General features: G+C 40.9%; 2 protein-coding genes across 2 annotated transcripts in view; one reads left to right on the plus strand and one right to left on the minus strand.

Annotated features, from left to right (window-relative positions):
- Positions 1 to 14,047: 14,047 nt before the first annotated feature.
- On the minus strand, positions 14,048 to 19,888 carry fzd10 (frizzled class receptor 10). Its single transcript, XM_068703899.1, has one exon. The coding sequence runs from the start codon at positions 19,205 to 19,207 to the stop codon at positions 17,456 to 17,458; it is 1,752 nt and encodes a 583-aa protein (XP_068560000.1). The 5' UTR covers positions 19,208 to 19,888; the 3' UTR covers positions 14,048 to 17,455.
- Positions 19,889 to 54,516: 34,628 nt separating this feature from the next.
- The window catches only part of LOC137866915 (transmembrane protein 132D), a 28,608-nt gene continuing 11,035 nt past the window's right edge, over positions 54,517 to 72,089 (plus strand). Inside the window, 4 exon segments of the mRNA XM_068703193.1 lie at positions 54,517 to 54,550; positions 54,553 to 54,681; positions 60,090 to 60,969; positions 68,973 to 69,110. Coding sequence (XP_068559294.1) covers positions 54,517 to 54,550; positions 54,553 to 54,681; positions 60,090 to 60,969; positions 68,973 to 69,110 — 1,181 coding nt within the window.

Consider the following 72,089-nt stretch of genomic DNA (forward strand, 5'->3'; position numbering starts at 1 on the left):
GTCAGGAACATGTTTCTGCGTTAATACACAGTATCTGTAGGCCTATGATATTCATATAGCATTCAACCTCACTTCCTGTGTCAAACGTTAAAAACAACATGATCAAGCTTTCGTTATACACAAATCACAGTGGTCCCCTTAAGCTTGAGCTCCTGATTGCAAAACCAGAACAAGAGGGGATTCTGAATATTAAGGATCTACCGTGCCATGATATCAGTAAGCGGGTTAGGAAAATTAGATTATTCGCTTGCCTGCCGTGGAACCTAATCTGCTCTGCATCAGTGTGCTCCTCCTTAAAAAGATGGAGGCACTGCATCACACACACACACACACACACACACACACACACACACACACACACACATGCACACAGTTGCACCATGGGTTTCTAAGCCCATGAAGAATAAGCAGTCAAATCAAGCATCCATATGTTAAATCTAAGACAAACTGGTGTTCTATTTATAATGGAGACAGAACACGGCACAACACGGTTAGGAATCTTGAACAGTAGGTATTGTCAAAATCACTGAGGTTCACTTCCAATAGCACTCCTCCATCAAAAGAGATCATAATTTCCAAGCAGTTTTTGAATGAAAAATGACTTAAGAGATGGTTTCCTTCCCCAAAACATTTCACAAAGCTTCTCTTACATTAATAGATGAAAACATTTGTTTCCATAAATAATTAATAAGCCATGAATTGTACTCTACATTAAATACCAAATAGACAAATGAATTATGTGTAACATTGCACTAAATGTGTGTTAACTATGAAGCTTGTGACAGCATGACAATCCTTTATGTCTCATATACTATCTGTCTGTTGATTAGTGGGAAACTTGTACTATTAAAAGCCAGTGGACAAACATTAAGTGATGCTAGATGCTTAAATAATAAGTCGTTTTCAAATTTCCATTGTATTAAGAGAATAAATCTGATGCAGCCAACAGATATGACAGACGACAACTGACTTATCTTGATGACAACTGAGTAAACTGCATCCGCTAAGGAAGATGCAGTTTATACACATCTGTCCCTAACACTAGCAAATGAGACAGCTATGAAAATAACCCTTGTAAATATGAAACCCAAATCATTAACTGTGTTCACACACTATCATCATCATAGCTTTCAAAATACAGAGCCCTTTTTTTCATAGACGATTGAAGCCCTTATCTACACTTCCTGCAAGCCAGAGCGTCAAGGACATATCCCATTCAGATTCCATTTATTTGGTTTCCTGTTTATTTGATAACAAAAACCTCTGGCTGGTGGCCTTGACTTGTTTGTACATTATTTGTGTATACAGATACACGAAATATGTGTCGAAAAAGGTTTGATTCAATAGGCAAGAATTTGTCCACTGACTAAAGTAAAGGTAGAAAGAAAACATTACAAAAGTAAATGACATCATTGTCAGTCATGTATCTGTTTGCTGAAAGATGAAGTAATGGCAACATTAAAGCATTTTTAAAATGTTGTGCTTGTGAATATGCGTGGTGTGTTCAAAGACTAGCCAGCCCAACCTTTTTCTTGGAGAAGCAGGGGGTAAAGACAGCAGGAGGAGGAGGAGGAGGAGGCCTGTGCTGACCATAGCAGAGTCCTGCAGAGGCAGAGCCCCCTCAGGAGCCAGCCACAGTGAGGATGCCATGTGATCTCTGAAAAGTCAACAAGGGTTGGTCCACAGCTGGGCTGCAGGAGAACAGAGAGCAGACACGTAGCAACACCCTCCCGCTGGGAGCAGTAGAGGAGACGGAGGACTTCCAGCATGCCTCTGAATCTACTGTAGAGTTTTCCCCTGAAACGTGAGTGGACAGCGGGGAGGAATCTGCCCCAGTGCAGTTTTCATCAATTCAGAAGCAATTCCTATTTTTAGCACTCATTTTAGTTTACATACATGGTTGGATTCTAACCCTGCATTTTAGATTCTTCGACAATAAATATCACACCGTCTCCGCCAAGCAAACTCCCAATCCATCTCCTGTGTGCCAAAGAGTTGCCGCACAATGGGAGCCCTGCAGATTTAATTTCCACAAAAGATTAAGTTGCCTTCTGCATCACTGAAACTTTCTTGGGGTTTGAAGTTGAAATCTCAGTGGTTATGCCCCTCTTTGTCCGAAGCATTGGTTTGAACAAAGGTGCAGTGAAGCATCAGCAGCAAAGAATCTAATAAGCACAATGTGGGAATAAAGCAGAGGGGAGTGAGCATCAAAGGCAGCCAGGCACAGCAGGACTGGCATCGGTCTGAACTCCCAACCTAGGACACTCAGCATGCTCTTCAGCAACCACCCCCTTTGGACCAGTCCTGGGCAGTAATTAAAACCATCATTCCCACTGCCTCTGTATCTCATTAGCCACAGGACCCCAGGCTTTCATCCTTGCTTGTCCAAAAATATCACAACTCCACACCAGCAAAGATGCACACACCCAAAACACACGTCTGTGACATATCTGAGCTAAACAGAGCATTATCGAACTGTCATCCAACTCCAAAGAACAGTGGGAGATCACACAAGCCTCTCTCTTCATGTCCACTGTAATTATTATTGCACCTAACAACAAAGATGATTTGGAGGGAAACTGTCACCCTGCTGTTGGTTGATTAAATCTACCTGTGCAGGAAACACAGAATAAATACATATATGAAAGAGTAACCAAGGAGAAACTGTGACACATTTGCTCTGCAGGGAACAAGGCGGAAAAAAAGAAAGCTTTGTATAATTTCGTTTTCAGCAGCAAACATCAACCACTATTTGTGACTAAAACCCATTAAAAATGAGGACAAACTGATATATTTGAAGCTCCTACGCTTTCGCTATCAAAGGGAGGATTTGAAGTAGGCGAGAATCGGTTGCAGTGGTCAGACTTTGGCTGTAGATAAAAAGAAACTCTTCTTCCCATGTTTAATTCAGTATGAGCCATGACTAACTCGTGTAATATACTAGGCCTCTGAAGTCAGTCGAAAGCTTCTTTGCTTGCTTTGTGTACTGCAGACAGAAATGAATGTGTCACTGTATTTTGACGGGTATGCAGGTCAGGGAAATACGTTTGGATAGGTTTATTTTATTCCCTGGTAGATCAGTTCCTTAGTTTAGCAGCAATGCAAATACTAAAACCTTAATCCACTGCATGATATTAACCTACTTGGAATTACTGCCAGTGCTTTTAAATGACAGCAAGAGAGCTAATGCAAAAGAGAGGCGCGCTATTGTGTTACTTTCAGGTAAACAGTAGCCTATCTTTCTTACAATGGCCAGTTCTGAAGTACATATACATGTTCAGTGTAGGGCTGCAACAACGAATCGATAAAATCAATAAAATTCGATTATTAAAAGAGTTGGCAACGAATTTCATTATCGATTCGTTATGTCGTGCGACTATTACGCCACTCTATAAGTCGTGGAGATGTTTGAGTATAAAAAAAAAAGTTGAGTTGAGCGCTGGTAGAGGAAAGACCATCGGAGAGACCTGTAACGTTGTTCTGAAACACACGGCGGAGGCAGGGAAATCAGTATGACCTAAGTCATCCAAGGTGTGGGAGCATTTCACACTAAATAAATCCAAAAAGTGTGTTAATTGCAAGATATGCAAAAGCGGCATGGCACGGCACGGGAGCACCACGGTGATGATTCAGCACCTAAAACGTAAACATGTTGGAGTCCTTGAGGAGGAGGAAGGGAGTTCAACAGCAGGATAAGTCACTACTGAATCCTACTTTTGTTGCGTTTTGAAGTGAGGAACGTAACGTCCCTCCAGTAGCTCTCCTGGTGCTGCTGTTTACTCGTTATCCAGCTTGACAAGCATGACAAGTTAGCGTTAGCTCGTTAATAACAGTAGTAAAGCAGGGGTGGTATAGTTTGCAAGACTAAAGACACGTTTTTATTCACTCGCCTTTTCCCCGCTGATTCATCGAAAAATAATCGACAGATTATTCGATTATTAAAATAATCTTTGGTTGCAGCCCTAATTCAGTGTATCATGTACCGCAAAGGCTAGTTCTGCGGAAACAGTGGAAGCATCTATTTCATGTTTTCATAAAGAAATTCCAACATATTGCTTATGCATTTTCTAAATTATTTCCTGATCCTCCATTGAAGGGTTGCAAAACAGTTGCAGTGCCAACATGCCCCACCCTAACACAAAGCAGGAGAAGTCTGTTCCGAAAGAGTTCTGTTACATCGCCCTCACAGACATGCCAACCACCCCTCCTCCTGCTGCACAAATGCGTGTGTGCATGTGTACTAGGCTATATGCACATGAAATGGAGTCTGCCCATTCTTTGGCTATGAGAAGCCTCTGATCTTTCAATGACACAAAGACTTGTGCAAGATGAGGATGAGCCTTCAACCTTTGTCAACATCCAGTCTGGATCCGCGGCTCTTTTAATAACAGCGGCGCATTGTTTATGTGAGTTTGCTCAAAAAGGCCCTGATGCCACAAAAACCATTATAGACCGAGTCCCTGTTTCGTCCTTAGTGCCATTATGAGTCAGTGGAAATTAAAACCCAACCACAAGCTGGTTCTCAGCCAAATTCAGCTAACTGACTCTCTCCCGCTCTGTTTCTTTGAGAAGCCTTTGATGTTAGCAGGGGGCTTTTGCACTTGCAGTGATGGTAACGAATGATACTTTAAGCGATTCTTTTTTATCCGGCGAGCTTAATGAAAGATTAATGGGTTTGATATTTTCCCTTGTTTATATTTTATTCAAAAAGTAAGCCATGGTCCTTGGAACCTGTTAAAAGCTTCTTGGTAATGATTTTATGGATCAGTGGAAGTCCTATTATAGTCTTTGGCTCTAGATGCAATGAGGAGTGTTGATTGTCTTCTTAGCAACATTATCTTTACATGTAAAGCATTGACCTTGAGTGCCGCGCTTACATCTTTGTCTGATATGGATGAAGCAAACTGCAGCCGCAGCAGAGATATGTTCATTTCCATATGTCCTAATTCGGTTGGCTGCAGACTCCACATTTCACTCTATTTCACAGCTCAAAGGATGAAAGGATTCAGACTCAGTGGATTTTGTCGTGACAGTCTATGGACGTTACTTGTTGAACAGAAAGGTAATGGGTGATTTGATCATATAGAAGCTGACTACCAATCAGAAAAGATTGCTTGTCCTATTCCAGGCGTCTCAGTTGAGCTGATACCATGTCTTTAATAACGGCTGACTGTATTTTGTATATTGTTGATGGTAACTACTGATAAACATCTAATATCAGGCAAATTTAAATATTATAAGCCAAAACAACTCATGCTGTAGGGTCAGGTTTAAGTAGTCCATGAATGAGAAATAGTTTGTGACCTACTGTATGCTTCTATACTTCACGATCACATTTAGAGCTTGTAAGATTTCTTCTTTTTTTCAAAAGATCCTGAAAAGTCTTTTCCCTATGGAAAGCATGAGGAGATCAAGATCAAAGACTTCCTCTAAAAGTATTTTTAATGCACTGTATTCGTCTGATCAAGCAATTTTTGCTGCTTTTATTGGATGTATTCAGAAGAGGTCTTTTCAATTGTGAATCCAATGAGGATCATGCACCAGTGCTCTTTACATGAATGAAAGTGAATTTTTTTTTTAAATAATATAATATGTAAAAAAAGTCTTTATTCAAAGTTTCTTTTTTTTTCTTTAAAGGGTCACTCCACTGATTTTACTTATGAAGTTCAGTTGTCCTCCCAAGGAAAAAAAGAGCATCAGACATTTTGCTGTAGACAGACTCTCTGGAGCAAAGACGGAAGTAGTGTCACATCGATAGAGAGCAAGTCCAGAGGGTGGAGGTGGGGGTGGATGGTTGTTAACACAGGACACTGCTGTTTGTTTTCCGTTGCCTAATCAACGTGGATTTCTTTTTAGCATGGCCGCAGTTAATCCCTAGCCATAACCATGTGGTTATTATTGTAACCATGCTGATGAAAGTCCCCTAACCTTCATGAAATAGTCATTTTAGCCCAAACCACAACGTTTCCATAAACCTAACCAAGTCGTTCTTTTGCCTAAACCTAACCAAACCATAAAGGCCTGCAGAATTTTTGACCACAAACATTACACGTTGGTTTCACACTATTCCACTGATCAACAGGTGGCGACGCTGGTAACAAGAGAGATATGCTGCAATGAGCCAGTAAAGACTTTTTAATTATTTATTGATTTATTATTCATCAAATGTATTGATTATTACCTGATTCTGATTCAATTTAATCATATTAGTTATTACATTTAAATGATATTAAAATATAATTGACATGGCAGCTTTATGCAGAATTAAATATACATTTATAATATCTTACCATACTGGAACACAGCATATCATGTACTTCATTTCTCTCCTAAAGACGTTGGTCCTCCAAAAATATGAGAGAAGTAAAATCCTAAAATAAAAATATCTGGTCTACTGTGACGCTTGTTGTGACAGATTTAGTTGAGAATCTAAAATTTCCCCTCGGAGGGAGATGAAAACACGGAGAGTGCCATAGATCCACATCAGCAGTCGTAACCATTATTTCCTGTGGTCTGGCGCTTACTGTTTTAATGTGTACAGCATGAAGGAGTGTGTTGTAATCAGGAACCCACAGGACCAGCAAAGGACCCACTATAGTCCGACTGCCACAGCCGCAGGAAGGATGTGAACCCTTAGAGACAGACTGCAAGTGTGTGTTTGTGTTTGACTGTGTGGGAGTGCCGAGTGAAAGAAAAAAGAATGAAAGTAAAAGAAGGGAATAGGGGGTTGGGGGTCGGGCAGAGCATTTAGGAGGGAACAGTATGTATCTGAGTGTCAGGGCCTCTTCTGGCCCTGAGGCTACAGTAGTCCCTCTCTCTTTACTTTCTCTGCCTATCTCTCCCTCTCTCCAACCTAGTGCTCTGTGATTTATGCCTATAACCTCTGTAATTACAGGGCCACCCGCAGCAGCCGTCGGGTTCAGATAGGGTAAAGCACAGGCATGCCCCATCACCTGAGAGCAACGACTCACCAGCTCTACAGTTAAATACAGCTGCAATTTTCTCTTCAGCCTAATCTCCTTGACATTGGCGCTAGGAACATATTTGTGTGACAACAAGACACTGTGCCAGACATCAGTCAATTGTTTTCCATTAGAAGACACAGTAAGGTTATGAAGACCGTATGCTCTGCAAGGGAGTCAGATTAATTTCTGTTGATTGATTTTTGCTCTTATCAGTGAGCTTTACTTGGCCATTTTAGTGTGTGCCATTACCAAACTGACTTGTGTAAGGATACAATAGTAGCTGAAAGTATTAATGCACATGACACCAGCTCACTTGTAACTGGAGCAACAGTCCTTCACTCCAGCTGTGGGATGAAATATAATTGGCGGTTACTTGGTGACCTGCAGCTTGGATTTGCCACCTGACTTGACATATACTTCGATATAAAACATCCTTTCAGCTCCCACAACAGAGAGGAAACATATCTGTTGCCATGTGTTTTGGGAAGGGAAGCCCTTGGATTTTCAGAGATTGCACTTCTTTGCACTGTATATGTATGGGGATGTCCATGACACACCAGGCATTGTCAGTGGACAGAAAGCTCTCTTTGGCAGCCCCCTCGGTGAAGCAGCACGATAGAAAGTCAGAGAAAGAGAAAAAGAGGAAGAAAGAGAGAATGTGCCCACATGAGTGTGACATAGTGCTGCCGGACTGATTTGCTCACCATGACAACCGTTCAGAGGGGGGGGTAGACCTAGCTTTTTGGCCCGGCACAATACGGAGAGGCACAGCTGTCTTAACCTCAGTGACATCCCTGTTGTCAGCGGGTCAAATCCTTGAATATCAATGAACTGACTCAGTGCCCCTTGCAGTGGTCCTCAAAAGTGTCTGACTCACATAAGAAGCTCTTGCTGTCCTCTTTGACCTCTCCTGACCTGCTTCCAGCCTCTTGCCACATTCAGACCAGAAAGATTGATTCCACAGGGTTAAACAACACTTAAACTGCGCACATGCATTCTTGCTTCCAGTTTAAAGTCAGCCCAGTTCATTTTTGTCTGCTAGAGGAGTGATTCCCAACCACCTTCTTTAACTGCCAGGGGGGGTATGTGGAAAGATTAATGAGAAGCTCAGCTAATAAAAAAAAAAAAAATGAATTCAGATTTAATTAAAGAATGTGATTCTAATCTTTAGTACATTTATGGTCACAATACTAACAACTAAACTCGCTACAGGAGGCTGACTGGACAAACCTCTTTACCGACTTTGTCCAAATAGTCAGCAAAGTAATGGACACATGGTTTAAATAGTTAGTTAAGACAGGATACACATTTGAAATTATTAGCTAAAAGTAATGGATAAACAGTTGAAATAATTGAAGAGTGCAAACTTGACACGATGGACCCTGTGAGGACGACCCGCTCCCTATGTAGATATGAAGGGCTCATTTAGACTATGAAGTGGCCGTATTCACTTGTGACATCATCCATTGGTTTGTGGACTGATGTTTGAAATTTGAGTTCGGCATTTTGGCCTTTGCCATTTTGGGTTTTTTTTGCCACCAGAAGGGACACAAGAAGTTGGAGCTAAATACAATCCAACACTGATTTTTAGGAGACCTCTATGGTCACAATCAACTTTCATGAAGTGAAAACACACACTGACAGGGTTTAAGTTCTAAGACAAAAACACAAACAGGCCGCCTGTCCATCACAGTCCATCCACGTAGAAAGCTCATTCTAAGGTTACAAAAACACAACTATTCTTAGTTTCAGGTGATTATACACTGATGAAAACATGGCTTCTGCCAATTGATTCCCCTAAATTCTACACACTGGATTGTTAACATCCTTTTTAAAATCAATTAAAATGAACACATTTGAAACATCAGGTCAGCGAAGCGGTACTGGATCGGGATCCATCTGATTGGGATGAGAGGGTATGTCAGATTAAAAGGGTTGGGAAATACTGTGTTAGAAACACTTTTTTTTTATAGCAGACACAGTAAACAATGTAATTCACACTAATAAAACACATTTCTCGATCACATAAGCACTCCTAGTACAGGCCGCAACCGGAGCAACATTCCTACAGCAGCACCACCCATCAATTCAATACCCAGCTACATTGAGTCACGCGTTTCCTGCCTAATAGAACATTTTGTTGTCTGACGGCTGAACTGCTCCTTTCTCTCCTTTGAAGCGCAGGAGAACAGAGGCTTGTCTTCATGTTGTTATGTGAATCTTGCCATGTTGGTTCAAAGTGTTGTCCATGACCGAAGGCAATGATCAAACAGAGAGCTAAATTTAGTTTTGCATTTCCATGTCGACCATTCTTGCTTCTGATACACTGTGGACATCCACAAGCATACTATGCAGGTGTTGTGGTGTAACTATATGGACACATAGTTTGCATGCTTTTGTGGAACAGCCTTTACCAAAGAGTGCGATGGCATGCCTTTGGCTTGGGCCTCCCTTGTACTTAAGACAGCTGTAAATGCTGGCTCTGCTCACATCTGTTCTTTAATCTTTTGAAAACTTTCAGAACCCATTGTAACTAAAAATACATTTTATTCAAGTGTTGATGAGTTTACAGATATAAACAAACCTCAAGTTGTCTCAAGTCTCACATTAAAAGCTCAGGAAATAAATTTCAGTGTAAAAAAAGCCTCAAAGCCAATAAGTCATTATGTAAACAAAGACAGTGGTGGTGCAACAGTGTTTCAAATGGGTTGTCAAACTGCAATCATAGATTGGCCCTTCAAGTGGGCCGTTATTTTCCACTCAGGCCAGATAAGTGGGTCCTGACCCCTTCTCTGTGTAGATTAGCCGCTGCTGCCATCACTCCCATTACTATTATCAGGTCCAGACAATCTGGCCCGCCACCAGTGCCCAGGAAACTGAGATTCTTCTGCCATGCTATAGCTTGATTACTCAAAGGAACATGTGCACTGCTATCAGATACAGTCGCAAAACCCAACAATAAAGTCGTTTATCATCTTCTCAACTGTTCCTCGATACTTACCCCAAATTGCTTCCAGTCCTGTCACTGCATAAAGCAAGCTGGGAGCAAAATGGGACATTGTCTTGGACCGCTGTAGACGGACACATGTTATGTGTTGTGCCTGCCCATTCCTATTAACTTGATGCCTCTGAAGAAAAAGAAATACTCTGCAAGCTGCAATGATTTTTGCCATACCGAAGAGAATGTGGTAGTAAAAACACAAACAAGCCGATAAACAGTCTGTTTTTGTTACCTTGTGGGAGTAGTAGCATTATAAAATGCAGAATTTAACTGCACAACAGCTGCTAGTATAGACAACAAGGTCAGTAATGCCTGTAATCCGTTATCCATGTGGAATTAACCACTGGTAGTCGATCAGTAATCAAGGCTGTTTTTGTTTGTCACATTGTGACTGCTAAGACCTAATCAAGTAGCGAACGCAGGTGTCTGCGTTATTGTTTTTAAAGGTCTACGTTTCCACCCGTCCACACTACAAGGCAACCCCGGTGTTTTCAAACTAACGCAGCGTCTGTAGCATTTTTAAACCCCTCCATTTTTGGGGGTTTAAAACTCTGGAGTACTGTGGACGCTAGGCGCAAATATAGCAAAAAATATAGTTTAATAGTTTTAAAATGGAAACGTAACGTGCATGTAGCCTAAGCTAAGATAACCAGCTGCAGCTTCATATTCACCCAACAAACAACAAGAGTGGTATCGATCTTCTCATCTAACTATAAAAGGAAATAAGCATATTTCCCAAAATGTCAAACTATTAACCAATAGAACATGATGCACATGTTTTCTACCGTCACAATGACGGATAAGCAAAATTCAACTCAACACTTTTCAGAGCACCCATGCACTGCAACGTGACTGAGAAGGCAATGGCTTGTGTGGTTATAAGGATGTGAACAGTCTGGTGTCAGCTGGAAGCAAGGTTTTCGCCATGGTGATTTAGCAGCAGACTCTAATCTGTCACCTTCCTAATCCACACTGCAAAGAGCTGTGATCATTCTTAAACACAGCAGCAGCATTGTAGGAGTGAGGGGGCGACTTTCTTTTGATGGTGGACATTCTCAAACAGAAACCCCCACACATTCACAACAGACACACAAACAATCTTGTTTGTGGTGATGCTTATGTTTTATTAATTCAGATGCAATGATTCCCATAAAGCACTAAGATGTATATAACTGCATGTATGTGTCAGTGCATTGTGTACATGTGTGTACTACTGTGTATAACACCCGCACTTGTTTGTAATATGGAATTGGCGTTTTTCTACGATGTTATGAAGGCAGTGACAGGATTGCTGGTAGAGTGGAGAGAGTGAGCACAACAGGAGACTGTCTACATGTGTATATCTTTTTGAGTGTGTGAGTTTACAGACAGTATAGGAGCCATAGAGGGAAAGACAGAGGGAGAGGGATGATGATGAATCTGGCAGGGCTCATGAACACCGCTGGGAGAAAATGCCTGTGGTTCAAAGACACTCTCTGCAAACTTAACAAAGAAAGATGGCACAGAGGGGGAGAACATGAAAGGAAACTACACAATCAGCTGTCACATAAACTTGGAGAAAACATCCCTGCCCTGCTGGCAGAATATACTGTATTCAGACATTTGACTATTTTTACATAAACTCAGTGCGGTGGACAGCAATAACACAATAACACTACTACTACTACCACAACTACCCATTTAATAATAAAATACTCTTCAGGTACTCTCGTAAACTCTCAAAAACTGTCTGTGTCTGAATGTCTTTTTTTTAATCAACCCTAACACACTTGCTAAAATGACAAGGCAACCTTTGCTGGCAGGCAATATACATCAACATTGCAATATAAATTATCCCATAATATGACGATTAATGACTACTTATAAACTATTTACTTAAGTAGTCTAAGTTACAGTTGTTATATACGAAACCCAGACCCTTGACCACGTCCTGCTGATGCACATTTGCAACACAACAAGTGGTAATTTGACATTACTAATGTGTTTCATATGTGTATAATATACGTCTATTTGTCTTTTGACGTTTAGCTTAAATTAAGGTTGTTCAAGGTTGTAAAGTGAAAGTTTAGTAGACGTCTAGTCTTAGCCTTCGTCACAATATGAGTAAACAAAATATGTGTTTATGACAAAAAAATACTGTAAATGCAGAGGTGTGCAGTGCTTTTGTTAAATATTTACTGGTATTGCATTTTTAAAATATGAAATAAGGTTTTTAAAGTTTGGTCTAAAATCTGGCTATATATGCCAATAAATCAGAGAAGCAGAGAGTTAGATGTTAGTTAGATCGGTACACGCTCATTTCTGGAGAGTGGTATGAATCTCATCTAACTCTCTGCAAGAAAGCGATTGACCATATATCCAAAAAATGTTTAACTATTTCTTTGGGCATTAAAACTGGAGATTTTATTCTGTATAGTTATTTCACCATCTCGTTTTGTAAGGTAGTAGAACAACAAGTATTATGAAGTGAATTTACATGCTGATGCTGCCTGAACTAAGATTGAATCTTGATGAGATTTTGCGGTCTGATATGGTCTGAAATCTGCTAAGAAAATCCCCTTGCACCTGTTATGCCTTTTCCATATGTTTCACAGTATGCATGCACTGCATTTCAGCGTACAGTAGTTTCCCATAGAGGTGTCACTTCTGTTAAACAAATGTGATTGTAATTGTGAATTTGGTTCTGAAAATATCTTTAAGGAATAACCACCAATTTTAGTTTTTCTCATCTCTTATTTAGTTTGCCAGCTGTCAGTGTGCCTGCTTTTACGTGCATCAAAACCTCACAAGCCAAAATCTCTGAGAGAGTCAGGCTTAGGGGAGGAGGCTAGCATACAAAGAACAATGTCTGAAAAGTAGAAGGAGTTGCCACGCTCTTGTCTGTCTGATGTTGCATTCAGCCTAACTCGTCCTCTGAGGAAGTGCGTCGCTGCCCTGCTTGTATGCAGGGGGAGTGTCTGTTTGCACAGGTCTCCGTCAGTTAACATTAATCTGCCTGATCTCCACCTCAAAGTCACTCACTTCTCCACATGCAAATAAACATATTCAGTCCTCTTTCAAACCAAAGCCACTATCAAACACTTGTTTGATCAGCAGAGGGCCTGCGAGGCAGTTCATTATGCATTTGAAAAAAGTGCCCTGCCCCCGCCTTGCAGGGAGAAAACTCATTGTTGCCAGTTTTCATGTAATTACTCTCACCTTCAGCAGTGGCTGGGAACAACTGCCTCCACAGCAGACTGACGTGTGTGTGTCTGTGAGCTGGTTGCATGGTTTGTTACTGCAGATTGGGATTTACTGTACTCTTACATTGCCCTAGATTCTTTGCTATAGATCAGTTCAGAACATGAAGCCCACCCACACCTCCTTCAACCATAATCCTCAGAATTTGGGGGTTTATGTGCCAGAATAATTTGAGGGATGAAAGGTTTTCATTGCATTCTCTGATAACACTTTGGTCTGTGAAACTTGCAGCTCTTTCTCCTCCTTCAATAACCCTCTTACTCTAAGTTACTTCTTCAGCAGGAAAACAAAGCTGTTATCTTTCTATCTATCTTTCTTCTCTGGTGCAACCAAAGGAGGGAGAACTCACCAAAAGGTGACAGATTTACATTTGCAGCAGCTGTCTAATAAGAGAAAGAAGTGCCAAGAATCAGTATGGGTCTGGCGCATTAGGAGCATACATGTTGGAAGGAACCCGCCCACCCTCGAGCACCAGCCAAATTCCTTTGTGTGTTATGTGTTGTGTGTGTGCGTCATGTACGAGTCTATGACATTGAGAGGCTAAGCACTGCTCTCCAAACAGACAGGTCTGAACTAGTAAACAGGTGCTGCTGGAGCAGCTGAGGATGAGGACATGGGGCGTCACCACAAAGCCAGATCAAAGAGGAGCTGCCTCAGCCGCCAATCATCCCAGCAACTTGATTTATGTCACTGTGTCAGAGAACTTTATGACTGTTTGCAAAAGCAGCAGACAAAGTTATGATACGCTGGTTCCGAAACAACAGCACCTCGTATACAATAAGATGGCATAGAGAAGAAGGTGAAGTCATTTATTGATACAGAAGCATATAGTTTTATCGTTTTGACTGGTGAAGATGTTTCCTTGCCGCTTTCCCTCTGAACTGGAATCAGCCTTTGACATGCAGAGGAGTCACTTTAACTTGATGCTTGTAATGCTGCTCGGTTCCACAAAGACACTTTACATCAGCTCAATTACAGAGTATGAAAAGCTGAAAATCCTGGCTCGCTGGCAAAGCAGTCAGTTTAAATTAAATCAAGTAATTATCAAAGGTTTGATGCCGTTTCAACAACACCGATCACAAGCAGCAGCTCCTTTTTGTCAATAAATCCTAAACCAACGCAGACACTGCTACCTCCTGCACGGCGCAGGAGTAAAAATGAGAGGCATGAGTGTGGGGTGACAGCATTTGTGCTGATGAGTTTGGATATATACTGGTCTGAGATTCATCAGCCTTAGTCACATGGTTATACGGGATTCCCCGCTTTCTCAAATAAAACTTGTCATCACAAGGAGCAACATTTAATGTTTCATTCTGCTGAGAGATGCTCCTGGTTTGAGAACCTGTGATCTACTGTTATAAGATCTATACTTTTAAAGGCCTAAATCCAGCAATACATACAGTTGAGCCCCCCCACCCTCCAAAAAAAAAAAAAAGAAAAAAACTTTCTTGCCAGCAATACTTTGCCCTTGCTCTGAGCAGTATTTTTTTCCTTTGAAGAGAGGAGAAGAAGAGAAGTGAAGCCTGCTTGGCTGAAGAAGCCCTGGAGGGGGGTGGTAACTGTCATTTATATTTACAGCCTTCCCAGACACCTCAGGGGCTGTTATCCAGGTGGCCTCTGTTGAAGCTCTCTGAAGCACTCACACCTTTTTTGCAACTCAGAGTATCAATAGACACTGGCTGACTTTGATTCAGCCACATAGAGGTTGAGTCATGTGCTTTTGACTGTTAAACGGGTTGGGTTGACGCTGGAACTTGAATGCCCTCCGGGATAAAGCATTACTACATTTCTGAAACTTTATTAAACCGGAGAGGACTCTCTACCACAGGTTTTAAACTCTTAAAAGTGAGGCAGATAAAGTAGAAAAGGTCTTGTACTCCAAAACTAAATTTTTACAAATATGTATGAGCATACATATGTGGTTCTGTCTTAACATACATGTAGCCAATGACTTCATGCATCCATGTTCTCCCGTTGCATTGACAGCACTGTCAAGTCAAAAACAATTTCTGTGGCTTGAAGTCAAGACTAGACTTGTGGCTCTCAAAGCATGTAGCTTTAAATTGTTGACAGCGTAAGGATCGTTTAACACCAAAGACCTCAGGATACCAAACAGTGTATTCAGTTTGCTTATGCTTTAGAAAGCCGCTTCAGTCAATATGTAGCTACTTCAAATCCAGGCCAGATGTGTCTATAGAAATGTCACTATGCCTTGCTGATAAGAAGAGCGGAGATGTTAGATATTTTGTATTTTGGGTTTGCAGCGATCTTCTTTTCAAAGTCCAACCCTTCAAACGATCTAATCCTGTCCTGAATGAGAGCTGGATTATTGTATAACCCCTTCATTGATACGCACCGACACATGCAACACAGCGAGAGAGAGAGAGAGAAAGAGAGAGAGAGAGAGAGAAAGAGAGAGAGAGAGAGAGAGAGAGAGAGAGAGAGAGAGAGAGAGAGAGAGAGAGAGAGAGAGAAAGGCAGAGAGTGGACTAAAATAAAGTTGTATATCCACTTCAGCTGAGATGAAAAACGATACAAAGGGTTCGATAAGCATCCGGCTTAGAGAATGTAAAGGATATTAAAACAAAATCATTAACAGGTTATCAAAACCCTCATGTTAACCACAGAATTGGCATTGGATATTTTGGTAGAAAAAACAAACAAACTGTGGAGATGTTAATTTGTCCTTTGGATGACGCCACCACTTTCACTTTTCATTCGTATGAATATTGGCTGAAATCTTCATTTATCCTGTAAATGTAATACTGTATCACGCTGTTACAATGAGTTTTCTCATCAAACACATATGTATTCTAATTGCAAAAGCCCCTATACAAAATCTGTGTTATAAAGTGTGATTTTACATGAGATTTTATATTAAAAATGAACTCACTAAATCTAAAACTATATGCACAAGTGACTTTGTTGCTTGAACATAAACAGAAAATTAAAAGTCATGGACAATCCCTTCTCTTTTCCTTTAAGTTGTCTTTGATGCCGCTACCGAGGGACAAACATTTATGTCGCTTTGTTTCCTTATGGATATTTAAAAACAAGAATAGAAATGTCGCTATTAATGCTTCCTGTGTGTGTTGACTTTAGCACCAACATGTCAAACATGGTTACATCCCTTGTTATAAGTAAAAGATCATGTTTTTTTTCCATTACAAGAGTGTATGTATAACATTTATGAGCTAATCCTAATGGGTCATAAAACCAATCAGTTATTACTATAGTAAAAATGTCTCTTTTGGCCGTGCAAACTATGCTGTTTCAGTCCATGCAATTTAAAGCTATTCCGTTTGACAAATGTATCGTTAGAATCCAGCTCTGACATATCACATTCACAAATTAAGGTGAATGATTTGGATTTTTGTTAAGTGACTCCTACCAACCGAACAGCGTACAGCAAGAACACAAGTGCTGCAACAGTAAAAAAACAAACACAAGCTTAATGCGGTCATATGCGAATGAAGACTCACTCCAGCAGAGGGAATAACAACACAGTTGCAACACACCATTTCGGCTTAGCAAACATTTAAAACTAGAACGTTTTATTAATTTTTCTATAAAAGTCTTTTTTAGAAATATATACAAATGTTTCCTTGTGCTATAAAACAGCAAAGAAAAAAAAATGAAAACTCAACTGCGTGTACAAATAAGTTTTCAATAACAAGTGTTTTTTGTAATTTATGGCATGGATTTTCCTCAGAAATTATGGGCAGTTTGGAAGGTCTTGAGCTCTTTTCAACAGCTGCTCTCACTCCAGTTCAAACATATATGGTACTGCCTTTACTTCCATTAAAAAGCCTCCAAACACAACACTCATCACTATGACCGTTTGCCTCCATTGTCTGTGGGGTCCTTTCATTGTCTGGAATCTGTCACTAACAGTACAGGTGTTTTTGTTTTTTTTTGCCTGTAAAGGAAAACATCTATTGCACATTATTCAAGTGACCCCGTGGCACATCCAAATGGTTTATTCCACTCTTTTTGTGTGAGGCAATGGGATTTTTTTTCTCTACCAAGTTCCTCAGTAGGATAAGTGAATACAGGAGTAGCAGATTTTTTTTTTCCCAAACAAAGGCAGATTTTGTTGAATGAGATGGCTCAAGACACAAAAAAGCCATGTCAACGCAGTTTGCATAAATAAAACATGAACCTTTCTTTTGATGGCACACTGATTACAAAGTCTCATTTAGGTAAGGGCTTTACAAGTATTTTTGGGGTTTATACAAAAAGAGCCAGCTCATACACATGTTGGAGGGGGCCGTGTAGGCTCATACTTAGTACTGTGCCCTTTGAGAGATGGGTGAGGTTTGATGTAAGGCCTGCTGCTGGTGAACACACTGGCAGCCTTCCTCCTTGTCCTCTTCTTTAGCTTCCTGCTAAACACGTTCTGCCACGACTGCAGTGTCTTTGAGGTCCAGATCCACATGCCGCTAGTGATGCCCACTACCAGCAGCATGAAGATCTTCACCATGAAAATCTCAACCGCGGGTATGGAAGTCTTCATGGCGCACTCGTCTGACTCCGGCCCGCTGCTGTCCATACACTTCTGCTCCCTGGCCACAATGCGCCAGTAGTCCATGTTGAGCCTCTCGTAGAAATAGCAGGCGATGACGCAGGTGGCCGGGACAGTGTAGAGCACGGAGAAGACCCCGATGCGAACCATCAACTTCTCAAGCTTGTCTGTGTTCTCTCCCTCCGTTTTCATGATCTTACGGATGTGGAAGAGGGCCACAAAGCCAGACAGCAGGAATGAAGTGCCAATAATAAGGTAGCAGGAGAGAGGAATCAGCACAAAGCCCGTGAGAGCTTTGACGTCCATGCTGCCCACATAGCAGACGCCCGTCAGTTCATCTCCTGCGACCTTCCTCATCACCAGGATCATGATGGTCTTCACAGCCGGGATGGCCCACGCTGCCAGGTGGAAGTAGCTGCTGTTGGCCTCGATGGCCTCATGACCCCACTTCTTCCCTGCAGCCAGAAACCATGTGAGGGTCAGGATAACCCACCAGAGGGAGCTGGCCATGCCAAAATAATACAGGATGAGGAAGACAATTGTGCAGCCGGTGCTCTCCAGACCCTCCTGGATAATATACTGAACCCCATTGTCTCGGTCACAGGCTATTCTGTCAGCTCCCACAAAAAGTCGGATGAGGTAGCCCACAGAGTAAACACAGTAAGACATAGAGAGGAAGATGATCGGCCTCTCTGGGTATTTGAATCGCTGTGGGTCTATGAGGAAAGTGAGCACGGTGAAGGCGCTGGAGACAAAGCAGAGGATGGACCAGATGGCTATCCACACCAGAGAGAACTGCTTGTCTCCCTGACTCCAGTATACGTCCACTTTGGGGTAGCACTTAGGGGCACAGGACTCACTCTTCTCTACAAAGTGGAACTTGCCAGGATTGCTGCATGTCTGCTTGCTGCCGCTGTCCTTAAGGTGCAGGTCCTGCCCGCTCAGAGGCCGCTGTGGCCTGAAATCTGGAGGCTGGGTGTGGGAGACTTTGGGAGGCTCATCTGAGCCGTTGTTGGGCGCCTCCATGCAAAGGTTGTTTGGGTCGTTTTTGGTCGGCAGCCGGGAGCAGTCCAGAGAGTCAGGCCAGGGAAAGTTAAATTGCTCCAAGATGGGCGAGCATTTCAGCTTGACCTGCTCGCACATAACTCTACACGCAGGTATGGGGTTTGAAACCTGCTCCGTGCACATGGGAGCATACAGTGAACACAGGAAAAATTTGAGATGACTGTGGCATCCAAACTGTATCAGCGTCGCAAACTCCTGCAGCTTTATTGCTGCCTCTTTTTGGTCATCGTGGCCCATAAGATTTGGCATCCGTGTCATGTTGTAGCCAATGTCTTTACACTGGGGGATGTTGATGTGTTGACATCTCCCCTCTCCTGACCAGTCAGAGTCTATTGAGCTAATGGCTGAGCCCCCACCACCCCAAAGGACCAGTAGCACATAGATGAGGCTCAGTTTAACAGTTGAAGGCATTCTCCTTCTTTTGATTTAAAAAAAATTAAATAAAAAAATAGGCCAAATGTTCACCACTATAACACAACACACAAGTTCATTTCATTAAAAAGTCAGAGATGAAACCTGGCTGGTGTTTGTGTGTCAGATCAATGTGGGGAAAAAAAACAACTTACTGAACTATCTGCTGCATGACCATCGTTTCCTCATGTTAGATTTGTAGAGTTTAATAAAAACATAAATCCCGCAGTGGTCCGAAAATGTTTTCTCGTTGGAAGTCGCGTGCGTTCAGGTCCATGCTTTCAAGCGCTCAGTTTGTAGTCTCGGAGCTACTTGTTCGGTCTATTGCACGAAGCCTATCGGTCTACTGTTGTGCGTAAAAGTGAACGGTAATGTGTTCCTATTTGTTCCCTACTCGTTCACAAAACACTCACTCATCCGTCCTCACGTATCGTGTCACTTTTCCCGGAGTATTTATCCGTGTGGCACTGCGATTTCAGTCCTCGTGCAACAACTTGGGAAAACAACAAAAATAATTGTCCTCTAGTCCTTTAAGCGGCGGGGATGGCTGCTCACAAGGCACCGGAAACAATGAACCAGTCGGCAATATAAGTGAGATAAATATCCTCGTTGATAATAATGACTGTGTCCCTTAAAATGCAGGCTTATGCTCCTCCCGTAAGCAGGCAGTTGATGTGTTTGGTGGCAGCGCTCGTCTGAGCTGGTCGGAGCCTCCGTCCCGGTCTAACCTGCCAAAAGATCCGCCTTCAAAGACAGCTACTTTGCATAAGAAAGATGACACTGACACGCGGATTATTTTCAAATCGTGCGGAACAGCTTGTTCATTACAGCAGTTTCAAAGGCTCGGAGCGAACTTCCTTCTCTCTGTTTGTTTGTGCTCAAACGCGAACTTCGACTACAACAGGACAGGGACACATTTTATGAGAATCCCAAAATATTGCGCAATATAGCTCACAGGTACACCGGTTCCGGAGGTTACAACTGATGTTTTAACTGTCAGCTCATATGTTACTGCAGGGCAAGTTTATTTTTTACTTAAAAAAAATAACTTTGAATTGCTTTCTCTTGGTAAATACGTTTCAGAAGGCAGCTCCCCTAAATAACAGGTAAAACAATGACAAACAGAACATATTCCCAGTTTTTACTGCTGCATCCATGCAGTCACACAGGATTTTATCAATATGTTTTACTTTGTATGTTTTGAATCAGTGCAACCTCAGTTTAAGGGTTTCACTTATGCAGAGTGGTCAAAAATAAACATTAGCTAAGGACATGACTTAAATAATAAGAGAATCCAAAGAAAAACGAATTTCATGTTGTTCTTACTTCACACTAAAACATGTCTGACATGAGTTCAAAGTAGAGTAAAATTTAAATATTAATGTAAAGTACAATATTTGAGTAAATATTGCCACTTCCCATGACTTTTGTTTGCAATTTCCTGTAGACTGACATTAATCCCCCATAGGGATTTCATTTAGGAAAAATTAAATGTGATGATCAGAGACCAGAGTCTTTAATATCATGCAAGCAAATGAAAGAAAAAATGAAAATGATTACATGCATGAATTATGTTTTTAGGGTGTGGTTCCCCTTTAAATGATGATATATTTCTGGTATATTTCATGTAATGGTATATTTACACTAACGAGACAGGCAGACCTACTGGGTTAGCTATGTTTTATAACTTAATTCAATTTATTTGAATATGCCGTATTTATCAAGGTGAATTTCCAAATAATATTCACACACGTACCAACAAGAAAATCACAATAGACTTGAATAGTTTAAAACAATAGCTGTATTGTGTTGAGTGTTTGTCAGTCTGTTTACTGTATGAAACATTCACTTTGCAGTCATTTCCTGTCTTTTTCAATGAAGGATGTAGTCCAGCAAACAAATGAGGTTAAGGTTAAGTTTTCTTTAACTAATGTCAGCCTAAATTGTTCTATTGTGAGGCCTAAAAGAGCTTGCATTAATTATACAGATACTGCTTTGCCTCTCCCACAGTGACATCTGTATTCTCATCAGATGTGGACAATTTTACTATTCTCAACATTTTTCTGGGACGTCCATTTCTTAAGTTGTGTTACGCTTGGAGCCATAAATGAACTGTCAATCTACAGTGTCTTCTGATTTTGAATAAGTGCTGGGTAATATCACAAATGCACCAATATTTACATATTTATTTTTGAATTCTGGAGAGTTTAATGCACCTAATGAACAAATCATGGACACCGCTTCATGTGCTCTCTATAAACCCTCTATTATAAACACTGACTCTAATAAGACACACTCACTACACAGTGAATGTCAACAGACACATTACAGTAAATAGTTGTTTCGTTCTTTACATTTTTTAACAAGCTTCAAATTTAGGTTTTAAATATTTGTGGGACTGTGCTGTAGATAATGTTTTTGTGTGTGATTAACCATATTGTGATGAAACATTCTCATAAATCACAAAAATATATTTCTAATTAAATATATTACCCAACAACATTCATAAAGCACTGTGGCCAACTTTGTTCACATGCGGAGAAAAGGACACTAACAAGTCACCAATTTTGGCTGAATAGAGTTGATTCACTTCAGCTTCCCCTAACAACTTTTTCTTTTAAGATCATTTGTTATGATTGCACATTGAATCAGTGGGGACGGATACAAGTTATTTTTTTTGCACGTTCACAGAATGTTTTTACTTCATGTGCTCCACTTTCCTCTCACACTGCCAAATGATGAGTACGAATGTGTTACACTTACAGATCCTGTCTCTTGCATGGGATCGGCTCCAGCACCCTGTGACCCCGAACAGGATAAGTGGTTTAGAAAATTAATAGATGGACGGGCTTTTATTGGCCCGTTAAAGCGAAACAATTCCTGGAGAGAGCCGGCCTACATAAGACACAACAACACCAAAGTCACAGTGTGTCGTGAAATAAACCGAATACGGTTATATTGCTGTTGCAGTGAATCAGAACTCCATCTTGGTTGTACACTGAGTCAGTTTGATCATAGAGGAGCTTGATGGTGTGACTGCTTGAGAGACCGTTATGAGGCCTTCTGCCTCTTTTATGTACGTGAGATCCTCCAGACCTCACTCACATTACCTTGTAAAAAGTTTGTGGTGTTAAGATTTATCCCCGAGCCTGGCCGTGTTCTTCATCAAGGGTGAAATACTGATCACAAGTAAACAGGAGTGCTTTTAGTACATTTTTTACAAGAGTCACCAAAGTGCTTTTAGAAGTATTTCAGAAATGTGTCCGGGCAAGATGAGAAACCTGGCACCAGCGTGCCTAAATGGTTTAAGCACAGCATATCTTAGTGGTGGCATTTCAGCTGTTAACGCTCAGTGTGTGTGGAGCAGAAGGGGCATAAATATAGGGTATGAATACACTTAGGAACACAATACCCTCCTCCTATGCAGCACATGTGCTCCTCAGATTCCACTTATCCAGCTGTTACCGTTTGAAGGGGTTTTGGTCCGAACGAAAAAAAATTCTCATGCTCATCCCTTTATTTAAAAAAGACATATGCTAATGTTTTCCCAGTTTGTAATCAATACCTTTAGCTGCCACGCTAGTTTGATTTCCTGACAGATTCTATAATTTCAACCCGGCAGTATTATGTGTTGGGTTGAAATTAGTTTGCTGGGAAATTCATAATGATATGCAAATTATTATTAATAATGATTCCTTTGTCAAAAAAGCCCAGATGTAGCAGTAGCATGCATTTTATATATTGTGACCCCTCACAAAGACAAGAACAACAGCTGACATGCCTGCTCTGCCCCTCTCTCTCCTCTTGGCTTTTATTATATCTGATGTGGAGAAGTAGAACAAAAAGAGATGACAGCTTTAATGTGAAGACGAATAATGTATTATCAATGTGTTCCCAGAGCCAGTTCTGCTCTCCATTTACTGATCATCCGACTTTCGGGAAACTCTGTCTGGCACATTTTAAAGCATATATCTGCCCTTATTATCGCTACCTTTGGTGTAATGAAGCTGACAAGATAATACTGTCACACAGTTTAATAAGAAGACACAGTCTACTGGTTTGTTGTAATTCATCGCCTTTGTTCTGTGCTTGCTCCTGTCTTTCCTCTTGCCTCCCACTCTTTCGTGATTGTTTTGGTCATGATGATATCTCTTTGAAAATGAGAAGAAAAGAGGGGGAATCAGGCCTGCTCAGTCTTTAGCATCTGTAGCTTCAGCAGCTATTGTCTCTTTTATGATTTTTTCCCTGTCTACCACCCCCTGTTTCATATACAGCCCCCTTCTATAGCTCATTCCTACTCACACGAGTGCATAACACGCACACACACACACACACACACACACACACACACACACACACACACACACACACACACACACACACACACTCTCTCTCTCTCTCTCTCTCTCTCTCTCACACACACAGCAACTTTATCTCATCTTTGCAACCACAACAGTGCGATGAAGAAAAGCAGCGCAGCTCCATCTCTGAGAAATCAGCGACTGTGAGATAATTCTGTAACTAATAAAGTGAAGGGGGGGTGGGCTTTGATGGCTGAAGCTGAAAAGATATTTTATTTTTTTGTCTGTGGGATTTGCGATGTGTGATTCTATGGAGCAAGCTCGCTCCCCTGCTGCTAGGCTCTGGCTGGAAGCTGGCCCCCCTCTGGCTAATGTTATGGAGAATCGGAGGAATTTTATGGCTGTCTTTTCCCTCAGCCCCCTTTTTTCTTTTGTTCCCCTTTGAAGAATGACTTTAGACATTTTATTTACATATTTAACCATGGATGAAAGAAATGAAGGGTGAGGAAGCAAAGCTCCTTGGGTTCTTTAGGGAATTTTGATCAGTAAAGATGAGTTGAAGCTAATACATTTTTGTTTGTGTAGCCTGAAATTAGATGGGAATCAAACACGCAACTGTGATTGTGACATTTCTGAGAATCGGCGCCATCAGTTATTTGATGGGACACATGATCTGCTTAAACCAACTCTGTATCAGTAAGAGTAGTCATAGTATTTTCTCTTAATTGCTGTGGTTAGATGACTCGCATGCTGTTCCAACATGTGAGGTATGCTATGAGAGAGATGGGGGACGTTTTAGACATGTTTGGCATTGTTGTTAGCGTTGAAAGGGCATGTTGATTAAACGTACGGGTGGGGTAGGGCTATAATCTTCTTAACCAAGGCCCTCCTCTTCTCTTTCAGAGGGCACAATAAGAAGAAACAACACACTCAGTTGGAGGTGAGACTATTTGTCCACATGCCCTGCACATTGTCCAAGGACCCTGTTCTCCCTCCTGATCGCACGCATTCAGCGTTTAGCTCAGGATGATCCTATTTATCAACATAATCTGCTATTTTCTCTCTTATTGCCACTCCACAATTTGTGAAGGGGTTGGTGGCAAAAAAGAAGAAAAAATGACGGGATAGCATCTGAACTTGGACAGTAAAGAACCTTGAAATCATTTTTAAAATACTAAAATATTAAAGCAAAAGTCTTTCCTATCCCAGTTTGAAAAATCTTTTTTGCAACTGCAGGCAAAGATGATTCTGTTTAATATCATACATGATATTTTTCCGTCCCGTTTGAAATGCTGGCGCTTTAATAAGGGCGCCAGTTTTAGTAAAGGGTCAGACGTTTTGAGGAAACGCATATGAATCAAGCAATTAATTATTGAAGAGCTCTGTCAACATCAAAGCCTGCAGTATTCTTTGCTCATCTGGTTTAAATAGTTCAATAAAGTAACTTATTAATGAGGACTAATTTGTTTCACTCTTCTTTTCACTTTGCTCCATCAAAATGCTTTGTTTCACTGCTGTTATTATGGATAGAGTCCCATTGGTTGAAGGTTAACCCGCTGACCTCAATCCTTGTGTATTGTGGTTGATAAGAGGAAGTCACTGCGTCATTGTAACCTTTCAAGTGTTTATAGAGTAGATTAGTACAATTATAAGCATGGTAGACTTTTATATGACTGGAGAAACTGTCAGCCAATCTGCAATAAACAGTGTTGTAATGAATTTGGTTTGTTGTGAGGCCCAATAACATCTGGGTTGAGGCTACTTTGAAACAGCAATATTAGTTTAGTGGCGTGTTCTTACATCATACTCTTTCATGTGGTGGTCGTTTAATAGCAAAGAGAAGAGGAGGGGAGGAAGAAGTGGTGGAGGAGGAGGAGGGTTGTTGGAGTTCAGCAGCTTGAGATGAAGCAATGAACCAAAACAGTTACAGTCAACTGCTTGTAAAATGCATTTTTGTTTTAGAAAGTCACATCAGACACATGAGAGACATTTGCGAAGTTCTTTAAAACATGAGCGCGATTAGTAGACGTCACAGATGAAGGAGGAGGAGAAAAAGAGTCAAAAAGGGAAAAAACATTTTATTGCCTTCGTCGGTGAAGGACGCTGATGGCAATATTATTACCCGATGTCCTCGAGGGGGCACTTGAGTGTGAATTACTAATCAGGAAGGCCTTCTCTGGTCTAATCCCTCTTTGAGTGGCCAGCCCGGAATCAGCGCGTCTGGGGAGACTCCCCACTGCTTCTGGCTCTGGAGGCTCCATTCAATAGCGCAGCCCTCCTGTCCCATTCCCACAGTCCCCTCACACTGTGCATCGCAGCCATGCATGTGTGCACACATACACATGTGCACACACCCGCACCCTCACAGCCACACACACACCCTCACAGCCACACACACACACACACACACACACACACACACACACACACACACACACACACACACACACACACACACATACATCCTCATCTGACCAAATTAGATTAGACCCTTCCCTTTCTCCCCAGCAAGGCGCTGGTCTTTTCTCTGCCCGGTCATTTATCCTTCCCCTTTGTCTCTGCTTTATAAAAGAGAAACAAATTCCCAAACAACTCCGCTCCTAAGAATGCACTGGATTGGAAAAGGATGAGGGAAGGGCAGACATCTTTAGCAGACTATAGGTGATGCTATAATATCGCCATCCCTTTGGTGTGTCAGCTCTAATGATGTGTGGGGAGAAGAGTGGTGTGGCAGAGCAGTGAGAACAACGCCAGCTGTGCATCATGTCAACCTGTTACCCCACAACAACACTGAGCCGTTTCTGACAGCAACACTAAGGATCTCTTTATTGTGGCCCCTCGCTAACATTGTCCAACATTTGCTCTGCTTGGCTGTAAATCCTCCCTGACTAGAATAGATAAAGTGCAGTTGGCAAACTGTCTGCATGAGACGTGCACCAGTGTGTCCGAGTCCTGTAGTATTAGTTGTTTTGATTCCTTGTATCTTTATGCCTTGTAAACCAGTAATGGACAACGACACATATAGGCAAAATAAAGGCCTCTTTTGAAAGGGTCTTTTGTAAGAAAGCCCGGGTGGAAGCTTATTCCTCCTGGTTCAATGTGCAGCCAAGTTATCCCAAAAGCAGCAAATTGAGATCAAAGCAAAATTAAAGCTGACTCGTTCAAAGCAAGATAAAAATGTGTGAGCCTGCAGCAATATTTTCTCTATTGATTTCCTCCTTTGCTTGCACTCCGTGGGACTGTGCTGGCTGTGCTGTGCTCAGCGCCAGCATTGGAGACTCTGAGGCTGCTGCAGGGAGAAAGGAAATGACTATCGATACAGACAGAAAAACACTGTCATAATGATCAGGGATAAACGGATTTCACACAGCGCTCAAGATCTAAGTGATTGGGTAACTTTTCATTGCTGTCCAAATGTGTTTTCACTTTGTATTAAGACACAGGGAAGAATAATGAGAACATCTAATGGCAAGCATGAGAGTGGCATGAAGAGCGAGCAAGGAAACGGCATTGTCTTGTGCTGTTATTAGCTGTGATTCTGTCGATAGAAGCAGGCATGTAGAGCCAAGTTTCGTCATTGTCTTCTCATCCGGTGCAGGGATCTCTTTTTTTAAGGAACCACATGTGGAGCCAATCTCTCAGAAGTTTATTTAGATTTGCAAAAACCTTTGAAGTGTGTCTTTCGCAGACATTTTTCTCGCCGTTTTTTTTAATTTGCTTTTATGTTCAGCGCTACAACAAAGAATCAGGCACAGATGAAGTTTTCTCAGTGCTGCACAGCAGATAACTGCACATTGAAAAAATGTCAGCTTTAATTAGAGAGAGCTAGCTCGAATGTGGTGTTCCAATAATAACACAACGGCAAAGAAAATGTCTTTGCTATGTTGAGCTCAAATCTAGGTAATTATGGGTAATTTACAGGTTGTCGGTAAGGTGTGAAGGCATGAGTGAAGGTGCAGGTGAGGGATTCAGTGCTGCGTTTGAAGTCCTGGGAAGGATTGACAAGCCTCGCAGTGAAACTTGAGAAGGTATGAAGACAAGCTGGAACAATCAGTGTCTGCAGACACCGCAGACCAAGAGTGTTTCTCTCTTTCTGATGTAATTCTCCTCATGTTGGATCTTTAGTCTTGCACATCAGTCTTTATCTACAGTAGAACAATGTAGCAAAAAAGTTGTCGGAAAGCTGATGACAAATCCAAAATATCTGTCAGTCGACACTGGAGGCTTCAACAACTGACAAAATATGAACTCTTCTTTGTTTTCTGCGTCTCATGCAAGAGTGCATTTGCACATCTTTTATGCTCTCTTCACCTTTCTGTTGTAAGGTGTAACACCTGGGCGAGCTGAAAGGATCATGAATCAAGCTGAGGAAAATGTCTTTTAATCTGTTTCAGATATTGTTTCATAGCTGTAAGCAGTCTTACCTCATCTATGAAGCTTCCTCTTCAGACAGAGGGATCACTGTATCTGTAGGCATTCCTTGGGCTCAAATATCAAAACAGCACTAAATAACCTGTCATTCTCCTCCCAGATCATAGACTTTGCTGCGTGATCAAGCTTGTGGTCCATTTTTGAGGAAAAAATATAACATAATCATCAGAATGTGAAGTGGTAACAGTGTTGACTTTACGTCAAAAATGTCTTTGTACTGTGTTGCAGACATATCTACTGAAATAAGCGTGCTAAGCTGCTTGCCCCAGTCCATCCTGTCTTGTAATACAACTTGTACCTCAAGAGGCGATAGTGAGTCACTGTAGCATTTAGTCTGTCCTCAGTCCAACATGAAAGGACAAAAAAGTAGAGCTTAATTTAGAGCTTGTCAAAGATACCGTACATCCATAGTCCATGTATGATTAGATAGTTTGTTTATTGGATAAAATCCAAAGTGGCAGAAACAATTTGTATTTTTATTTTGTCCCCGTCATCACTCCTTAAGACAGGTCTTAATTTTGCTGTTAGCTGTAACAACTCTCATTCAGCCAGCGCAAACCCCAGCGGCAGCACTCGATCTAACCTGTGTAATGGCAGCAGTACAAAGTTTGCTGCTCTGGGGGAGAGTCCCATGGGATCAGACGCATGGCGCTGAGGTTTGCTGTAGCTTAATTTGTGTTGCTACAACTTCGCCAAATTTTACACATAGCACCTTTAAATGTTATACCATTGTGGGGTAATTTACATAAAGAAACAGTAAAACACATTCCAAAAGTTGAGCCGTAATCTTGAAATAAAGGAGCGTTGTTATCAAATAAACTTTATATCTACAGTGTGGAATGTAGTAAATTGCCTCGGAAACTCAATAAATGGTAGTAGCAATACAATCTTGTTTTCACATATTTCAGCCCCCGTCAAATTGACAGCTGTTGGTAACCCAGTTATGGAAAGTTTATTTTCCTCCTTTACACTTTGAGCAAGTGCAATGGCTGTTTGACTCGCATCTGGTGTTCAAGAGCTTTCCCAGACATTGGTATCAAACCTAATACCAAGTGATTTCCATTTCACACCAGTGCCTCCTGAGTGATCGAACGGGGAACCTACGACGTATCCAACATTGTCATAAGGAGAAGCCACTACGACAGTCAGTCAAAACCCGTCCTGTTTGACATGCACGCTTCATACATCCTGTTTTGATACACTTCAGTTTTATCGCCAAAGTATGAGGGACAGTACCTTTGGGGAAGGGCTGTTTTTACTATTATTACACAACACATGAAACAATACGCATCCATCTCTATCTATCACACACACGTGCAAACACACCCATTCCTGTTTCTGCTTCATAGAACATGCAGATGAGACCACTGCTGCCTCTTGTCACGGGAAAGGATGTTGATAAGGAGGCTTTAGGGGAGGGATTTGAAAGCAGTTTTATTGGTGGAGTCTTCGATAAGAAGCCTGTGACTTAAACACTCTGATTGTTCAAAGATGGCTGTTGTTTCAATGTACAAGAGACTGGAGCAGATTGGGTGTGACAGACTCAGATCAGGTTTGAGCTAAGCTCGTTAGTAAAAGCATTCATGGACGAAAGCTTAGAGCAGTGCTTTGTCTGCTATTTAAAGTCAATCGTATATTTAATTTATGTTTCTCACCACAAACTATCATGGTAACCCAGTCAAGAAGAATTTATGTTTTTTAACTAAAAGTGGGTTCACTTTTCGCCTCACGTTATTTGCACGAATCTGACTGGAATATTCGCTCAAATTTTTAGCTTAAAAAATCCGTATTCTGGCTGTTACACTGTACAGACTTAATGCAATAAATACATGAAAAACTTAAAGTGGATGGACCTGTTTTTAATCTTTATGCTAAGCTAACCTGCTCTTAGCTGCAGTCATATATTCAAAACACAGACATGAAAGTGGTATCCTCTGATCAAATACATAAGTGTATTTCCCAAAATGTCACACAATTATTTATTGATTGTTATTAATAAAAGCATTAGCTAGATCAATATTGTATTAATTAGTGTGTGTGTGTGGAGTGTGCCTGTAAAGGGGTCGGTATGCTTCATGCAACACATCCCACCCACTTATTTGTTTGAAACTTATTGAACCAATAGAATTGGACGCATCCTAAGCATTTAAGGAGCAGTGAGGCTGCTGTGAAGCAACTTGGGGTTCAGTATCTGGCTCGAGGACACTTTGACATGCGGACAGTACAAACCGGGTTAAAGGACTACCTGCTCTACCCACTGACTTATATAACTTGACACACCTGTTGTTGCAACATTATTTGCAACATTATTTCACTTATAATGTGTTTGTCTCTGTTTGTGAATGTTGTAACTTCTATAATCTGTAACAGCAGATAGAAGTTACAACATGGACCCCATCTAACTTTTAAATCCTTCCTGATATCATAAGCAGGACTTACAACAATAAGGATGAGATCAGTGTGAACCTCACAAGGGCAGCAACCTTTTTCATGTTTGCATCTAATCATTATTCTGTTTAAGCCTCACTAAAGGTGTTGAGAACTGTGCTTTCATTCTCCCTAGAAGAAGACCAAAAGGAGGGTAAACAAAACTTCAGCGTGTCTTAAGTGTCGTCTTGAGTGTCAGGTGCTGTTGACAGTCTGGGTTCAGAGTGAGCAGAGTGTTAGCTGTCTAAACAGGGTGACGGCCCACTGTAGTTCAAACAGGTCAGCGCGAGTGAAAGAGGACACCGGCTAGACTGGCCCCCTGTCTTCTGGGAGTTGACACAACCTTGTTGGTGCCCCCCACCTCCTCCAACACCCAACACCTCTTCCTTCTGACAGCCTTGTCCCCTACCTTTGAGCTATCACTGTAAAGAATAAGACATGCACCACAATGCCCCCTCTCTGCCTGGACAAACAACGGTAGCCTCTCGTTCCTGTGTCTGTTTCTCCCTCCCTCTCACCTCCGGGTTTTGACAGAGAGACTGGTGTTTCAGGTTCAGAACGTATCCATTAGCATCTTTGGGTAAAGGCCTGTAATCCAGCCATCACAGCCCTTATGATTTGACCATGTCCGGCCTGTTAACCTGCCACTGTGACAATGTCAAAGCAGACAGACCCGAGAAGACTGGGAAGAAGTCCTCAGTTCAGCAAAGACTCCTTCTGTTTGCTCCCTCTCTAATTGTTTGCTCCGCTGTCTGGAGCTGTTTGTTTACGTCTGCTGACATTTGGCTCAGTGTTGACATCTGATATGTGTAAGTGATATCTGGCATTCCTGAGTGTAGTATAGTCCATTGTGAGATGTTAACGTTTGATATTGTTGTTTTAGCTCAGAGGTTTGAAGATTACATTTCCTGTTGGCATCCTTGCATGCATTTTATTGTGTCATTTTACTTACGTACATGTTCACACAGTGTTCACACAGAGTATTGAGAGCTGAAGTCGGGCTAGCCTGTAATTGTTGTATTTCCAACACGTTTATTACATCTTCTTTTGCAGTGGTTTAATGGTGCCCAGATGGAGGATTAGCGTCATGAAGTGTCTTTCTCAGTGCAGCCAAGTCCTATTATTCTCATAATGGAACTGCACTGCATTAATTCTCATTTTGTTTGGTAAATTTTTCTGAAATTGTTGTGAAATTGTATGCTACATTTGGAAGGAAAGCTGTAAAGTTTTTATCTCTGCTGTACAAAATTGTTATTACAGATATGTAATAAGCTGTGGCCACCAGATCACTTTCCATTTTCCCCAGAGCCCACTAGCATTTAGCAACCTATTCAGACCATCAAGGGAACAGCAAGAAAAATATTCAAATATGTTATTTTGTAATTCACTCCCAATGCTGCTTAGAGTAATCGCAGTGACCGGCACTTCTGCCAATAACGCGCCATTTACATTGATACTCTTCGGTATGGGAAAGGCTACTGATAGCTTATACAAGTCCTGTTCTCTTCCTGTTTTGATTGCTTAATGGTTGAACGCACTTCCTCAGTGTCGTAAATCGAGTCTTCATTTTATCAGTAGATTACCCAATGGTGGACAGAATTGCAAAGTGACAGCGAGGCTTATAGTGAACTAATCTAAACGCTGATGGTGTCATTGTTCTATAGCCATTACATCAATCAACATCTACGTTCACTTTGGCTCTCTCAAGAGCTACAGTAGAAATGGTATAGCCATCTATAGTTATGAATAAGTCTGGCCTCTGCAAAGTAATATGGGCTTCAACCACTGATTTTTTCCTTGCCAAACATTTTATCTCTCCTGATTGGCATCCAATAAGTCAAACCGTTAAAACGATTAATCACATTCTCATTGAATACCAAGGGACATACTTCAAATGATGGGGCAAACAATTAATGGCATCCTGTTTATTTGAAGTGATTATACTGGGTTTGTTCCCATCTGCCTCGTGGGAGGAAGTGGCGTCCCTGGTGCAGATGCTGTTTGTCAGAAGTCAGAACGGTGAAGCAGCGAGCCAGCATGCAACAGAGGAGATTCAAGCAAACTGAAATAGAACAATGGTTCTTCCAAGCCTGTATCCTATTTCATAGGGAACAATGCCTAGTTTGTGGCACTTTTCCATACACATGAAAAACAAGCCATGCTTCTATAGCTATACACTGTACGCATTTTTGTGATATTTTGGTTCCGTTTGTTTTGAAGTGTGTTAGAGGAAAGACAAGCCTCTGCATAGCATCAAATGCTTCACTCACTTTAAAGGATTTGTGACGCGGATATAATCATTTAGTTCCAGACTGTGTTTTAATGCTTATACGTATGGTATATTTATGATTGGCTGCAGCACCTCAGGCTTCTGTCTTGTAGGCCCTGGACTTTTTGAGCAGCAGCTGCAGTAAATGAAGTAAATTCTTATCCGTTCGCAGTTTGCACCTACAGCTGTTTTTGCTATAATACAAATGAGATTAAATTCAAGACATACAAAAAAGCCAGCACTAGAGATAGTTTGGTGACTGCTCGCCTCTTTGTGAGGACCCCCCTGGCCAAACTGTGGTTTAAGGCGACTTCTCCTCCACTTATTGTCCAATAGAATGATTGTTTGTTGTCATTGTGAAATTGTTTTCACTATCACATTTTGATCTTGGTTTATGGTCCCAGATGTTGGCAGAGGGGTGCAATCCAACAGAAAAGACATTTCGGCGCGGCGTCTGATGTTTTCTGTGGTGTAGTGCTGCTAAAACAGCAAACACAGACTTCCTACCAAAACACTAAGCGGCCATAGGTCTTTACAGGAAAGAAACGTGGCTTGAGCCTGTGTGTTGACCAAGTAAATAGTTTTTTATTGTTTTGCACTCAGATTGTGAGACACAGTAGATTTGCATAAAAGTAAACATGTCACTAAGATTAGGCTACAACAGTAGTACTGATAATACCTGTTTTTCTTGCAGGGACCATTTTTTCCTCATAAATGCTGGGAATCCTTTCCTCTCCATATAGGTGACTCCCACCTCAACTCCTCCGGTCTGATTGGTGTGAGGAGGCCACCCTGGTCTTTTTCTACTTCTGTAAAGGTTAGGAGATGTGAATGAATCAGTTCTGTGTGTGTCCAGGGAAGAGGCAGCACAAAAGCCTGTTGTGGGGGGTGAGATGGCCCCGGTATAGCTTCTTCCACCAATCAGCAGTGATAAAAAAGAGGAGAGGGAGCCAGAGGCAGCAAGGGGAGTAGAGCTCCTCTGTAATTACAACATGGTCTTAAAAAGCAAATACCAAGCCCTAGCAACCTCAGCCAGGAGACAGACAAAAAAAGAGGAGGGGGGGGGGGGGGGGGGGGAGCTTGAAGAGGAGGGGTAGAAAAAAAAATAGGCAAGGGGAGTTAAGAAGCGCCACAGAGAGCGACCCTGCAATGACCTCGGCTCTCCAACAATCGTCCCCTGCCAGCTGGAGCCAGGGTTAGGGGCGAGAGCGAGGGGCCGGGCAGGATCCCCTCCGATTTATGACTGACTATAAGGCCCCTGAAAGAAACCCAATCACCCAGGATTCCTGCGCAGCATGACTCTGGCTGGAGAGAATAGATAGCCCAGGAGAGTGTGGGACTGGGGATTCGGTGGCAGAGCCAACGGCTCATACACAGACGCTGACACAGAGGGCCACTTTACCAAGGGGAGGGCCAGTGGGCACTGGCTCTATTATCTGCAGCTCTCCGCATTGAGTATGATATCATTACACTGTGCCGACTCTAACCTCAGCTGCGTTCAACGACTGCTCAAACTCATCCTCTGAACTCTCTTTGTCTAATATATTTCACAACCTGGATTTACATGCACCCGGCTAATTGCTCTATCTGTCTAATTAGTAGAAATGTAATGGTTATTAAATTTCAACCTGCTATCAATGTAGAGTGGGAAAGAGAGAGGCAGGCTGAGAGTAGGGCATGAAAAGAAAGGGAGAAGGCAGCTGTCTTTTAAAGCGGGGTAAGCCGCGCTTGGAGCTACCCCGCTGATCCATTAGCATATCTGAATGATCCTGTTCCTGCACAGCCACCACCACGCTGCAAGGTGGCACATCTGAAGAACGCGCCCTTTGAATGCGCTTGCAAGCTGGGGAAACTCTTATTTTTCAGCCCGTTTGAAAATCCGGAGACAACTTGATGTTTGAGAAGCCAACAAAAATAAGAGAGGGAGAGAAAAGGGGAGAGGGGAAGAAAAAAGTTTGAGGTTTTGAGGAGGACAGAGTTTTACAAGCTTTTTGAAGCTGGATACTTAATAATTCACTTGATGCTACAAGCAGCAGTGAGGCAGTATGTATACACACTCATGCATGACAACAGTTTTTATAGCCTATGTGTTGTCAAAAGAAAGTGTGTCACAACCCCTGGCTCAGGCAACAGAAATGTAGTATTTTGTTGAAAAATGGTGTTGCAGGGATCCTCAAAAGCCAACCCATGTTCGAATATGGATTTCAATAATTCTGCCAACAAAATTAAGATAAATCTAAAAGTCAACATTTATTCAAGTCTATCTTTTTGATAATATATGCAACAATGGCATACTTTATCCCCTCATAGACTTTCAGAACACAACTTGAGTGATTCTAAAGTGGCTTCATGTTCAAAGTACAATTATAGTGCACTGACTGCATGAACCACTGCCTTCCAATGCAGAAGAATTAGCAATGTACATAATTATTAACAAAGTAAAACAAACAGGTTTGGCTGGATGCATCCCTTTGACGAGACACACCCAATATCTGTTGCACAAGTAATACAAGTGATTCTGAATTTTTTTATGTATAATATATGTGTGCGTTCTGATCTTATTTGGTAAATGTGTCAGAGCTCCTTTTTTTTTCTTCCTTTCCTTTTTTTTTTTTTTGATCAGCCTTGAAGTTGGTCTCCCCTCAGCCACAAAGCGGGCTTCTATTGACTGGTTCCAGGGACCGTATTGATGGTTCCATAATTTGGGCACAGGAACACAAAAAGGCTGACCCCCGCTGGGCTCAGCACGACAGCCCAGTCAGCAGGGAGGCTTGCATTTATTAGCCTGGGAGAGGAGCTCCTGCAGAATTAAAGCACATTCACCCACCCATTGATCTCTGTCATGAAAACAATACTCGCCTCCCTCACTGGCAGCGAGCTAGGCACTGCGCACTCTGAGGTAATTCGGCGGCCATAGAAAACAGGATGGCTCACACCCTCGGGCTCCAAGTAAACTATTTGAAAAGTGAGAGGAATAGGATAAAAACAACTAAGCCATATTAGATTATCAATCCACCTGTCCAATTGTATTATGCCATGAATTGGATGAATGGGGGTGAATATGAATGCAGCTGTTGTGTGTGTGTGTGTGTGTGTGTGTGTGTGTGTGTGTGTGTGTGTCCAGGGAGCAGAAACCAGTCTCTGTTTTTTTATTTTGGCTGTGTTGTGACATGTTGAATGCTACTTTATGCACCTCTGGAGGATTCTAAACGCAGGTTTTTGTGAAAAGCTGTCTGTGGATTGAAGCATGGATCAGCTTTGCACAGCTTACTGAACTTGCCTTTAACTTTTGGCTCTGGCATCATGGTCATATGAGAGGTGCAGCGCGTGGTTGCATAGCTTCCATCTCTCCAAGGGATCTTATCTGCTGGTCAGTGGACAAGGCTAATACATGGGATACAGGCGAGGGAGAATTAGGGTAGTATGTTCCAACACCGTGAGCCCCCACCATCTTAGTTTCTGTTAATCCACTGATAATGGCCTTCATCAACGCAAAAATACCAGAGAGGCAGTCACAAGGCAGGAGCATGCCTTCCAGTATCTCCTATCTGATAGGGTGCACATGTGCGTGAAACAGAGATCCTTAAAACGGCTTTACAGTTGACCGGCACTGCCTACCAAGAAAGATTCATGAAAATTGAGTTATCAGTTGATGTTTTGGTCTGCAGTCCTTCCTCTGGACACACAAGAAACAATCTTGAGGAAGATACGATGGGGAGGGCTGCACCAAAACTGCTCTTCCCACCCTTGGAGTCAGATGTGTGTGTCTGTTTGTGTACACGGCCATGACTGTTGACCTAAGGAACATGCAGGGCTTTGATGCTGCCCTCAGTGGCTAGTGTCCAAGGAGCGGGGTCTGTCTGGACTGTCCGGTCAACTCCTCACACACAGGCCGCAGTGTCAACATAAGGCACAAGAAGACAGAGAATGTCACACTTCACACATAGTTGAAAGGAGTGATGCGTCTCATTATGCCACCTAGAGCTGCTTTTGTCAGCTGGGGTTTGATGTGTGGAGGGGAAGGGCTCAGGGAGACGTTGTGTCCTGGTATGGGGCCTGCCACTGCCACCTTTGAAGTCACTGTCGGGACAAGGTCTTTCATATTTGCAGAAAAGAGAGGAAAACTCAAGGGATGTCTGTGATTGGCACACTGTTTTGTTAGTGCAATAAATGGCTTGAGCTAATCACCATTTGCACCCGCCCTGTTCATCAACTCTCTTGCTGCCCCAGGAGTTTTAAAAACAGTGCTTTGCAGGCACTTTTTTGGCTCTTCAAGCATGAAACTTCCTTTTATCTATTCTTACAAACATCTTACATAAATTATGCTCTTAGCATTAGAATCAAAGACGAGCAACACCTCTCCTCATGCTGTCAGTGAACCTTTTGATAGACAGATATATTGAGGCTTGCTTTATGGAAAGCATATGCCTATTGTAATTCCAAAAGGAACTTGCATCCCTCGGCTTCAGTGAGAATGAGCTCCTAAACAGGATCACAGTTTTCCTTCATTTATTTCATGTCAAGAACAATTCTCGCAAAAATCCTCTGCTTGGTATATCAAACTAGTGTACATTTGAAATTACTAGACTACTACAATTCTTTGCTACATTAGATGTGATATTTGTACCTGTACTCTTCAAAGTGTACATTTCCCTCTAGATATCCTTGAAGTTAAGCCTATCAGGACAAAAGTCTCTATTATATATATATATTATGTATAGTAACGTAACGTGAACTATAGCCTACAAGTCTTGTTTTCATAATTACTGAGCAGCTATCAGTTAAGGTCAGTTTCAGAGCATTCCTGTTCCAGTAATAGCCTACCATACATCACTTTTGAAAGGAATAGTTTTACATTTTGGGAAATTGGCTTATTATCTTTCTTCTCAAAAGTATGATGAGAAGATTGATACCACTCTCACATCTGTTTCTTCAATGTAAATTTGGAACTAGCAGCCAGTTAGCTCAACGCGGAGGAAACAGCTAGCCTACCTTCACACACAGCCAGGCTAGCTAGAGATGAGCTAATGCTAAAGCTCACTATTGATTTATGTTTAATCTTGTTTGTTTAACACATGAAAAAAGTGAGTAAAAGCAACAATTTGTGATTTCACAGGGATAATGTGCTGGACGATTTCTTAGCCGTAGCTTCTGCCAGAGCCAGGCTAGCTGTTTCCCCCCTGCCCCAGCTAAGCTAACTGTCTCAGGGCTGTTGTGTCATGGATGGACAGACATGAGAGTGGAATCAGTGTTTTCATCTAACTCTTGACAAGAAAGCACATTTGCCAACAACCATTGAATAGTAGTTTTTTTGGACATATTATTTAATTTTACCTGTGAATATCTACCACCCTCTCACCTGCTACAGGGTGCTCTTCGAATGACTTTTAGCTCTTTATTTGGGCATAATGCTGCACATAAATGGTGAGATTAAAGGCCTATGTGTTCATCTTCCTGCCTTTCTTTTTATCAAACAAGTACGGTCGTTGTATGTAGACTGTATTAATGTTTACCAGGAAAAGCATCCATGTATATGCTTTGTACTCAGGATGAAGAAAAGTGTGATCCTTCCTCTATATTGTAAATGAGAGAAAGAAGACTCAGTGGCGTTGACTACACCTCAAACCGCCATGGAAGGTCATAGTCAGGGCCTCTCTTTGTAATAAACACAAGGTTTCTTTCATAAACAAGGGAGAGAGAAAGAGAGACAAGAGGTTGCGTGAGTGAGTGGGTGTGTGTGTGTCTGCTTGATAGGGGGGTAAATAGACTCTGTTCTTATCTTTGTTCAAATAGTGCGGAATAGGAAAGTCAGGAAACACACAAAAGGGAGAAAGGAGAGTGGAAACAAAGCCAGTTACAAGATAATGACAAGGTCAAGTGTGCACTCAATGGCTCACTTCAGTCGGAGAGAGATAAGGCCCAACCTGCTGACAAGGTGTGTGCAGCAGAGGGGAATGGGAGGTCAGGTGAAGCTCTGGGGACAGTTCCTCCTTGCACACACACACACACACACACACACACACACACACACACACACACACACACACACACACACACACACACACACACACACACACACAGTCTCTATCTTTATTTGAGTGCTTGTTTATGAGAACACCAGCTCTCCACCACCACCTGCTGGACAAATTAGCAAACACAGCTGATGCTGATGGTGCACAATGTGAGTGACAGCATTTTTGGCTCAGAAGACAGCAAAGCAGAACCCCCCCCTCCCACAAAAAAAACCCCTCTGATCCTCCTCTTAGCAGTTTATCATAAGTAAAGGAGTTCTTATGGATGCTACAGATATAGACACAGGAGAATGTTTAATTGTATCATCACTGCCTTGCCTACATCATGCCCTGCTGTCTGGAGTCCAGTGTTGTATAATGACAGCAGTGTGGGAAGCTTTCAAAACTCACCAACCAAACACAATCCCGGCTTGAAAGGCACGCTGCCAATGCATTCATCAACCATTTCCTGGAGCAATTCCAACAATAACCAACCATTTGACTGGAAGAATTCTTGTCTCGCTTTGATGTTTAAGTTTCTTCTGTTCCTGAGAGGCACATCACTGACTGAGTTAAATTCAAAAAGGCACATAGCTCCCATCTGACGTTGAGCATGACATTAAGTATGATTTTCAACGACAACAAATAAAGTGCGAAAGGGCTACAGGCTTGCAACTTACTTTCACAGAGCATAAAGGATAGGATTAGTTGACGGCTATCTCTGATGTGTCACTCATCTCCAGGAGAGAGGAGAAGGAGAACACAAGATAAAACGTCTTTTGGTGGACCAGCAAAGCAAGAGAGGTTAAAGAGAGATGGAGAGATATGCTTCAATTGATATCTGATACAACTGATCCAGACACTGACCCTAATCCTGATCTGGAATTCTGATCTCATGCCTGGATAAAGGGATAAAAAGCCTTTGGGGGGTTTCAGCCGAAAAAAGGAGGCCTTGGACAGATACTCAAAGGTGGGCTGGGTCAGTGGGACGTCAGGCAACACTTTGACCGCACCAAGCCTTGAAGATGCAAGGGGCCTCATAAAACACAGCCAGACGCAGGGTGAGCACTGAGAGAAAGCACCAGGAGAGTGGGATTGAAGTGAGCTAGAGGGAGCAGGCTGGCTGTGTGCTGTTGTGACTGATAAAGCAGCGAGTCAGGAGCTCTTTGCTCTCCTTCATTTAACTAGTAGTCTCGTGGAAGCAGGGACTTAGAGGTATAATTAAATCCACTTTATAATTTTAACAGATATTGCCATCTAGTGGTGACACCAAAGTATTTGATTAATCACAATTTCTGCAAGTCCATGTTACTTTAGCAGGTAGTATAGGACTCCAGATAATTGTCTTGGCTTTATATCATGGAAATGCACCAAAGCCAACATGAACGAGATGACAGCTTGCTTCCAGGGGGAGGCAGTCTTAGGTCAGAGATGGAGGCTTACCCAAACACACACACACACACACACACACACACACACACACACACACACAAAATCCCCGGCAAAGCCACTGCTCTGTTTGCGGAGGATTAATTGGCCATAGCTGGGGCCCTGATGGAGGGGGAGCCGAGCGTACAGAACATGGCTGGCCCCCACTCTATCAATCAGACAACTCTTCTTCTACCCAAACCAAATTGACCTGCCGATGCACTGGCCACGTCCAAGCTCTGTGTGGAAATAAATCACATTGAATCAGAGGTAGGTACCTGTCAGCTCCACTGAATGCACCATCCCTCCCTCAGCTCTCCCTGGATGGAAAGATGTGTCTGACTGCGTGGCTTACTACCTCACACATGGTAAGTTGACTGAACTGCACATGCAGACAATAATAGAAAGAGCTTTTTTAAAGATGCTTTTAAAATGATTAGCTTTGGCTGAGTCAGTTATGTGTACATTTATTTTGATGCAGACATAGGATAAATTAATTAGTTTTATTGTAGAATGCATTCTTTAATCCCTTCGGAATCATCCATTGGCCCAACCCCAGCTGTAAAGCCATCAACAGCAAAAACTATCTTAACCGAAGAGGTTAAGGCTAAGTGTGAAGTGTCAAGTGCAGGTTTTGTAATCAAACTGTAACCTCCACTCCTTGAATGAAAATAATTGTACTGAGATTTGTGTAGCTGGCATTGGCGCAGAGTTGTCGATATGTCCTTGCATCAGTGCTGACAAGACAAATTCCCTGACACTCACTGTACTTCATGAATACGGTGATTTGAAGTCTAATTCTCATTAGAAATCCAACCACAACAGTGCTGCATGCCTCCCCTCATCCTTCAGCTGTCCCTTTATTCCCCCGGTTGTAGCTCCAGGAGGTTTCACAACATGATCAATGGTGTGAGGGGAGATAATGTGAGGAAGGCCGGGCTCTAAATCTCAGTTCTGCTCATCTCCTCTCATCCTCCGGTTCACCTACGCGGCCAGGCTGACAGATGACACAGTGTGCGGTCCAGGCTGCATCTCTGTTCCTGGGTCATCCATTGCTCCCGGAGTGATAAGTGGCTCTGTCCCGGTGTGGCTCATCCTGCTGCATACACAGTCAATCACAGTGCGGAGCCACAGTACAACAGCAGCCTGTGGAGGACAGCAGAGCAATAACAAAACTTGAGATAAAGACATCTGTATCACCTGAAGTGACAAAATAATTTGCTACTGTCGGTCCAATAGAGGACCGGTTGTGCTACTTTTAATTGTTCCACAAAAACTGTTAATGAACCACAACTGGTTTGTAGTTGTGATTGTCAGCTTGTTCAGCGACAAGTTATGAGGATGTCAAGCATTTATGAATACATACTGGACAATATCAATTAATGCCAAATGTATAAAGGGTTGGTTTACTCAAAATAAATAAGAAGTTCTATTTTCTCAGTTATGACAAGTAATGAAGCCGTGATTTTCCCAGATTTTAAGATTTGTTTTACTACCCCAATGCAATACAAAGGAAAGCAAATTAAATTTGTGGCAGTCAAACCATAGAACAATTATTTTGGAACAAAAAAAGTAAAAAATTAAAATAAAAATATGCTGTAATTTGTCTATTCAGAAAATCTCTGTCACTGATAATACACAGAACCCACAGTGGATTGCAGTATTCATTGGGACCATTTCTTTAGTAGAAAATAGTTCCAAAGTCGATTTAAAAAAAAGAAGAAGTAATATCTACGAATTGGGGAAATGACAAAAGTATTTTAGACTAATATATCAAAATAAAAAAATAAAAACTATCTGCATGGCTAGATACCACTAGCGAGCGGAATGTCAGAATTCCTTTTATTCTATTTATTCGTAATATGAGTGAACTGCAAACCATTAATGTCAAACTCGACACCATGGATACAGATAAGCATTGTGAGGTTAAATGGATCAAGCTAACAATAACACTGCCAGGACTATGGCTTTGATTTCCACTGGGTTTACCCTTACATGTGTGACATGTGCACTCCTGGCACTGTAAGATGCTCTGAATAACTAAGGTGCAGTCCCCAGTTACACACACACACACACACACACACACACACACACACACACACACACACACGCTTCACAGGAGATAAATTAAAGGAAAATGAATGCAGTCCAGAGCTGAATTAGTTTTACATCCCACTGAAACAAGCAGTGAGGTGCAGCCTCGAAGCACTAGATGGCAGCACAACCGCACTGCTGCACCGCTCCCTAATTGAATATTTTAGATATCCACACATTTCATCTGATCATTTCTATGACATTAAATGATTACATACAATGTCATATCTATCCATTCACTTGCTGTTAGATTGACATGATACTGGTCCAAAAAAAAACAACCATTGTGCGCACCATCCTCCACAGTAAAAAAAAAAAAAAATAGAACAAAAATCTAATAACATGGCTGGCTAACTGCTCAGCCTGCATGTCATGCTGTTGTGAGCTTGCACTAAAAGAAATATACATAAATTAAAGTTGAGCTCTGACATCAACTCACTGGCCTTTTCCTGAACCACTCTCTGGAGTCTGACTTTTGGAAAAGAATATTCTTGTTAATCCTCTCGACCTGATCGCAGTTTGCCAGGTAATTCCTAGAATTTATCAGTTAAATGGAAATTGGGTTTTAGATGTGGAGCCCCTCTGGTCTTGCGGAGAGTCTTTAAGAATGCTGAAGGGGAAGACTTGGAAGTTTAATGTTTACAGTCTACACGACTTATTACTGCTTTACTTCTCAGTCTGCTGTTTCTGTTCAGGTGGGGGTATTTACTCAAAACTGAAACACATATTTAAAAAAATATTTTTCAGTGTTAATCGAGGAGTAGCGCCCTGTAAATGACAACATATAGCATCCATACTGTGCATAGTCTTGATACATAGTTAGACTTTAGGAATCCCATGCATCAAAAACAAGTGGCCACGTCCGAATATGGGCTGTCCATATTGTGTCTGTGAATGCATCCTGTGGTGTTGGTGTATACACACTTATCTGACTCTGAGATTCCTGCCCGTCATGATTCATGGCTGACTGTGTTCCCCAGAGCGTGAGGGAGAAGCTTATCATCTGTCTCCTCATTTCATGTCCTGTAGCAGGCAGCCTTCAGCAACGGAACAAACTCAGGATGTAGCCATCATTGAAACACCTTCATTGCTACACAAGAGGCATATAGGGGAAGCAGCGGGCACAAATTTAATCACCATATTCAAAAGGAGTTTCAGGTGTGATATTTTCACAAAAATGTAACCTTTTCGGTGCAGCATTTTCAGGATAAGGAGAGCTGGCTACAACCTTAAAATGTGCTGTAAGCTGAGATAACCTATCCAATATCAGCAACTAATGAGGCAGAAAGAGGAGCTGGAGCAGACAGACACTATCATTTCAGCTCCATACGTTTTCTTGTGCAAGATAAGCTTTGTCAGAGGTCAGATACTATGTGATAGTTTGACCAATTTTCAGCACTATTTCTGGCAACGGCAGTCGATTTGATGGCAGCTTGGATTGCCAGCCGTGGTGAATGAGCAGCTGCAGTGCTTTTGGCTCACATGGGAAATCTGTTTGGGCTGCCTGGAGTTGAACTGCCGAGCACTTTTACTCCAGGTGAGAAGATTGCCCGCATGTTTTATTGAACGTTGCCACCGGCACCTCTCATCCTTGACAATCTGATTCTACCAAGGTCCACCTCATGACCTTAATGTTCAACCAATGGGGTGTTGCAATTCACTCACTCTGACCCCTCCATCAACCTCATCGGCCTCATTGGTCCTTTGGGTAACGTTTATGGGCCACTCTCAAAGTGGATTGATATCTTTTCTGTCTGTCTGCATTGTACTTAACTGTCCTTGCACTTAAATAACCTGTCATCTTTGCCCTTTAGTTCACTTGTCCGATGATAGACAAGGCTAGACATCACTTTATCATCTATTTTTGCTTCTCTTTCAGTGTTAAGGTGTGCAGAAAACAACCTCAACATACTGAGTATGTACATGTCCTTTTGGCAAACATATTAAATGTGGGTCAAGGCCTCTCAGCTTGCCAGCAACTTAATTAAGAGTCTGTCTAATCTCCTTGTCTGACCTCTGGAGCTGTCACCCAAACTGTATTATAGTAGAGATTTAATCCACTATAGCTGTCATGGAGCCAGTGATGCTGCCATAAAACACAAACCCAGTCCTCTATTATCCATTTTACCACTTAACCTCTACACAGTTTCAACAAAAGAGGGAATACAGAGGAAATGAGGAGGTTTTTCTTAGAGATATTCCTTTACAACCCCAACATGACCCCAACTTCTCTTTGGGACGTGCTAACAGCTAAGTGAAGCTCAGTACAGCAGAGCTAAATGCTAATGTCAGCATAAACTGCTTACAATGAGAATGCTAACATGCTTATGTATAGCAAGTATAATGTTTACCATGTTCACCATCTTAGTATAGCGTGTTATCATGCTAACATGTGCTAATTGGCAATAACACAAACTACAGCTGAGGTTGATGGTAATGTGATTACTTTTGTAACCCTTACTTTCGTATGCTATTTCATCATCAAAATCACTTCTGAGAGGTTTTGAGGTGAGAAACCGCTTGTGTAGAGTTCGATTATTGGCCATTTCAAGAAAATTAAAGTAAAATCTAAAATTTGCTTCAAAGTTTTTGGGGTTTAGAAGCTCCACAAGACCCCGGGCCGAGAAGCAGAGCATAGTGAGGCTTGCTGGAGCTTGTCTGGGGGCTGTTGGATACAGCCATGTGGCTGAGAGTCAAGCTAGGTCTCAAGTGCATGCTGGAGAATCAGAGGGAGGGCGGGAGGACTGCGGGATCCGTGCCCAGGGCCGAGTGCCCGCTATAGGCTGTCCTCCAGAGTCAACGCACCTTTGGATGTGGAGCTTAATGCTCTGAGAGCCCTGGCTCTCCTCTCACCCGCTATGACTGCCTCAACAGCACCAGTAAATGTTTCAGATTACAGATTTACAAACAAATCATTTAAGCACACAAACTATATGAATAGTTAATTTTAGAGTTATCTATCAGATGTTATGAAAGTAATATTTACTACTACTCCTAATAATGATAATTTATAATAATTAATAATAGGTATTATTATTGTTATAGTTATTATTGGATAGATAAGTCTAAAGCAAAATCTTCATATGTTTGTTTTGTAAAAATCTGGAGGCTTTACCGCCGCTCGAGAGGTGAGAGGAAAGAATGGGCCTGCAGAGCATGTTGGAGGTCATACTCTACATCCAGGGTTTGTGGACACTGGAGTACAGCTGATTGAGGACGCTCGGCCCTGTGCTTGACCTCGCGACCCCGAGCCGATAACGACATAAACCAACCTCCACAATGCCGAGGAGGAATTGTAACTAACTGTACACTCATATTTAATATTCATGGGTATTCATGGAATACTTTAATGCCTTTACACAAGCCCTGAAAACCAAGAGGTCAAGTATTGAATGTATTATAATGAAATAAAGGTTGAATATCCTATAACCAATTTGATTTGGTTGGCAAAATATATACTCATATGCAGATTTTTAAGACTTAAAGCATTTAAAAAAATGTATAAAACTGACAAGCTCCAGCACATGCAAGAGTAGACTACTTACACCGAAGTCGTTGGCATCTGTAGTACTAAGGAAAAGTAATTAACATATATTTATATTAATAGTTTTTTTAGTTACTAGACCATTGTGAGATATTTCTCATTTGGCTAGTTCTCTCTAAAACAGTTTTGTCACATTTAACTTAGCTCAACTTTGCTATAGCTAAGTTTTCCAACTATTGACACTGTACTTTATCCCATTAAATTGCTTTTTTGTGTGCTACATAAACTCCTGCCAGTGAACAAATTAACATAAATACATTTAGACTCATTAAGTTCCTCTACCCTACTAGGGGGTGTTTAAAGTGATGAAGTTAATGTGAGTACGGGCTGTTTGGTTAAGAAATGCAATTTTTAACATTCAAAGCTACTATTGAGGTTTTTGAATGAAGCTTCGAATGTCTGTTTGGCAATTTATGTGCAGCAACCCAGAGAGCAAACCGTTTTTAGACAACAGTGAAAATGTGTTTTTTGAAAAGCTAAAGGGCAACAAATATTATTTAAAGCTGAATATTTTGTTTGATAAAACATGTTGTGAATTTTGAAAATGATTAAGTCTATCTTTTTACATTAAAATTTGACTTTTGGACTGCTACTGAGCAAATTACAGCGACTGTGCAAATGTTTGATAGAGAGAATTTAAGAGAAGGTGGAAGGTGGACTATTGCATGCAATGTAGCAAGGTTTTTCAAAATGATAATTTTAATGTCAATGCTATGAATAAAGCTTGCAGTGCAAATATTGTGTCACCAGAGAGAGTTATAGGTACAAATTGCTCAAACACTCAACTGCATCATCATGATGGACGAGGCCAGTATTATGCACATGCACGTTCAAGGCGTTAGAAAGCTATTAATTCATTGTTTATCCTTCCTGTTTTATATATTGTTGAGATGTTCTAATGTGAGGCGACTGACAAGTGCATTATTAATGTTTTTCAAATCGATAAAGAGTCCATGCATATGTCCATGGTATATCTCCTAACCACATTATTTGCTGAGCTTGACCGATACTCGCCACGCATGATTGAGATCTTTTGATGCAAAGGCAGGGCTGCCGGAAGAAAATCAGACATCTCATGGTCACACAAGGGGATCCTACACTGTCCCTGACCCGCAAAGGTTGAGGTATAAAAATATTTTCGGTTTATTATGAAACTGTGTCGTGCCCCATGTACTTAATGGTAAACACTGTAGGCTATAACATGACAACAATGACCTGACAAATTAATATTGTATTCAACTATCTACACAATAAATTTTGCTTCAAATGTTAATGGTTTGGTTACAGATTCCTTAATATAGATTGATTATGTTTACAAGGATTGTTGACATCTTATCTTCATAGCAGAAAAAAATGTGGAAGAAATGTTAGTCATGTTTCACTATTTTGTTTTTGCAATGCATGTGTAGATTCGTTGGAGTCTTTGGAGTTTAAAAAGCTGCAGATTTTAATACATGTTACATGTAATACACCCATGTTGTTACAGTCATCGACACATCTTTCTGGATTATTGGTCAACTTTGTTTTTAAAAGGTGCCACCGACTATTTTCTGGCATTATTTTGCCTCTGCGCCGGCAACAGATATGGCCGAAGACATTATGAATTCGGGATGTCTGCCTTTCGGTCAGTTGTCGTGAACATGACATCTAATAAACACCTTGAGCAAATCTCAAGGCAAAAATTTTGCATAAACGTCCTCAATGTTATACTGACGAGAATTTGGTGGTCAACGGTTTTGGCCATAATAATTTGTTTGCCAACTATGACAATTCACACAATTGTTTAAAAGGATAAAATGATGAAGTAATGACATTTTGGACAGACATGGATGTTAACTGCAACATAATTAGTAAGCGGAGGAAAATAACCACAAGGCGTTTATTCTAGTCATAAATGTTCATAGGAAGCTGAATTTCTGCATACTTAAAAAAAATTAACTTGAAATGATAAGTCATGCACACATTTTGAAATGCAATTTAAATGAAGGCTTACATGTACTTGCAATGAAAACAACAAGATTGACATTTGCCAAACTAAAAAAAAAACGTATTAGTTCAAGACTGGCATTAATAAAACAAGACAAAACCTGTATTGGTTCCTACAAAAATATTTAATTGTGTTCTAAACTGTTAACCAATGTAAATTCAACTTAAATAAATTGTATTAGACTAACTCAGGACAAAAATTTCAATCCAATCCGAAAAGTATTAAAGTATTATGTATTTAAATGAAATTTCACCTGCAAGCCTATGTGGTGTTTAAATAACACAATCAAGACTGGCTGATTTTTCTTGATTTGATTAGATGAAATATATGGCGCGGTTAAACTACTTCCATACAGTGATTTACTTCTTGCTATATTTCATGCTATAGCATGACTAGAAATATAGATATAAATGATAGATGAATGAGATAGATGGGATGGGGGATGGGGGTCATAATGAATCTCCTATGAGATGCTTAATTGTGGCCTAAATATTGCATTGCTGATTTAATTTCTTGTACAACCTCCTTAAGATAACTAAACTGGAAATAATGAGACAATTGTTAAACCATGAGGACGCTGTACGTAGATGCTATTGATAGGACTTAAACTAACTGTTTGATAATTGACTTCAATAGATTCTTCTTTTTTTTAACGTCACTATTGTTAACACATTTCTTGGACAATATTCAACATGGCAGCCCCTAGTAAGAATCAAAGCTTCCTCATTAGACAAAAAAGAAAACATGAGAAAGGAGAAATATTTGACCGGAAGAGTGAGAAGCAGCTTTTATGCAGAAAGCAAACATCTGTTTTCTGCTTTTCGAGGCAGCTGTGAGACGACACAGGGAGGTGACATCAGATCTTTTTGTCTTTAGAATTTGTTCCTGTCTCAATGATCCTCAAAATTCTATGCTGTCACATAAACATCGATTCAGGAGAAAAAATAAAAATCGTACTCATGAAGTTGTATTTTTCTTGTAAGAACATTTCTCTTAGTTCTTTGAATTGAAGACATTGCTTATGAAGAATATTTATGTGAAACGCTCCCCTTTAATTGCTGAGAAGTCATGAAAAGACATGGCAACACGGGCATATGCCACAAATCTCAATCACACATCCCATTGGACGCTTGCGTTTTTCTTGATTGAGAAGTGACTCAATTTCAGTTGAAATGCAAACAATCCTCAGTTCCTTCATACGGTTTTCGAGACATGTGAACATCAATTCAGTCGTCAATCAAGCGTGAAAGCCAATTTTCCTTTAAAGTGGCTGTTGTGGCTGTGTTAAGAGTGTGTGTGTGTGTGTGTGTATGTGCTGGTGTGTGTACACTACAGCATGTATTGGCTGTGCAGAGGGCTGCAGAGCCCTGTCCTGCCTTGGTGTGTCTGACTTCGCTGTTGTGGTGGTGGGATTACTCTGGGGATTAGCAGGATACTGGCAGCACCCATCGATGGGACAGAGATGACAGTTCCCATCATGTAGTCTCCCGCTTCAACCTCTCGCTACTCCCTGGACTTAAAGCGACACAAACAGCAGATTACATGAGTACGACAGCAGGGGAAGAAGTCACACATCACACAGCGGAGATTAGGCTGAACAAACTCTTCTTCGGCTGCCTGCGGGTGCAACCCAAACATGCAGAGCTGTCTCTCATGGCCCACTTTGTGCTGGATTACGATGCTGCAGAGAACATTTCTCTGCACAAGAGTTTGTAAAAAACAACTATTAGTATGCTATTCAAATAAAGGAGTGAACTGATAAGTACATTTGCATTTGTAAGCATCACAATTTCCACTCAGAGGACAATGGAATATCTGTTTGTGTAGCTATCATGACATGAAATTATGCAAATACACATTCTAAAGACGGTGCAGTATCTATCCATAATCAGAATCACCTGTAGGCTTAATGCATGTTTGCCTCAATATCTCTTGGAGACATTAGTGCAGAGCATAGACTGTATATAAGAACTGGACATAGTTGCCGTGACATCACCCATTAGTTTGTGGATACCTCTTTGAAGCCCTGAATTTGGCATTTTGTTTATCGCCATCTTGGCTTTTTGCAACCAGAAGTGACACGAGAGGGTGGAGTTGAGTACAACCGAATGCTGAATATATTGTTTTTAAGTAGACCAGTTTACATTTAACTTTCATGAACTGAAAACACACTGTGAGAGGGTATATTTTCAAAGACAAAAACACAGACAACTCTCAGACCGGACAACGCCGTGGTAGCAACCTGTCCATCATAAGGTGGCCCCTCCCTAAAGCATACCCTGCTTTATTGTTTATTTTACTCTAAATGGGACCAACATTTACTAAATTAACAATATGCCTTATTGGAGAAGGCTTGAAACTAGTGATTGAGAACATTAACTCATGGTCTCAATGTTTACTTTGGCAATAAATTGAAGTAAGGTCATTTTATCATAGATTTCATTACAATCTGACTTCTTTTGTAACCAGAAGAGTCTCCCCCTGATGGCTATTAGAAAGAATGCATGTTTAAGGCACTTCTCCATTGGCTTCACTTTTCAGACCCCAAGGTTGCCGCCTGGTGCAGAGCCAGCCTGTATACCTCTAAGACTCTGGGGAATTAAGATAAATCCGGCTCCTGTGTGTATTTCAGCCTTTTGAGGTTGTGTTTGCTCAGGTCCCTGCATTGTACCTTTCAAGTTTTACAGACTTGCAGTTAATGTTTGTAGAGCAGCTTGCGTGGGAGTGTGGTGGATGCTGTACAGGTATATAATATTAAAAAGCTTCCATTTGCTTCCCACTTATTGAGGAAACAGAACCATTTTCTGTTATTTAATGGGAACATACTTCCAGCATATCAAAGATTTGTCTTTTGCCGTTTTATCCATTGTAGAATTTGATGGAAAAGTGTGCTTTTGTACTATAAGTAGAGGGATTGTTTTGCAGTTTAAACAATGTACACTCTTTGACAGTTTATTGGGTGAGAAAGTACGAATGGAGGCTCCTGCAGGTGGGAGCATCCCGAGCGGTAATTGCATGAAGTGTATTGATATTATTTGAAATGTTAGTGGGTGTAGTGAGACTTTATACTTATTTGCATTATGTTTTTATTTCGGTGCACAGTTTGTTCCTGTTTTTGGTCAAAGCCAATACTACCTGCAAATTATACACAAGGTCTTCACCAAACTGCCCTGTTCCACTTAGAAACACTTAGTTGCCTCCAAGCTCTCATTTTAGTAAGCCCAGTCAGTGTGTTACCAACTCTGCTAAAGTCCTGTTTATTCTGGACAATTGCCTGCACTACAAGACCCCAGTCTGGATTCAGAAAAATGATGAGTGTTGAAAATCAATATGATGCCAGGATTCTATGAGTTGATGAAACATCTTCATCAGATTTCAACATTGAGCCATGTTTGCAGAGGTGTTGATTTATCCAGTGAGAAATATTAACACTTGTTAACTTTAAAATAGCTTAATTCAAATAAGTAAAAACTTACCAACACCATGAAACTTGCTGTGAACACATTTTTCAGGCAAGTGGTGACAAAAGTTCCTGATCAATTTTAAAGATCAGAACCAATTTGCACCACACAGCAAACACATGTCTATGTTTGACAGTGCTATGAATACCTTTGCAAGAAAGCGAATACTGTTCGCCTATTTTCCCAAATATCAAACTATTCCTTTGATAATTAATAAATAGATGGACTGTGGTACAGAGGCTCTACAGCACTTTTGCAGAAGGTACATGAAAAACTATTAAAGCCAGCTTAAAAGACAAAGTCTGTTTGAGAATAAACACCAGTTAAAGTTTTTTCTTAGCCGGGCAACCCAAAAATGGTTATCATTGTGATTATTCAGCAAATGGCTTATCAACTAATACTAACAAGCCATATGTTACATTATAAACACTTTACGAAAAGGGGTCTTACTAAAAGGTTGTGCCTTTTTTTAATGTTTCTCTGTAATTGAAAGACTTTAACATCCCTGACAAGAATTTTCTCCAATTGAAGACATGTAACATGTAACTCTTAGTAACTCTTAGTAACTCTTAGTAAGAAGGCGAATAAGCACATTTCCTTTAACAATACAACAGCAAATGCCTTATAAGTGAGAAACTCATGAGTAGCCTATTTATTAAAGGATTACAAACTCTATCACACAGCATTCATCATTACAGCAGGATAGCAAGAACTCAGACCAGCAGAAGGCCCAGTGAAAGACATACACAGGAGTGTGCAGATCAGTCCACGCATATGCACACACATGAATACTCTATATATTCAACCTTCCTTGTTTAGTAACAATGTTATTGTAAAGATATGTAAATTTTAGTGCACTCACTTTCTGAGGTTTGCAATGAAAATGAGAACGGCAACATGTGGCTAAATGCACCTCAGCAGAAGCTACCATTATCTGTCAACCAGAAGGATGATGTACATTGAAAACGCATTCCCTTCCTCGTGGCACTCACATCTATCACCAGTTTATGACCACTCTCCCCACTCTAGCACATCTCTGCTGTGACATCCATCTATGTCAAAGTCCTAACTTGCATATCCGGAGGCCTGTGTTGTTTCTCTGTCCTTTAAGTGTTCTTAACATATTCTTGACAGGTTTCACCATATGTTGCCTCTGTATCTGCAAGCTATTGTGGATGCTTTTTATCCAGAGTCCCTGGAGGAAGGACACACATTTTTTTGCACAGCTTCATGATGGTTGAACGTGTGATAGTTCTGAAAAGTGATTCCCCCATTTACGCTACATCAGGTGACTATAAAGGCTGTTTCCTTCCAAGAGCATGCCTCTGCTATTTTAATGACGATTGGGTTTGGAGATTACTTGAGCATTCAGCTGCCAATTCCTCAAGTCAGAACTGTTTAATTTACGTAGCAGAGAAACATGAGGTTCTGTTTACATTATGCTATTAAGGCCTGCTGAATCTCATGAAATATTTGTAGTTGTGTGCACATATGACAAGTAACCATGTCCTCTTAATGCAGCCTCCAGTTCTGCATTTGTGAGTATGAATATGCATGCTGCACTGAGGGTGTATCAGTACTGCTACAACAACTTCAGCACCAGTTTTGGGGGGTAAATCTTCTCAGTTGTTTTAAATACACAGTGTAGTTGCTGTTTCTCTGTGTGTGTGTGTGTGTGTGTGTGTGTGTGTGTGTGTGTGTGTGTGTGTGTGTGTGTGTGTGTGTGTGTGTGTGTGTGTGTGTGTGTGAGGAGCAGGTACATAAGAAAGGATCAAAATTATCCCATGGCAGCACTATACAGCATACTGGAGATACTGCTGCTGCTGCTGCTTATCACAGTACTGCAGTACTAGGGAGGAGCTCAAATAAGCTCACAGCAGTAGCTTGTGGCAACTTCCTCCTGTCTCCAGATACTGTGAGGTTTGGTCACACACTCTGTGTTGATATGTTGGTTAATCCTCTGTATTAGTCAATAAAGCCCAATTACATTCACCACTAGTCTGCAAACAAGTAACTTTTGTTCGAGTGAAAGAAGTCAGTATGTACAACAAGTTTAACCATTAAGTTGTGTGTGTAAACACTTGTGTTTTAATGATGGATGGCTGTATTTCATCCTACTGAAATCTGCTCCCTGTTCCTGAAACATGCAATAACAGAGTGTTGCACAAGTATTAGCATCTCTTTCACGCAGCACTTGCACATAAAAATATTATGTGGATGCATGCATGAATATAAATGCTGTGTCTATTAGGTTCTCTGTTAACAAAATGAGCCAAAACTAGCTGAAAACTTAATCATTTCTGATGCAACTGGGCTGCAAGCAATAGTCACTCACTCACCTTTGCTTTACTGACATAGAAACTCCTCTTAACCATCAGAGGGCACTAAAAATCCACCTGATGCTCTCAACCACTCCAGACAATTCATTTAAATTCAACTGGAATTGAAGCTGGTGTGTTATTAGAAGTGTTTATGTTTGGTTGTATTTATAATGTAAGAAGATATTTCCTTTTTACAAATCTCTAAATTTTGAATGAACAGTAATAATGAGGTAAGTGTGATGCAAACTGTGTCCTGATTAGCCTGATTTGTTCTGGTTGAATTAAAAGTGTCATTAATATAGTACATGCAGTTGTGGTTGCAAGCTAAAGTTACTAAAGTTACTTTTCTTCCCTAAATGGTTGATGCACTGTATCTATTTCAGTAAGCAATGACCTCTTATTTATACAATACTCTTAATGATGTTTGCATTTGTTTTGTCCTTCATTCGATTTTTGTTCTAACAACTTCACACCATAAAGATTGATTCCATGTAACTTACAGTTTCTGCTATAGATCTAAACGCGTGTCCTCCATAATGGCTATCAGTAGACACTAAATATGTCACGCTTGATCATTTCTACTGACATGGCAGTCAAACCAACGCAGGGTTAATCCTACCAGCTGCGTACTGGACGTGGCTTCCTGAGCGGATGAACAGTGACAGATGATGAGTTTAGTGCCCTGAGGATTGCGCACAAGACAGTCAGTGATCTGCTAACAGCCGTCTAACACCGCAGACTGGGAGACCGACTCAATCCGGAGGACTTGTTGAGTTATTTCGCTTCGAGGGGTAATATTGAACCAAACGGAACATTTACCGTCACGCAGTCGCAGCTCAAGACTCCCACATCTTCTGACCGGGGCACGAAGTCTTCAGCAGAGACATCTCCAGGATCGTTACGCACAACTTTTACGCACAACCGGGGACCTGCCGATGAACGGATCTCGATGCGCTGTCACCTGCAGCACGGACTTCACTACAATTTGTGCTCTCACAGTTGCGATTATGTTAATTGCGCGAACTGCAGGAATGGATGAAGAGATTCGCTCCATGCGCTGCTGAAACGAGACCAAACCACGGATACTGGGAACTTGCCTGGAACAGCGAGCCGCACAGGGTGTCAAAATGAGCTTTAACTACCAGAGCAGGAGGATCTTACAGATATTCTTTGCAACTATTACAGCAGTTCTCACACAAGGTAAGTGACCTGGAGGTAATTGTTTGCGTGCTGTGGTGTGTTTAAATCTAAACTGTCCACTGGGGATAAGTACAAACCAGCGTCTGCTGCCAAAGTGAAATTATTTTACCTGAAGCTTTATGCGACTATCACTGTTTAAGCACTCATACCGTGTATGCACTGTATTTACTGATTCAGCTAAAAAACAGTGAGTTAGTAGACTGAAGTGTCAATCCTGTGCAAATGTTACCGATGAGGAGTGGGCCTTCTCTGAGAAATGTCATGCCAACAGTAAAACAGTCTTTCCTAGATGTGTAAATTATATATAAATGTCCTAATTTGTGCCTCAGACTTACATCTTACTCCACAGTGAAACAGCTTTCTAGTGAGCCAAACAGAGCATGTATATATTGTGGCAAAGGGGTGTGACAGCAGTGAGTGGGATATTAAACATTTATTAAGGAAATCGGTGTAAATTGGAGTAAAATACTTGATGGGTGGGTTTATATTACAACTTGAGCCATGCCTTATAGCTTAGTACTTTGCTTTCCCTTATGGATGTCCGTTAGAAAACTGGGTTATCCAATTTTTACACGGCAAACAATAAGCAGACAATCTAAATTCCCAACTTTGATACTATAAGTCTATAACTGTTAATACATTACTATTTCCAAGTAATGTTGGTGGCTGATAAATGTAGATACGAGGATGACAAAAATGGAGAAATTGTGATAAATAAGATTATTTTTAAAGCAGCTTGAAGAGTCTCATTGGGCATAACAATCCTTACCAATCACTGCAAAAGCTTTTGCCTCCCCTCTCTCCTCGTCTGTCTGCCTGTCTTCTCCACCCTCTCACTCCCCAGGCCCTCGGAGCATTACATGCTATATGATCAGAGCAGCATTGTGTATGTTTTATAGACAAGCACTTAATGTCAGAAGAGAATGTAAAGAGTATTTTAGACCACGAGATCTGACTGATAAGAAGTGTTGTCGTCTAACTTTTGTTTTGCGTAATAGCAGACCTGTTTTGCAGCTTCACTTTTGTCAGCACATAATTCACTTTCATGACATAAAATAAATGGCACAACAACAAATCAGCAAGAGAGCCTTGACCGCAGAACATAAATAAAGTAAGACAGAACAGTTTTGAACACTATATTTCATAATTTTCTGTTAATGCATCATGCTCATTGTCACAACCTTGACATTTGACAGCACAAGTTCAACTACTTAAGTGAATCTTTGTGGCTTTTCATTTAATTGGGATCACTATTATATTAGGCGCCTGTAGCAGCCACCACATTGTACTGCTTATGTTTCTAACACACAGTGTGTCTTCCAGACCTTTTTGGATCACAGTTGTTCTCACTTTTTCAATGACCTTTGATAATTAACCACAATGCTGTGTGATACTCTTTTTTTTAAATCCCAGGAGTACTAACAGATTACCTTTCTTCTCCTGTGAGATGCTGTTTACCTCCCAAGGTGACTGCTAAGTGTCTAAATGTCTCACAAAAGACTCACACCTTTGTGTTTAAGGACCTATTTATCAGCAAGCTGTCTGCTCCTAATGAGACTTTTTGGGGCTTTATTAAAGGTAGATGTATTGGAAAGGTCAGCCAGTCAAAAGATAAAAACACAAAGTGCTAACATCAGTTGTAAGGATGTTGTCTCCTACAGGTGCTTAATTTATGTTATAAGCATCCGGCCCTTGCCAACATTTTCTTATTTTAAAGTATTCATCATCAGTGTATTGCTAGATATGTGACCCATAACACTAACATAACAATTTGATCAAAAACCTTTAACAGCCAGCATGAAAGCAAAAAACTTTAAACTTTGAATCTCTCAATTACATATTAAAATACAGACATCCATTGTTGTCCTCTGAAATGCTATTGGGAGTAGACTCACTTCTGCAAGCTGTTTTGCACATATGGTAAAAGTCATTACTGCACATTAGAATTCACAGTGATTCCTCAGCATTATAATAGAATAATATGAAGATTGATTACGATTAGAGAAATAATGCTTAAAGACCTGAAAAGAAGTTAGCTGACTATGAAAATATATTAATATACAGCCTTGAGACAAACTGCAGGGCAAAATGTAGCTCATTAGATACAAGTGTTTTTTATTAAAACTGGTGATGAGGAACATTATTTTGAAAGTCTTAATTCCCATTCGCCACAGAACAAATTTCAGCTACCATACTACCCTTTTCAAAGTAAAGTTCTGTGTTTACTTTCCGTATCCATTTTAATGCATGGCAGTAAAGCCCTTATTGCACTGTTTGCTTCATACATGTGGCCAAGCTAAAAACAGAACAACTGAGGAATGTTGCAATCATGAAGTCACATATTCATTTCGAAAGACAATTCGTGCTTGAGGTTGATTCTCTGCAATCACTCAAAGGAACAGTAGAGATAGTTTCAAATGAACAACTCCAAAATGTAATTTCCTACAGGGAGCATTTTCATTTGGACACAGAGATGGATGAACAAAGATTTGATCTACAACATATGACTTGAACCCTGGCATGAAGGGAATCTTCTGCCCCCCCATCCCCCCCTAGAAAGCACTTAACCTACATACTGCAGAAAAATATAAAATAAAGCAAACAACACAAGGCAGTGGAAATGAGCAGTCTTGGAGAGGTGGCTTTTAGAGGCTGTTGTAGCATCTGCGTGGCAACACTGATGCTTTCTGACTCAGCCAAGGAGGAAGAGGAGCTCAGGGTCTTCAAAATGAGTGATTTGAGAGGCTGGAACAGCTGGTGCAGCGGATTTGCTCTCATGTTTATCAGTTAAGGGCAGGATTCTTATCATGATGAGAGGACCATAGAAGTACAGTTTTGCTTACACTGACTACTTGTTAAATATCCCAAATTTTGGCAAAGGAGAAGGATGCATCTCTTACCTGTCATGAATGATAAAAAAAAGGAGTGCCTGAAAAGTCTGCTACCAAGTAGATGCGTGCTTTGTGTGCTTTAGTTTTAGATGGTCTCCTTTTAGTTTTCTGACAGGAAAAAGCATGTGAAATAACAAGGAGAGCACAGATGACCCATCAAACCCAACTGTAAAGGGATGAGCTTGCATGTGAAGTAGTTTGTTGGCACATTGGTGGTGCATCCTCCCTCCAGGAGACAGTGAGCCAGTTTATATTCACTCCAGCCGGAGCTGCTGCCAGCTCTGGTATTAAACAGCACATCTGTCACTGTGGCCACTGGTAGGCCAAGCCAGGACAGCCACGTTCCCGGCTCCAGTCCCTGCCTCATCGTCGCCCACTCGCCGAACATGACTGTCACTCTTGTCTGTATGTGGAGGAGAGAGAGTGAGAGAGAGAGAGAGAGATGCTGTTGTCTCGCTGCTGGGTGACATGATTTTGACACATACAGTATAGTAGTTGCTGTGTGAACTGTCAGACCATTATGACAGTCTCGTTGCCAGGGTGGATGAGTGAGGATCAAAAGCAGAAGAGGCCATGTTAGACAGACCCGTCAGAGGCCAGCAACCATGAGGGACATGATGACAGATATTAACAAAGAAGAGCTTCAAACTGTCCTTGTCGGATAAATAACCAAAAATAATTCAATGATGACAACCCTCTATCTGGCAACTTTTGTCACAAGCTCACAAATGCAACTGCTGCAAGTCTATAGATCTCAACATGATCCCTTTTGATAGACATTGTTAGCTTTGGTATAGCAGTATGATAATAATTTGTTTTTGTCTTAGATGCTGCTGAAGCTGTTTTTCCACCATGCTAATGCAGCTCCATCCATTTCGTTATAATCTGCAAAGTAAACACCAGTGTTTTTGTCCTTAATTCACCAAGTAGGGCAATTAGCTACCAGATAAAAAGTGCACTCTCAGGTCAGCGGCTATAATCTTCATAATTCTATCAAAATGGACGTTTAATGATGGCCGGGTGAACTCTGCTCATGTCCACTATGACAAACACTTACCAATAAGCTTTTAAACCAGATCAGAACATATTTATGCTGTTGGTTTGTTTTTACTCACTCATATAAAAAGGTCCATCTATGCACAACAGGCAGCCAGTAATCCTTGTGATCATTGTACGGTTTACTGTCCAACACAAAACAACCGATGCGAAAAACACATCTTACTGAATGATACACAGATACATTTTCAGATATATCTCAGTTTTAGTCAGCCTAATAGTTTTATTAGAATCTGATATTTTACTTCTCGTGGTGATGCTCCACCATGCTTGTTTTTTGTTGTTGTTGTTTGTTTCATGGAGGATCTGCTGGGTATTCACAGCATGCTGACAATCTGAAAAAGCCATTTTAATCCCAGTTTTGGATGGCTGATTTCAACCTTGTGCCAAATTTATCAGATCCACCTTTCCTCCCCAAGCTGATCATCCATGAGAGAGGTGAAACTGGGGCAATGTAAGGGGACAGGCAATATTTTTAAAGTCAATTTTAAGCTTGAATCACTTGACACTCCATATCAGTAAACAGGTTTTGAAAAGTAAATTCTATAGGAAGGAATTTATCACCTTTAGTATATTATCTTTCTGTGAAATGATTAGGTACCTGGGTATTATTATTTAAGGACTGTACAAAAATGATTAGGGGTTCAAAAAATGGGTATTGTAATTTTTCTTTAAGCTGAAAAGGGGGTCTTTTATTTTTTTGAATTCAAAACTTATAGTACTTATACTGTATTATTTCCGCTGCCCTTTGCAAAGGCAATTAATAGTTTGATAAATAGTTACGTCTAAAAGACAACATACACTTGCTTCCTGTTCATTAAGGCGCACTTTACAATATGCAGAGGACTACAATTCTCCCTACCAGGGTTTTAATAATGTGTAAATTGTGGTGCACATTAGAAGTTCCATGAAGGAATTTAAATTTAAATTGAGGTACACGAATAAACAAGTTTCACCGATGTAACACCGTTATATTATTATTTAGAGATGCTCTGGGAAGGGTGTTGCAGTTTTTCCTAAGCCAAGAGGAGGTTTCAAAGGAGATATTGATATCCCTGGGGAGGCCTCCTCACACCAATTCTTTCTGTACAGTCTTTTAGGCAAAGTCACAGAGTTCAACTACTCTGTCCCAGCCTCAGAAACTAAAACACTCTTAAGCTTCCCTTGCTATAATTCACATTATTTCACCTATGTGCTCTGTTGCATGAATTTTAAGGTTAAGCTCAGAGTCCTTTTAGTGTAATACATTGATGCCCCACTCAGTTGATCGGTTGGCCTTGGCTGACTTTTTGTGCTCAAGTGTCCCTGGTATTTTTCCACAGTACTTTATTTTCAAATGTAGCAAACTCAATATCTTAGTAATGTTTTTGTTTCAAGTAAAATTAGTTGCTTAGAAATATGGAATTATGAGATATTCCCATGGCTTTTAACCAGCCTATCCTTTTCTATTTTACCTTACAGATTTGAGTAGTAAAGAGCTGACTGACAGTAAGAGCCCAGTGCCTTTCCCTGTCTTCCTGCCGGTCAACTACGAGGTGCGAGATGCTGACTACTTCTTCCTGAAGGAGGCTGGGCAGGACTTCATGAGGAACTCCAGCATGCAGAGTCACACACAGCCCTTTGTTATCTTAAGAGCCAGCCGGCAGCCAGCTGTCAACGCCAGCTACAGCACTATGTCCACAGAGAAGCTTGTGCCTCTAGATCTGGTCCAGTCTGTTCAGCTTTTCAACACTCCAGAGGTCTTTACCTTTAACTGGAAAATCCAGACCTTTGTGCTGACGCCTCGGGTTTTCTCATCCAAGCCCAAAGTCCGGGTGCTCTTCTATGTTGCAGGGAGGGACTGGGGCAGGGGAGAAGGAACTGTGGATGAGCTACCGTGTGTGACAGTGTACGCTTTCTGGCAGACCCAAGAGGTGAGGGGTTCCTGTGCCATGGGAGGCGACAGAGGAACCTGCATGGCTGAGCTGGCTCCTGCACTTGGATGGTTTGCTCCGGGGTCAGAGGGCACCAGCAGGGAGAGGCAGGACCCAACCACCGGGAACCCTGTGGAGCTGTACTACCAGGCGCAACCCAAAGTCGATGGGAAGTGTAATTCTGTTGATGGAAGTCGTTGGGGTGGCTCACAGCAGCAGGCTGCAGAGTTTGTTCCTGTCACGCCCATGCAGAGGATTGGCAGCGTGCGTCTTCTGCAGGTGCCTAAAGGAATGGCAACACTTTCTCGGCTCAAGCTCGGCAATGCCATTGTCATACGGACATCCTCCAAACCGCTGAAGAAGACTGATATCGCCACCTTCTACATACTCATGGCGAGCTCTGCTCAGCTGACTAACTTCACTCTCAGGTAAGACTGTCTTCTGTTGCCTCACAGTTTGAGAGACTATATTGTAAAGATCCATTGCAATACACTGAGGTGAAATACTGCCATCGCTTCAGAGGGCTCTGCAATTTCAATGTAGTCCAAATGAATTGGTTAATAAGAATTCAATGCGGGGAATCGGTCACTAATAGTATTGTTCCTCTTATCTACTACTTGGGCAAATCCTGTGCCATCAAAAATGAGGTATATTGGAGGAAATCAGATTTAGCATGGATTATGGCATACGATAAGAGGTTAACCGTCTTTCAGAGAACTGGAGATTATTTGAGTTTGAGTGCACAGCCAGATGACATTAAGGGCTGCTTCAAGAGTGGTAGTCATCAAGGTTGACATGGATCAAATAAGATCACGTGTAAGCTTGTGACTCATTACTGCTCTGCTTTAAAGGGTATGCCCGGGATCTGTGGTAATTCAAGGCACTGCTACTGAATGTATGAAGATCCTGGGGATTACCAGTATATCTCAATTTAATTTAAGGCTCTGTTCTCATTTTGCAATGCAAAATGTTCCTATTTGACTGGAGAAGAGAGCTTTTGTAGTCCCATCTCAAAGCAGCAGAATTTCCTCTGGAGGTCTCTGTGACCTCCTTAGTAATAGAAGCTAATTGTATAAAGATCTTAAATAAATGTACTCGCATATATCCCGAAAATGAATGCCTCAACCACTTGACTTTTTATCCTCTAAAGAAAAAAAATACAAAAAACAAGACTCAGTCTGTTCTCATGGCTTTCTCTCAAGATGCCAGTTTTTTACTTCTTTTTTCAAGGTGAAATGATGCAACATGGGAGATTGGCACCTCAAAACTGGATGTGAATTAAATGCCTCGATTTCCCTCTCACTGCTTCATTGTTGGTTTTCATGGTCATCCGCGGCCTAATGCCTTTTATTATCATCATCCAGGCGGAGTTCAAACAGAATCGCGTTGCAGCATAGCTAGATTTGTCGAGGTTAGCTGTCAGAGCAGACAAGTGGAGATTTACGCTAACTTGATTAGAGACTGTTTTATTATTATTCTAGACACTATCTGCTTTACTCCAAGCCTGTGAATAATGGACTGTCGGGAGGAATGAAATACGTTGTCTCGGTTATTCATTTGGTTTGTGTGTAGATTTCGATCATCAGTAAAGTATGTCATAAATCCTTCCATCATATGTGGTTTCACATAATGTTATGATTGATAATCTCTGTTGCTGTTTGCAGTTTGTTGGATGATGTCCAGTTCAGTGTCCTGATTTAAGAACTGGTTCAACAGGAAAGTCCTTGAAGGCAGCTTGTCTTAAAGTGTATTAGTTCCTGGAAAATAGTTACAGCCTTTCCCTGTAGATTGAAAAACACTGTGGTACACAATCAATACTTCCTGGAAACTAAATAATTTAAGAGTTACTTCCGTTTTGACTTGCAAATACAGTACATGCTTCAGTGGAGGTGAGCCGGGAAGGGGACAGTCATGGATTATTAATTCCCTTTTCACCTGGTCCTGTATTCATTCACTTAGACAGTCACTTAGTCAGATCAATTGTGAATGCTTGAATAGGTAAATATTGATTGAGGTAACAGCTGTGCATGGATGGACTTGTGCTTACAGGTTTCAGAGTTGAGTCTGCAGTAGTCCTTCAACTTTTCTCTCAGGTCGTTCAGTTTTTTTCTGGTGTAGCAAAATGAAACAAAGAAACTTAATGCTGAAGGTGTTTCATCCGTTTTATGAGTTGTCTGGATTTCCAGGAGAATCTGAGAACTGGGAATTACACACCTTTGAATGTATTTTTATAGGGTTAGACAATGTATTTTAATTATTTAGCTGGGTTCCCTTTTGTTCTCTCTCTACCAGTGAAGCCAAAAAATAAATCCTGATTTCTGCTCTTCATTCTGCCACTTTTAATCATTGCTTCTTTAATTCATTTACTCAGTCAAACATGTTTCTGAACAAAAAGCAGATAGCAGAAAGATAGCATCTTCTTTCCTCTTCTCTCCTCTCCTCTCAGCTGTCATTTGGCTTGAATATTGGCGATCTTGTTAGGAAGCTTTGTAGTAATTAAAGTTGTGTGACGGTCTGTTGTGTCTTTGTAGAATGTATTGGTGACTAAACTCTGAAATCTTATATATATATATATTTTTTGCATCCAATTTTTTGCATGGAAAAATACACTCACTGTTCTCCTCACTCATATATTCAGTAACGCAGTGCTACCCTCCCCTAGCCTATCAGCACATTAACAAGCCCTGTGCATCCGGTCCTCAACAGCTGTCTGTGTGCTTTATCACTGTCTGAATGTCCCATTAAGCTTTGCTTAATATTCTCTCATCAGCATGATAAACCTGTTATTGATGTCTATAGCTGGAGTCAAGGGACGTACAAATTTGAGGTCGATTGAGAAATCGAAAAGCCACACCTGTCCGTTCCTGTGAAATGAACCCTTTCATTTTCTGTGAGAGTTTGATAAAGGTCATTGATAAAGTATTGCAATCACATACCCATGCGTTTGGTAATTAGGTGATCCCTTTAGTGTTTGCTCAGGAAGTTGACTGGCAAGAAGTATGTGTTTATAATTTTCCTTTTAGTTTTCTTCTGAACAGCTATTAAAAGTCAGCGATGAAGCACAATAGTTTGTCTTGTTCTGTGGGTTTTATTTAAAGACAGCAGTGTGGCAATAAATAAACCAAAACTTCTGTGTTAACAGGACACCGTGTCAGTGAGCTCTTCAACTAGGGAGCCTAATCATTCATCTGTGTGACAAATAGGACTTTCACATCCATTTTTAGTGCTGTGGTGCCCGCCATCTGGCAGGCATGTTGGCATGAACGTCTCCCCAACTCACTAAACTGCTCCATAAGTCCGATAAGCACGTTGCCGGTGGCTGGTCATCAGACTGGCTAAACGGGGTACATTTTCCTGCATAATTAAAGATTGCATCTGTTTCACCGGTAGTGCCGCGGCCCCGCAGTGATGCATCCACAAAGCCAAAGACGGTGACACAAATTATATTGGTGAAGCAATTACAAAGCCTATGTACTGTAGCATTTCGATAGCGAGTGCTGAAATGCATCTGGGCCAGGCTGAGTAGCTCACACAGAGAATACAATCCATCTCGTAGGTCTTTGATCAGGTTCAGTCTCTGTTTTACTTTATTATTTATTAGCTTTTTTGAATTTTGTCAATGTTTACTTTCCTTTGTTAGCCATGGCTCTGTGACCAGTTTGCGTGTGTGGAGTTGCATTTTTACATGCAAGCATGTGTGTGTGAGTGAATGAAGAGTATGTAAAAGGTGAACGAATACTGCCACTCATGCCTTGTCTGGTCAGAAGTGAGATGGATGGCAGGTGCAGTACCTGAGAGCTGCTTTTCTCACACACTGTCAGCTTCAGTCTCCAAAGCCATCCATCTTCTCTGCCCTGGTGCCTCCCCTTGCCTGCTGCCTCCTCCAAAGCCATGGACACTGGTCCCCACTACCAACCACTCAGAAGAAAAACGCCTCTTCCAATCGCAGGGCTTGTTGTTTTTTACACAAGGTGGGCTGAGAGAGAGAGAGAGAGAGAGAGAGAGAGAGAGAGAGAGAGAGAGAGAGAGAGAGAGAGAGAGTGAGAGAGAGAAGCTTGAGATAAGTCTTCTTGTTACTGCCACTTTTTATTAGTTAAACTCTGCTCCATGCAGCTCAATACACAGAGGTGTTTCATCACAGCAGGACAAGTTATTCAGAAGTCATTACTTGTTTTCTCATTAATACACTGCATGCCATCCTGCTTACCTCATTGATTATGCCCAGATTACATTGCACTTACAATTCTCTACAGTCAGCATTCGTGGTGTAATTCTTTAAAGAAAGGGGAAATGCAAGTTGGTGAAGGCAGCACTATGTCAAGAAAATCATACTGCAATGCTTTGAGAACTGTGTAATGCTTTACATGTCAATGACATTATGCTATCCCATGGCTCCTGACTGAAATAAATAAAAAAATACCGTATAGATTGTAATGAAATGTGGTAGAGACATTCATGGTTTCCAGAGGATGCATCCTCATTTACTCTAGTGATCCTATGGCTTTTCCTCTAGCGCCACCATGAAGTTTACATTTGTGGGTTTAGGTGTAACAACTGATTGGATGCGATGCCATAAAATCAGGATGATCTGTAATAACCAAATAATAATATTCCAATGATAACCCAATAATAATGCAATATTTTTGGTTTATGCAAAACCCATGACATTCCCATCAGCCTCAGCTGTATTTGGTATTTAACCCACTTGTTATGTTCCGGGTCAAATTGACCCGGAATTTTTTCTAGATTTTCAAACTTTGAAAATCTAGAAAAACTAGTTTAAAGTATTTTTTCTGTATGAAACTTCTTCTGCTTGTCTTATTTAGTGTAATCAACGTTTAAAAAAATAAATAAAAAAATTCATGCATTTGCAACAACCCCCTGCAGGTTTCTATAACAGAGATGATGTTCGGGTCAATTTGACCCGGCAGTGAAAATGGAGGCTATAAGGGGTCAAAAGTGTCAAGTTTAGACCATTTCTTTCTTTGAAAACGTGAGACAAAGTATTTCTTACTCCCTCCCACCATGTTTCACCCCATTTCTCACACACACACACACACACACACACACACACACACACACACACACACACACACACACACACACACACACTCTTTCTCACTACCCCACCTGTGCGAGAAATACAGATACTATTTTGACAGGAACCTTTTATAAACTCCACCCACACTTAGCAGGGGAGGGTTGCTTGAGAGTCCTACCAACATTACACTCTGCAGATGCATACAACACAGCAGAATACTGTAGGACAACATGAGCAACAGAAACAAAGGATGAGGCTCTGGAGGCTCTAGAGCACATCCTTGATCACGACAGTGAAATAGAGGAGGATGTGTCTGAAGATGAAGACCATCTTGAGGTCAATTCAGATTATAATGGTACTGATTATGAACCATCAGATGAGGAAATGAGGAAACACAATCACACACACACACACACACACCTCGTTCATTGTGCTCATCTCTTGTTAATTTTTGTAAATTTCTGTTTCTTAACACTATAAATGAACATAAATGAAGTTTACTTTCAAAACAAATCCTTTTGTATTCATTTGGCTTGATTTTGAGGGAGCGGGTCAATATGACCCTGAACAAAAGAGGTGACTCATCTCTATTTATATACATCACCCCATGAAAAAAAGAAAGTTTCAAAATGTGCAAAAAAATTTGAAATAAATACACGTTATGGTAGACTAATGCAATTTATATCTAGGTTTTTCCAAAGTACCTAAAAAATTGTAAAACATGTATTTTTCATGAAAATGAGTGGGTTATCCTAATTGAACTATGATCTATGGAGGGGTGTATAACTCCATTCCACTAAATACTGATTGAATTGTTAGTAAGGGAGTTGGTGATGAGGTACAAACTATAATTATTAGGATTTTTTGGTTTCTGACCACTTTTGGATGATTAAACATGCACCAGGTCAATTTGACCCACGAACATCATGGCTGTACCTAAAAAACGAACATAACAGGAGGGTTAAGTGCTAGTTAGCAAATGTTAACATGCATACACGCTAAGGATGGTTTACACCAGATAACATTATTGCCAAACATCAGCATGTTAGCATTGTCATTTTGTGCATGTTAGCATGTTTGTATTAAGCTTAAAGCTGCGGTGCTTCATGGCTGTAGACCAGTGGTTCCCAAAGTGGGTGCTTACAAATTGTAACAGTCAAAATCATAAACTGAATTTTTCACCTGAGACTTCATATTGTGTGGCAGAAGTCAATTTGAAAAGTGATTGTAGAAACAGAAATAATGAACACGTGTCATTCTGTTACTGCTTTCATTCTGCATTAACATGAATAACAGAGTGCAACCTCCTTCTTCTTGTTATCACCTCATCTTTCATCTTTCCTAACCCGAAAGTCATAAAGCCTTTTTAGATCAACACTGCATGTATTTCTCTTTACCCATTTAGCCCGTGTTGTTGGCTCTGCTGCCTATTGGGAACCTTCAGACTGATAACAACGGATTGACCACCCCTTTGTGTTCGCTACTGTCATTCACCCTGTTGCACAGTACACAGAGAAGCTAGTTTCATTCACTATACCAACACAGAGACCATGCAGCACCTACACTTTTTGGCTCCTTTTTCTTTGATGAGAAATGCTCCAAGTCAGAGTTGGAATTCTCATTTTGTAAGTTCAGTGTGTTTCCAGAGACATGTCTGCTGCAACAACCTCTGTTGGCAGAGAGTAAGAGTTTAGATGCTTCGACACAACTACCTACTTTTTTGGCTATTACGTGTCCACTGACCTTAAAACGGTGGCATTTAGCTGTTTACAATAATGACCAGAAGACTTGCAGGACTTTATTTCCCAGCACCAGATGATTCCACCTTTTAGCCTACTGCTCCCGGTTGAACCTGAATTAATAGATAAATCAGCTGCTGTTGTGAGCAGCTGGAATTCAAACCAGCTGTCACCGGGGTCGCCATTGCACGAGATTAAAACCACTATTGAAAAAGACAATTCTCGGTCATCCCTTTATGATTGTGATCTTTAACCTGTGAGCTCTTTGTCCATTTTAACTTTAAGCGGCTTCACAAAATGCCACAAGATGAGCCAAATCCATTCTTTCTGACAAAGAGACAAAGTAAAAAAGGGCAGACCTTTCTATCTTGCACTCCTCTTACAGCAGCGGGTCGTGTCAGACATAGTGGCCCATGCTGAGATCAGTGGCCACTTGAGACCTTCCTTCCAGATTACATGCTGGATTTCAGGAGGGTTCACACATACAGGCACATGCAAATGTGCACACAAAACTTACCGCAAATCCGTTAAGTGTTAATCTCATATATTTCAATTAGGAGTTAATGCATGTTGGTAGACTGATTTGTTTCATTGTGCTGAACAGGGAGCAATGCTTCCTCTTCTTTTCAAGGTGAAAACCCTCAGCCCAAAGCGGGACAAGTGCTCAGATTGCTGTTGCTCCCATCATAGATTACACCTCCTCAGAGACTCATAATGCGCTCAAAACTTTGTGTTTATCTCAAAGATTCAGAGATAAGCCACACAGCTATGCATGCGGATGAAAACCAAAGAATTACGCAAGGTTTTTGTTCTGAAATATCCGAGACAACTTGTCTGATCTGTTTGAGTATTCCAGAGCGTTGAGTTTCACAGAGAAGCAATTCTAAGTGAGAACAGTTCGCCATATTAATTATAGGTATTGTTGCAGCAGAGGACTGTATCTTTGCATGTGTGCTTCCCTTAGCCTAACTTCATTACAATTCTTGTTGAAGAATATCTCATTAACATTTGACCTACTGCAAGATGCTTATGCTGCAGAAGCCCACAGGGAAGGTGTACATGTTTAGTTGCATAATGCTTATCATTTAAAAATTTGAGGCCAAGAAATGGAATGATCCATCAGTACAGTTTGAATAATGAGCACACGTGGGGATGAACAGAAAGAACAATGTTTTATTTGCTGATTTAAATGCACGTAGTGATGAGGGTGGTTAAGGGGGTGGTAGTAAATCAATGTTTTTATGTGATTGATTTCTCCTCTAAGTTTTGCGGATATTCAGTTTCATCACTTGTGTATTATCAAATATATGAGGCTGCCTTTTTGTTATAGAAATCCTGGTTTTATTGTGATAACCTGAACAGGTAGTCTGAATGTATAAATGAAATATATTCTGTGTGAGGAAACCACATTTTTAAATCTACTATACCATACTGAGTGGGAACAATCTATCATCAAAAATTGTCACAAGCAAATTCCAAAAGGTATGAAAAAAAATAATATTGGAAAAAAGTGTATAAATATGTTTGGTGAGTTGTTCACGTTCACCTACACTTTAGAAAAATAAACATTAATTGCCATTCCATTGGTTGTTAATATAGGACATTTCACATTTACCACATTCTTGACCTTTTCGTTTTTGATTTTCCACAGAGCGACAGTAAAGAAAGGTGTGACCTTTCGAACCGCGACACCCAGTAATTCTTTACTGTGGGACATCACTCTGGATATGGGTGCAGATGGAGCCATCGCTGTTATTTGTCAGAGGAAAGCTCCCATACCTGGGAAAAGGCAAGTCTGTTCTCTTCACATTACTCTGTATGCCAGTATGTGTCTATTTTGTTGCCTCTGTATCTCATCGTGACCATATTTATAGGATTTAATTGCTATGGTTTGAATGGACAAATAACACTTCAAAGGGAATTTTACTAGTACTGTTGGTTGCCAGAGACTCTAGCTGATGAAAGTGGCACTACTGTAAAGCATGTCCTGCAAAGAATATCCGTATTTGTCTCTGCACCTGTGGAGTAAAAGACAAACCATCTGTTTCGTGCAAGCCTTACAGCGGCTTACTGCAGAAGCTCACTGCGCTGTGTCCTTGGAGGACATCTCTTATACTCTCTAAGCACAGGTTGGCTGCACGTTCTCCTGTAAAGCTGCCCCTTGTAAACAGCTATTACTTTTCCCCCTTTATTGTCCACTTCTCGTCTGTAATCTCAAAGCTTTAATCATTTCAAAACATTTACCAGCTGTACACATTCATGCATTCCTAGTATACAGTACCTATGACCTAAACACTGCAAGCAGGGAAGGTTGTTGTAGCAATTCCGTGGTGAGCCATTTTCAAACATAACACTAAAACTATTTAGAAAAGCATCTGCAGGCTGGTCTGATCCAACTCATTGGGCTTCTAAGAAGTGCTTCACTATAACCTCATTAAACAGGTATACATCCTTTCCCCAACAAGCAGCTTATCTCAGCTGTCCTTTCATTTACAGTTGAGTACAATTCATTGCACATTGAAGTGAGCAGAGTTAATTTAAGAGTTAAGTCATATAAGTGTGGCCCCCACGGACACTTTTTTTGTAAAAAAAAAAAAGAGCACAGGTCCACTTCCATTGTTCCTTTGTCAGATCATCATCATTGCTATATGTACATTTTTTTTTTTTACCTTTTACCTGTTCTCTACCTACCTACCTAATTACCTGGCTATCTGTAACCCACCTGCCTGTTACCTACCTGGCTTTGGACTCACTGCCTGAGTGCCTTTTTTTTAATACGTTATTGAACTGCACCAGTCTTCCTGTCCTCATCTGTGTTTGGGTAAAAGAAGTAAATAAACTGACGTCTTGTCACTGAGTGTTAACCTCCTCGGTCATAATTAGTCAACATAACAAGGATTATGCATTCATTTTTTTCAGAGCACGGTGTAAATTATATGTCAGTGTACTATTAGCGTGCTAACATTTGCTAATCAACACAACTTTGTGAAATGCAAAGGAGGCCTACAGCCGAGGCTGTTAATGTCATAAGTTTTCCAAGTATTTAGTTGTAAACCAGAGTGTTGGGCAAATTAAAATGTTGAATGAAAGATGGTGTTAGATGAAAAATATTAAGGGATCATGAAAGTGCTTTTGATTTATCCTAAAGGAAACACAAATATCTTCACTGAATTTTGTGGCCATCCATCCAATCATTGTGGAGACATTTCACTCAAATCCACAAACGTCAACCTCATGCTGGCAGTAAAGACAAAGTCAGGAGAACACCAAAGTCATTAGGATTCTTCCTCTGGGCACCATGACTGGATATGTATAGATATTTCACTCTGGATGAATTTGTGCCTCTAGAGCAGCTAGAAAAAAATGCTTGTAAAACTAAAGCTCTAATCTGTGTATAAATGTTTGGCATAGCTTGTAAAGAGCAAATGTCTGCAGCCAACTTTCCCAGGATGGAAAAAATACAAATAAAAGTAGACAATAACATTTCTCAGTGAACTTTGCTTCAATATAATCAAAAAGATGAATTGATCCCATCACAGGGATGAATCTTTTTTGGATCTAAACTCGTAGGTTTGTCTGACACTGACTGGTTAGAAATCGCACAGCAATAGACTTTAAAGCGAGGCAGAACACTGACATTCTATGTGCTTGTCATTATTGCTTTGACCTCATTAAGTTGTTTTCCCCATTTGGCGTGGATTATGACATTGTTTATCACAACCTCTTTATGGGTTAACATATTCTTTCACTCAGTTATTTTGGCTAATCCTCTCTAAAATGTCATGAAGCTAACAGAACCCCTGCAGTGTGTGCACTGTCACACCACTCTGGGGATTTCTCTGACTTTTTGTCTTGGCTTTAGTGAACACTAAAATTATTTGCTGTATCTGTACATTAAAGCTTTTTTCATCCTGTCACAGCAGCTTGGTTTGGATCTTAATATTAACTACTCACAGACAGAGTGCCCGCCATAAACAAGTTGTTGAAGCATCATCCCCCTACAAGCTTTACAAGAGTGACTGAGGGCGTAAATAACATGGCAACATCCTCTATCTTATAGATATCTGTGTTAATGCATACTTAAGAGGATATATGCATGCTTATGCGATGCAAGCATATCTTGTTTTGATGCTTGAATTCCATTATTATCTTTTAATCTCAGGTCTCGGAGCAATATGCTAAGATTATTCAATTACACTAAATCTCCGTCTTGCCCTTAATAAGGGAACATATAATGGAGCCCTGAGTGGATTCAGAGAGGGCTTTTTTTGTACTTTGTTGTTGACTTTGGAACTTAATGGAGGATTAACAAAATATGATTTGCAGTTCCTCCAATTGTTGTTGCTTTTAAAACAGAAAGGCGGCTGGTATGTAACCCTTTAGAGGTTGTTTTCACGCTTTAAACAGGACTTACTGTGTGTCTGCACAGCCCTGACACAGATATTTATAACATATACACGCAGATGCAGCGGGTCTGATAATGTCTATGTGGGTATGTGCATGCTTATTGTGTTTTTGTCCACCAATATATCTTTTCTATAGTTCAATACAGTGCCAAGAAATAAAACTCAGGATACTAACTTGGGCCACAGGAGAAAATTGAATCCATAGCTAGGACACTCTGTTCTCTTTGGCATCACTGAGAGGCCATTAGAAGTTACAAAGGCTTATACTTTGTTGTGTATGCAGGATGCCGCTGTCCTCGGATCACCTTTTATTCCGTTCACGTTAACAGAGAAATTCAGCTCTATTCTTTTTGGATTTAGTT

This window comes from Cebidichthys violaceus, unplaced genomic scaffold, assembly GCF_023349555.1.
Source record: "Cebidichthys violaceus isolate CVI_PGR_0920_01 unplaced genomic scaffold, fCebVio1.0.p SCAF_9, whole genome shotgun sequence".
Classification (NCBI taxonomy): domain Eukaryota; kingdom Metazoa; phylum Chordata; class Actinopteri; order Perciformes; family Stichaeidae; genus Cebidichthys; species Cebidichthys violaceus.

Bases quoted from the DNA above. Each gene is read 5' to 3' on its own strand.
- fzd10 (XM_068703899.1), bottom strand. From the start codon at position 19,207: ATGCCTTCAACTGTTAAACTGAGCCTCATCTATGTGCTACTGGTCCTT.